Raw genomic sequence first — 70,122 nt, forward strand, 5'->3', positions numbered from 1 at the left:
AATGAGTGAAGGACAGGGCTACAAAAGAACCAGGGTTTGTCATAATTTTTAGTACTTGTGTCAAACATTGGAAGTTTGAAACCATTCGCCTGAAGCAAATGGCAAAGTGGAGCTAAATACCTAGTCAGTTAAATTAGCAACTCAAATCCAAATGTAACAAATCTACAGCAATAAGAAAAATAGAGTAGGTTTTTCAAAAGAACAATAGAGTTAAAGTTGGCCTGAATCCCACACCATTTCCTTAAACCCCAAATTCTTGGGTGAACAAATTGCACTCTCCGCATCTCAATTGGCCTACCAGTACCAAGTGGAGCGTGAATCAGTACTATGTGAACTTTGGGTGCCATTGTGAAGAGTCGAACTGGCAATAAGCAAGTTGGGTTCCTTACAAATAGACACATTGCGGTTGATCTGGATTATCCTAATCAGAAGATGTTCCATCCACTGCCACGAAAGATAAGGGTCCCTATCACTTTGATGTGGTAACTTCCTACAAAGATAAAAAGATACACAAGGACCAGTTATGAAGTTCCATGGAATACTTAGTTTGGAAGGTTTACTAATTCATGTTACTCAGTATGCTTCTGACTCACTTACATATGATACCCACCTGTTTCAAGGTATTGCACTTGGAAAAGTGAGAAAAAAAAATAAAATAATCGAAATACAAAAGCTTACCCAGGACCAAGAACATAAATCCACTTCACCTCTTCTATCTGTGTATCAATGCAGAAACTATTGGGATGCCCAGGCCAGCGACACAGATCGCTCCGACCACTATACATGAGGGAAGCCTGTCGTACCTGCGCCGATGTGTGGCTGGTAGTTGTGTCGCCGGCGTTGATGATTCGCACGCAGACCTGTGACAACAAAAGCCAGCATCCATCATGGCTGCATTGAGAGATGTGATCTGCTCCAAGGGTTTGGAGCAGATCACATCTCTCAATGTTTGGAGCCTAACCTAAACACTCACGTGGAAGATCCACATCCCCTCCGCATGCACTCCTTGCTTGATCAAGTAGCTGCCGGATGACCTGTTTTATTTTGTTCCTGAACTCCTGTCTTCTGAAAATAAAATGAATTATGTCTTTACTTGCTTCCATTTCTTATGAATATGATTATATTTAAGAAAAATCAAGTATCACCCTGTACCATAATCTGCAACTGTCATCGGAGTCCTGTCCGCCTTCGATTAAACATGGGACTGCAAGATACCCTACTGTATGCTCTGAAGAAACAAGGGAAACGCAGGTAATTTTTAGGGTCAAAAACAAGGGTCAAAAACAACTATCAGCAAGAATGCAAAGAAGCTACAATTAATTGTTAGGGTCGGTCGGTTAGAGATTCCATCTCAAGAGTAACTCCGATTTTATTATAACAACTAAGAGGAGAGAAAAAACGGCCTGCAAGGTAACCATGCATACCTTCCTGTCCATATGAAATTATCATCCCAACGAAAGGCAGTCTTAGGTCTAAAGGCATGCTATCTTTCCCCCATGCAACATCCATTAATTCCCAAAGCGTGCAACTCGAGTGAATTTCTAAATATATCTGGAGTTCAGATTTTGAATCAGAGATTGTCTTTTGAAGATGAAATATAAACTTAACTACGACATCTAGAAGTCAAAGATCAAAAGCAATGGGCAAGCATCTTTGTGCATCTTGCTCGTCCCTAACTTAGGCAAAGACAGCCTAAAGACCTATTTCCGCACTACGCAAGTTCCAACGATCTACAACATCTCATTCAATGAACTAAAATCTAACCATGTGCTCTTGGGGGATGATATGTCCTGGGAAAGTGGCATCCAACTCCAGTCGAGCGGACCCCCAAAAGACATGGTGGAAAACAGAGCTTTAAGATGTGGGATCAAAACCAACTAACCTGGCAGAGACGAGCAGCAAGGGCGACGGCCTCCTTGGCAGCGGCGAGCTCGGCAGGAACAATTATCCACCTCGAATTACACTGCAAAATTGATCTTGAATTCGACAAGGCTGGTACCAAGCTAATCATCGCAGAAACCAGTGGGAAACCTGACGGGGGAGTAAACCCAGGACCCTAACGGGCCCGACTTGTATAAAGCAAGGCCCAACAAACTTAATGGGCCAAGGACAGAATGGCCCGCTAACCCGCGCGAGGAGTAGCCTTCGCCGCTAAGCCATCAGGGTCCAGGAGCCCGACCTCCCGGGACACGTGGCGGCCCCCGACCTAGCGCCTCAGGTCAGAGCCAAGCCGTTGGCCCAAAGCGTGCGCTCCAAGGGCGCCGCGCCTCCTGACAGGTGTGCCGGCCAAGACAGACCCCGTGCAAGCCCCAAGTCATCAGCCCTCCTTATCTTGCAGCAAGGGCCAAGCCTACAGGACTCCCTGACAAGAAGACAGCACCGCTCGCGCGGGCCCTTGACCCAACGGGAGGGGGCGTCCGCAGACGCTGCCTCCCCACACTGTAATGATGGCTGCTTCTGTGCACCGCCTCATTACGCCAGCGACCGTGACCGGACGCCCCTGGCCAGGCCTCGGTAAGACGCCCCTCACCAGGCGCACCGTTTGGTGACAGAGCTACGTAGGATAGCCTCGCAGGTAAGGAACCCGGACTCCGTTGGACAAGACCAGAGGAGACCCCCGAGCGACCGACCGAGTGGTCGCGCCGCCCCGACTGAGCTAGGATGGGACAGCGCCGGGGGAACACGCCGCTCAAGGAGATCGCCAGGATCATACCTTGCACCAGAAGATCGCCTGGATCAAGCTCATCCACTCCCGACCGACCGAGTGGGTCCCGACGACTGACAAGGACAAATTGCACCCCGACGGTGCCAAGACACAGCGCTAGATATCTGTAAAAGGGGGGCCCCACCTTGGACTATAAAAGAGAAGGCCCCCCACGTAGGAAAGAGTTAGACTCTCATGAGTTCGACACTGCTAGACCAGCTTGTAAGCTCCCCTCTAAACTTTGAGCACCCGGGCTCGAGAGCAATAGAGCAAGAACATCACCCCCATACTGGACGTAGGGCACTTCAGGCCTGAACTAGTCTAAATCCTCGAGTCTTTGTGTGCTAGACCATATCCGATCAAGCGCACAACAAACAAGCAATCGAGTAGTTTTATAGTCGCCCATTTCCCGCAGCGACAGTTTTGGCGCTGTCCGTGGGGAGCGCTTTGTGCGTTCACTGCTTCGGCGATCGGATGGTTTCGATCACTCCATTCGCTGCTCCGGCGGCCAGCCATGGCGAGATGATCCGCTTCGGCTCGCTGGAGTTCCCCGCGATCCCCAGTGACGGATTGTGGGCGCCTCCACCATTTCCGCCTTCCCAGACCTTCTAGTTCGGAAGTCTGGAGTTCATCACCGACCAGCTCGGTGCACTGCACCACCATGAGGAGGAAGCCGCTCCGGCGGACACTGAGGAGCCTGCTCCTCCTTCCAAGCCTCGCAATCTGAGGCATCGGCGATCAGTTCGCTAGCACGTCAAGAAGCGTAGGCCGTCACAGCCAACCCGTGCGGTGCTCCGCTGCATCGCGCTCATGATGGCCTCCAACCCCGCCGTCGAGGATGTCAACTTGGTCCTCTTCTCTCTGACCAACATCTCTCGACAGCTCGCGGGCGAGCCTCCGCTCCCGACGCCCCGCTCGTTCTCAGAGCGGCTCCCATTCGGCCTACGCAACGCCGTGAGTGTCTACTCTCGGGAGAGCTCCTTTTCGAGATACACGCCGGGATCTGCGGACACCACGCTGCGCCACGCTCATTGGTCAGAAAGGCTTTCCGACAGGGATTTTACTGGCCAACAGCCCTGCGCAACGCAGAAGACATCGTCCGTGCATGCAAAGGATGCCAGTTCTACACCAAACAAACCCACCTGCCACAAACCCATCTGCCAGCCCAAGCCCTTCAGACCATTCCCATAACATGGGCGTTCGCCGTATGGGGTCTAGACATGGTTGGGCCACTCAAGAAAGCACCAGGAGGGTTCACCCACTTACTTGTCGCAATCAACAAATTCACAAAATGGATAGAGACAAAACCGATAACCACGATCGACTCCATGGAGGCCGTCAAGTTCGTCCTGGACATCATCTACAGATTCGGGGTGCCCAACTCCATCATCACCGACAATGGGACTAATTTCACAGGTCATTACTTTCAAGAGTTTGCAGAAGGATACGGGATCCGGATCGACTGGGCATCGGTCGGACACCCGTGCACGAACGGGCAAGTAGAAAGAGCTAACGGCCTAATCCTCCAAGGGCTCAAACCGCGCATTTTTGACATGCTCAAAAAGTTCGCGGGTCGTTGGGTGGAGAAGCTGCCGGTAGTGCTCTAGAGCTTGCGAACCACACCTAACCGATCCACAGGGCTGACGTCTTTCTTCCTAACGTACGGTTCCGAGGTCGTGCTGCCTTCCGATCTAGACTACGGCGCGCCAAGAGTCAAAGCCTTTGACCCAGCAACGGCAGCCGAAGCCCAGAGGGGCGCCATGGAGGTTATGGAAGAAGCAAGGTTAGCTACGCTCCACCGATCGGCTTGCTACCAACAAACTTTACGCAGGTACCACGAGAGGCGCATGCGGGAGAGGACGCTGCAGGTCGGAGATCTGGTGTTACGACGGGTCATGTCGACGAAGGACAAGCATAAGCTCTCGCCGCCATGGGAAGGACCCTACAGCATCGCAGAAGTGATACGACCAGGCACCTACAGGCTAAAAGACTCCGACGGTAATATTCTGACCAACTCTTGGAACATAGAACAGTTACGTCGCTTCTTTCCGTAAGCAGCACTAGTGGCTCAGTCCAAGTGCCCCGACCCAGCCACTTTCGGCTCGGGGCACTCGGGGCCCTGACACCTGTCGATTTTTTCTCCCCGGACAACACAGTGCACTCACTCGGCGCCCCAACCCGGCCACTCACTGCCCGGAATCACTCGGGGGCCAGACACCTGCCTTTCTTTCTTCTTACATGCTCACAGCACACACAAAGTCTCTAGTTTCTAGCACCCAGACCCATACACATTTGGCTCGGAGCGCTCGGGGGCCATACCATGGTCTTCGACCATCCTACTTGCCGTTATTTTCTCGCCTCTACAGCCCCTTGCCCTGAACACTTTCAGGCCAAGGCGCTCGGGGGCCTCACAAGGACAAACCGTGCAGCGCGCACGCATCTCTTTCCCTCGTCACACAACACACAGAAACTCTCACAACCAAATCAAAAGGCAAATGCAAGAACGCTTTCGAAAAACAAACTCGGGCGAGATGGGAAACGGTGCAAAAACGAAAGACAAACACAAATTTAAACATAGTTAGGGACGCCACGCACACAGTGGACGCCCCAGATGTTCTCCCAAGCCGCACGAACGGCTTGGGGCACAGCATTCACACACATTTCATAGTTTAACAAAATAAAAAGCGGCCGCCGGACTGGCCCCTCGCTCCGTCACCGCCCTGCCGAGACCCTACGGCCCGTCCAGCTCCGGGTCCGTGCCGCGTTGCAGGAGGTCATCGATGTCCATCTCCGCCGCGATGACCCGTCCGAACCCGGCGAAGTCCAGCATGGCCTGTCGATGAGATGCCGTGCTCGAGGTCTCCGGGAAGCCGGGGTCGATTCCTCCGAGGTGCACCCCAGTGCGCAGGCGGGCGGAGGCCAGTGCAGCGGCGGCGCCACGGCGGATCCCCAGACTCACCGACGATCGTATGATCTCGGGGAGGGCATGGAGCTAGTCCACCCGCTTGGGCGCCCGTGGCTCCACCACATGGAAGACGGCGAGCGCGCCATCCTCCAGGGCCTCGCGCTGATCCTCCACCTCGCCGAGGCGGCGTTGTAGGTCCGTCACCTCACGGCGGACGGCCTCCAACTCCTCCTCCAGCACTATAGGTAAAAAGTATGAGATGCAGGGAAAACAGAGGAAGGAAGACACGATCAAGAATAGAACTCACCAAAGGCACAGGCCTGCGCGTCAGCCGCGGCATCCCTCGCCGCGCGCACCTCCCCCTCGGCGGCACCCCGAGCCACCTCGACCGCCTGCAGGCTGTCCCGTAGGTGCTCGATCTCGACCGAGGCGGTCGAGTAGCAACCGCGCTCCAGGTCGCACTCCCGCTACAGAGCCACTATGTCCGGATTGACTCCCCCGGAGTCGGACCCCGAGGAGGCGGCAGACATAGCAGGCGAACCCGGCGCGGGCGAGCCTAGCGCGGGCAAGCACAGCGCTCCAGTGACCGTGACCGGCGGTACCGCAACGACCGGTGGCGGCAGCGCGACGGAGGACGAAGCCGAGCTGCCAGCGGCAGCGGCAGACGCTCCGGCGCCACCCCGTGCCGGGGGCCCACCGGACAAAGAGGACTCGGAGGCGCCAGGGCCACCCGATGGCCCAACACCACCTTGTCCGGCGATCCACGCTCCGAGACCCGACGATAGCACCCTACCACCGCGCAGGTATCACGATGAACATAACAAAATGAAATGCAGGGACGGAAGAATGAGGACAATGCCAAAAGATACCTCCCCCGGAAGAACTAGCGGTGTGCCCGCGGCAAGCCACGCGGCTCGGCGGTGGACTCCTTGTCGCGGGGACGCTTGTCGCCGGCCATCAGAGCAAGATTCAACAACGACGAAGGCGGTTAGAGCTCCTCCCTCTTCTCCTTCTCTTTGCGCCTTCGCCTCCCCCTCCTTTCCATTTTTTCTCTCCAAGAAACTGGCAGGGAGCGATGTCGATAGAGACGAGGCGACGGGAGGCAGAGGGTTAAATAGGCGATGACCGTCATCACTCCGCAGCGGTTCCCGAGTGAAGTGACACTTCGGGACACGAGCCGCCACGAACGGACCTCTCCGCGGCAACCGGGGCGACGCATTGGCTGCACGGGTACGTACTTGACAGTCTCAATTAAATCCCCATCGTCTATTTGTTTTCGATTACAGGAAGACGGCGAACCGTTCCCATGCCTCAAATGAATCGCAACCGCACGATTCGATCTCAAGGTTCGAAGGCTAGTCTGCCAAGGGCTCCGCGCCGCCTTGACTCAAAGAGCCAGGGATGAAAAACCGAGACGAGCACCAAGCAGCCCACGCCCGACCTGCCCCGGCAGCACTCGGGTCGTCTCAACTTTTATTGTCCGATCCGGCCTCTAGCGTTCCACGGAATCCCCTCCAGGGGGGAGGCCAACTAGGCCCCCCCCCCCGGGCTGGCTGACGGCTCAGGTATCTATCTGGGATGCGGGCTGTAAAGCAGTGGAGTGCCCCCATCTGGGGCTCCGTCGACCCGGTCGTCCGCGGCAGGGTAGGACTTCACTCGGATTGTCCTTAATTGGGCGCACCCGCTATTGAGCTCACTGAACTCGCCGTTCCAGGCCATCTAGGTCAAGCGGTAGGGTTCACCTCCTCTGATCGCTACCGGTCGCAGTGGAGTCATTCATCGTTAAGGCACAAAAACCAAAGAACAATGCGGTAAAATGAACAAACAAGAACGCCTCAGGGCCAACTTTGTTTCATCAATCTTCCCTTACAATAATCGGCCAGAAGCTGTTACAACAAACGAAAACTAGCTGTCCTCGACTCTCAAACACAGCGGATACAATGGATCAAATCCATTTACTCCCACCAAGGGAGCAACAAAAAGAGGCTAAGGCAACGGCTGCTATCTGGCAAGCTGAAGGACATGGCCAAAGAACGTCGCAAGACTTCTTGTAGCACCTCGCAAGCCTTCTCCTAGCATCAGCCGCGCCGAAAATTCCCTGGTGGAGAAGGAGGCAGACGATGCTGACGAGGGGAGTTTAATGGGGCTTTGGTTAGCCCAAAACTCCCTGCACGACACCTGCTCTTGGGTATCTTCCTCATGCGCTGGAAAACGGGCCATGATCTCCTTCCACTGGCCACGGCGTCTTCCAGGCGCACCACTCTAACCGCCAGCCTCCGAGGCGCGGAGACCCATCCTGGCTGCAAGACCACCCTGCCTTATGAGAGAGGAACCCTTCACCATTCCCCGCTGCCACGATGTACAGCATTGAGCTGTGCAGCCTTCCAACCACAGCTGGAAGATGAGGCAGCGGATCTGCGGCTCCGCGTCGACGACGCGTGAACTGCCCACCAGAGACCTCGGGGGAGCGGCAACCGCAAGGACGCAGAGCAGAAAGGTGACCCCCGCGGCAGGGAAGGGTCGCACTACCACCAAGTCTCCGAGCCGGCGCCGAGAGGAGTCCAAGGAGACCACGAGAAGCTGGGAGCCCCCTCGCATGTTGGCAAGGGAGCAGGCAGACCAGTGGCCTGGCTTGCCTAACTCCAGCAGCAAGCCCTCGAACTCCTCGGCGACGGGCAGCGGTCGACGGCATGAACTCGTCGATGAGTTCATGCCTGAGGAAGATCCCCCGCTGTTCGCAAGAATTCTTCTAGCACCAGAAAACAAGCCACGCTCACTCTCATCTGGAGGACGGGTGTGGGGTGTGAGGAAGAAAACTACCAAATGGATCTCCATGGTCCGTCTACTTGTGTGGAACCTTAGATATTACCACAGTAGAACATTAGTAGAACATCAGTGCTCTTTGTTTTTCAGATGCCTGAAACTGAAGATAATATTGAGATTGAGACCCAGTCAATGAACACTGAGGCTCGACATGATAATTCAATTGTGCCAATGGAGATTCAAGATTAACAGCCATCAGAGTCGAATGGACAAGCTGCTAATCAGGAGGTCATTGATCTAGAGAATGACACAGGGAAAGAGAAGGAAAGAAAGCAAATGGTACCAAGGTCAAATGTTTGGAATCATTTCAACAAGATCAAGGATGACAAGGGTTTTCTCAAGTTTGCACAATGCAAATATTGCACAAAATGAAGGCTGAATCAAAGGGACACGGTACATCTTCGTTGTCTCGACACTTGCAAAGTTGCTCACGAAATCCTAACAAGTTCTAGAATGACCCAAAACAAGGCACATTGCAAGGGAAAGGTATTACCACATGGAGGTTCGATCAAGATGCACTTAGAGCGGCTTTTGCTGAGATGGTTGTAGAAGATGAGGAGCCTTTTTCTATGGGTGAGAGGCCAGGCTTTAGGAAATTTATGAGCAAAGCCTGCCCACGATTCCAATTACCATCTAGAAGAACCTGCACCAGGGATATTGTACGTCTTTACTTTCAAGAAAGAGCCAAGCTGAAGAAATTTTTTAAAGATTCTTGTCATCGAATTTCCTTAACAACGGATGGTTGGACTTCTCAGCAGCAAGATAGCTATATGACTGTCACTGCTAGCTTTATTGATGATAATTGGCAGATGCATAAGAAAGTGATCAGTTTTTTTCAAGGTAAAAGGGCATAAGGGAGAGGATATTGGGAAAAACTTGCTTAGATGCTTGACTGAATGGGGTTTGGACAAAGTAATGACTGTCACTGTTGATAATGCCAATGCTAATGACAATGGTGTGGGTTTTTTGAGGAGACAGCTGCAGGGGACCAACATAGCTGGTGGCAAGTATTTGCACATGAGGTGTGCTACACACATCATTAACCTCATTGTGCAAGATGGATTGAAAGAAGTTGACCTCTCTGAGAAGCGTGTCAGGGCTGCTATTAAATGGATTAAGAATGGGACTTCAAGATTGGTAAAGTTTAGGGAAATTGCTGAGGAAGAGAAGGTGGACAGCAAGGCATTTCTTAAGCTTGATGTCCCAACTAGATGGAACTACACATACCTTATGCTGAAATCTGCAATAACTTATGAGAAGGTGTTTACAAGGCTTATTGAAGATGACTACTCTTTTGTTATTGACCTATCCGAAGAGAGAGAAGGACCTAGTTACTCGGATGAAACTGATTGGGATAGGGCCAAGAAAATGGCAGAATTTCTAGAGCATTTTCATAATCTTACTGTCCGTGTCTCCTCAAGTCTCCATGCCACCTCTAATACATTCTTTCAAGAGATTGGGGAAGTGCACTTGCTGATTCAAGCTTGGATGAATAGTACAAATAATCTGCAAGTATCAATGGGCAAGAGAATGAAAGATAAATTTGACAAATATTGGGGAGTTTGGCACATCAATAAAGAGCAGGAGCAAGAGGATGAGAGTGATAGGGATAGTGAGAGGAGGGGGAGGGGGAAGGGAAAAGCAAAGGAGAACATTAATTTACTGATTTTCATTGCTGCAGTTCTGGATCCAAGATACAAGTTATCTTTGTACACCAAATTGACTGTTGAATAAATCTTTGGTGAGGAAAGAGGACAGCTAGTTTGAGCAGCTATTAAATCTTGTCTCCGTGAGCTGTTTGATGAATATAGGCAAATTCATGCTCCAAGTGGAGTACAAACTGAAGTAAATAATCCCAATCAATCAAGTGGAGCTAGACAAGGCATGCTTGCTGAAAAAATTGCAAAGAGGATGAGGATGGAAAGTGGTTCCACAAACACAGCCAAATCAGAACTTGGAAAATATCTTAGTGAAGATACAGAGGATAGGAACAAGAAGATTGACATCCTTGTTTGGTGGAGAGACAACGCACCCAGACTTCCAGTTTTAGCTCACTTGGCTCGTGACGTGCTTACTATACCTATCTCCACAGTAGCATCAGAGTCCGCTTTCAGCACAAGTGGACGCATTTTAGATGATTTCCATACTTCTCTTACTCCATTCATGGTAGAGGCTCTAGTTTGTGCACAGGATTGGCTGAGGAGAGCAACTCCTATTGACATCCAAGAGAATATGGAGGAATTAGAAATGATGGAAAAAGGTACATAATTTTACTTAACTCATTTATGCATTTGTTGCATTTCATCATTGTAAAATTTTACTCATTGCTTGGATTCCTGTCATTGTAGAGTTAATTGAAGAATTTGGTAACCATAAAGCCCAGAATATTGGCAAAGGAAAAGGGAAAGAAAAAGAGGCTTGCACTGAGAAAACACAAGCAACACCAACAGGAAGCAACTCCAAGTCCATCTCCAAACCCGGGTCGTCTACATCTTAGAAGGTAATATTGTCATTGTTTCCAAACTATTGTCATTGTCATTGTTAATTTGCATCCCTGTCTTATTGCTTTGTGTGCCTTTGCATGTAGGGTGGTGCCGTGGTGCATGGTGCTGGTGGGTGCCTGGGTGGTTTGGACTTTGGAGCCTGGAGGCGCAGCTTGATGGGAGTCATGTAGTTTGGTCATGTTTATCTCTGTTGGGTGCTCTTTATTGGGCGCAGCCTGGTGGGTGCTGGTGCTGTACTGCTGTTTATCTCTGTTTGGTCATGCTTCAAAACTATATTTATTAATTGTGATATTTGAAGTGTAAACTGTGGTACTGCTGTTTATCTCTGAAAATCTCATGTTTATCTCTGAACATGTATACTAGCGACTGTTGTATAGCCTGTGCATTGCAGAGTTCAAATCAGCAATTCGGGTAGTTCGAGTAACCCGAACCCGAAATTTTCGGGTACCCAAATTGTCGGGTTCTGGTTTTTGTCAGCGAATTTCGGGTTTTATTTTTCAAAACCCGAAATTTTCAAAACCCGAAATACCCGACCTGAACTTTTCGGGTAACCCGAACGCCCAGCTATAGCACGAGCTGCATGAAGGAGAGAGGAGCGGTGCAGAGAAATGGGCTTTGCAGTCCAACCAATCAACTTCTCTGCATGTCCTGGGCACAAGCAAATGGACAACCAATCAACCATCCAGGCATCCCAAGCGCCTGGCCAGCCGAGGTCTGGTTCGTTGGAACGAGCCAGGCTAGGCAGGACCAACAATCCAACCAGACCCTTCGATGCCCGTTCCTGTCAATCGTTGAGGTGCATTTCTACAAGAGTTAATTCCATGAGTTTCATTAAAATTTTCGCCAATCCCTTGAATGCCACTGAATGGCATTGAAGGGATTTGTTTTGTGTCTATGAGATGCGGGGTCAATGGCATTCAAGGAATTCGCTAAAATTTCAATGGCATTGAGGGAATTGGCTCAAGGCATTCAACAGCGGCGCCGGGTTCACATTCAGAGTTCATGGATTGCTGGGTTCACATTCAGAGTTCATGGATTGCGGCCGTTTGCTAGAGATTTGGCCGTGCTATGCATGCGCCTAAAACGTGATCTGAAGGGTTGCTATTGCGAGTGTCTAACCGGAGTAGTTCGCGACTGGGCGCGCGCAGTGGCTTCACACTTCACAGATCTAGCGGCCATTTAACAATAGTTCCCTGCAAGACAGCGAGGGAACCAGCGAGCGTCCTGACAGATTCTAATCTTCAGAGCACCATGAAAGGGTTAAGGAAACAGCGAGACACGCAACTAAGTTTATATTCTTGTTGCGTGGAATCAGCACGTTTATATTCTGGCTTGTGACTCTCTTCCTGCATATTTTGATTGTGCTTTTGGAAATTGTATGACTAGATTTATATTGAAAAGTAGTTCCATAAATAAGACTTCGCTACTCCCTCCTTCCAAAAGAATGCAACTCTGGATCCCCAAGGAGTCAAATAATTTCAAGTTTGAACTAATTTATATAAAATAATATTAATATTTATACTACAAAATAAATATTATTAGATTAATCATATAATATATTTTTATACTAAATCTATTTAAAGACACAAGTATTAGTAATTTTTTATATAAATTTGGTCAAATTTGAAGTTATTTGACTCTCGGGGAAATGAGAGTTGTATTATTTTCCGGGAAGGAGGAAGTACATGTTTTTTTTTATTAAGGGGGTGTTTGGATCCGAGGGACTAAACTTTAGTCCTCTTTTGACACTGATTAGATGAATTAAATAAGGGCTAATTGCAATACTAATTGCAGAAGTTGTGGCTAATTATCAGAACCCGTTAAGCCTAGTTAGCCCATGATTTGAATCATGGACTAATTAGGCTTAATGGATTCATCTAGACAATTAGCCTCTATTTATGCAATCAATTTTGTAATTACTCTACATTTGATACTCCTAATTTATGTCCAAACATCTGATGTGACAGAACTAAAACTTTTTTTTTGAAGAAACTGGAGGGGTAATTCCCCTAGACTACAACTTTTAGTCCCGGTAACCGCCTCACGTTGCTCAAAATAATGTACTCGTGTCTGGTGACCGTTATGATATTCTTGTTATGCAGCTTGATAAGCATGGATAGCATGTCGCCGCCGGCTCTTATTATTTAGTATGATCTAGATTGTCATGTCTTATATGTGTCGTCACCTAAGAGAAGAATTTGCTTGCATTTCAAAGATATCAAGCAAAATACAGGTAAAATATGAGCTGTATGATTGTGTATATAGCAAAAACCAGATTGAACAATGTAGTACAGCCTGCCGAAACGAAAAAAAAAATGACAAAAGCACAACAGTGACGGTCTAAACCGTGACATGGATGTGAAAGGCTACACCTTGTTCTCCACAGCCGGATCGGTGAGTTTGAGTCCCCACGACATGTCTTCGCACGGGCGGACATGGGGCAGCAGCACCCCGGTGTCGACGACCTTGTCGATCTCCTTCCTCGTGCACTCGAAGGAGGGCGGCCCGTGGGAACACGGCTCCATGGACATGGCCCTCGTGCACGCCGGGCTGGGCGCCGGCTCCGAGTAGTTCATCGGCCTGAACATGACCCACGGCGCGTGGCCGGCGAGCCCGTGGCCGACGTACCCGAACGTCGACCAGCCGGAGATGACGATCCTGTCGGTCAGGCTCAGCAGGTAGATCTCGGCCAGCGCCTTCATGTCGTGCTTGCTGTAGAACCAGATCTGGTACTCCTCGTGGCTCGGCTGGTGCACGCTCACCACCTCGCCGCCGGCGGTCGCCGACGTCCAGTACACCTCCCGGATGCTCTCCTGGTACCAGGAGCTGAGGCCGGTCACCAGGACGGCCACGGACCTCGCGCCAGCGGCCGGGAGGGCCGGCGGCGCGGCTCCTCCCGTGCTCGCCACCGCCGGCAGCAGGTGCTCCTGCGACGCGCACGCGAGGATCTGGTCCAGCACGCTCTGGAACGGCTTGCGGCTGCCGTCGAACACCCTGATCGGGATGCCCAGCCGCTCGTCGGCGTTCCTCAGGTAGGAGTTGTAGTACCTGGTGACCATGCCCCAGATGCCGTTGGTCGGGTGCAGGAGGTACCGCGACAGGAGGTGGAACACCGAGTCCTTGCGGGGGAACAGCCGGCCGAGCTCCTCCTGGTACGCCGGGTTGAAGGAGAGCCCCGGCGCCATGTACTTGTTGGCGAGCAGGAGCTGCTGGAGGAGTGCACCAAGTGCGACGAACGCGGCGAGGATCGCCGGAGGGGATGAGCAAGATGGGAACGCACACTAACACGAAGAACACACGCGAACACAAGTGGACGCAAGGTTTGCGCTGCTCAACTGCCGCAGCTTTTCGGTTTTTCTCTCTTCCTTTTATTGGAACGAAACAAGATCATGCCGGTGACCACGGAAGTCACCGGGCGACGCGCGCGCCACGATCTGCTAAACGCGCGGTGTGTGCCATCCCACACACCCGATCATGCCGCGCGCGGCGGGTGCGCCACGGCGTGGACTGAGCACGCCTCTGGCTTGGCTAGCTACCAATGCATGTAACAAACTAACTAACTTAGCTAACTAACGGCACAATGGGATTATTCAGCTAACAATCTCCCCCCTAATTCTGTTGTGCCGGACTTATTTGCAGGACACCGCTGCGAGTGCGAAGCTCCTGGAGGCGATCGCGCCCGAGCGGCTTGGTGAGCATGTCCGCCAACTGATCGCCGGTGCTGATGTAGTCCACCGCCACTTTGCCATCGTTGATGCAATCTCTGAGGAAGTGAAAGCGGATGTCGATATGCTTGCTCCGGTCGTGCAGAACCGGGTTCTTGGCGAGCGCGATGGCGGACTTGTTGTCGATGTAGAGCGTAGGCGCTGTGACCTGCTTGTTCAGCAGATCGGCGAGCAACCGTGAGAGCCACACGCCCTGACATGCCGTCGAAGCCGCGGCAATGTACTCTGCTTCACAGGATGAGAGTGCCACGACCCGCTGCTTCTGGGATTGCCAACTGACCGGACTTGCGCCGAGGAAGAAGATCGCTCCGGATGTACTCTTCCTGTCATCAGCGTCGCCAGCCATGTCGGAGTCGCTGTAGCCCGACAGATGGAGCTCTCCTTCTCCGCGCTTGAAACTGCACCCGTAGCTGCGCGTGCCAGCGATGTAGCGCAGCAGGTGCTTCACCGCACTCCAGTGCTGAGTGGTGGGTGCTTCCATGAAGCGGCTCACATATCCGACCGCGAACGTGATGTCCGGCCGTGTGTGCACCAAGTAGCGCAGGCTGCCAACAATGCTTCTGTAGAGCGTGGCATCGACCGGCGGATTGGTGCAGTTCTTGCTGAGCTTGAGCCGCGGTTCCATGGGAGTGCTGCAGGGGTTGCAGCCCGTCATGCTGGCCTTCTCAAGGATCTTGTCGACGTAGGCGCGCTGGGTGATGGAGATGCCCTGGCCGGTTTGCTCCACCTCGATCCCCAGATAATAGCTCAGGGGACCGAGATCACTCATCTTGAACAGACGTTTCATCTCAGCCTTGAACTTCATCACCTCATCTTGCTGGGCCCCCACGATCACAAGATCATCGACGTAGACACCGACGAGTAGTAGTTGATCGCCGCTACCCCGAGCATACACGGCGTGTTCCTCCGGGCTCGAACGGAAACCGATCGACAACAGGGTGCTGTCGAGTTTGGCGTTCCACGCTCTGGGCGCTTGGCGAAGCCCGTACAGAGCCTTCCGAAGCCGATACACCTTGTGCTCCGCCCCGGTCTGCTCGAAACCGGGTGGTTGGGCGACGTAGACCTCCTCGTCGAGCACTCCATTGAGGAATGCGGACTTCACGTCCATATGATGGACGAGCCAGCCATGGTGAGCCGCCACCGCGAGCAGGAGCCGCACCGACTCGAGCCTGGCAACTGGCGCGAACACCTCGTCGAAATCCACTCCCTCGCGCTGCACATACCCCTTGGCGACGAGCCTGGCTTTGTGCTTGACGATGGCACCCTGTGCATCCCGCTTCAACTTGAAAACCCATTTTAGGCCGATGGGCTTCTTGCCGCGGGGAAGATCAGTGATCGCCCAGGTGTCGTTCTCGTCGATGGAACGCAGCTCGTCGAGCATGGCGCGGCGCCACTCCGGATGGTTTGCGGCCTCGGACACCGACCCTGGCTCGTCGTCCACTGACAGATGGAGCTCCTCGATGTCAGGGAGAGCCGGTCCGGCGTCCAGGATGTTCTGCACGCGACGGAAACGGAGTGGCCCAGCGTCGTCGTCGTCGTCGACATCCACGGTCCCCATGGCTCCTGATGTTGGGGACGCGAACTCGACGGTGGCAGCAGGCGCGGCCGGCTCCCCGCCTGGTGGTGCAGATGCTCCGGGCGTTCCTGGCGCGGGCTCGGGCGTGTTCGGGTTCGGCTCCGGCGAGGGATGTGGGGGCATGGTCGACCCCGCCGGTGCCTTCCCCGGTGTAAGCTCCGCCCAGGAGTCCTCGATGACAAACGTGTCGTTGCCACTGCTGAGCTGGTGACTGTACTCCACTGAGTCCCAGTCCCACGCTGCTGCCTCCTCGAAGACAACATCCCTGCTCACGTGCACACGGTTAGACACAGGATCAAGGAGGCGGTACGCCTTGGAGCCGGGCTCGTAGCCGATGAACACGGTCTTCTTGCTGCGGTCGGCCAGCTTGCCGGTGTGCGGCTTTGTGAGCTTCATGTGCGCCACACACCCGAAGACGCGCAGGAAACGCACGTCCGGCTTCGTCCCGTACCAGGCTTCGTACGGTGTGCGCCCGGCGAGGCTCTTCGTCGGTGCGCGGTTAAGGAGGAAGACTGCGGTGATCACCGCCTCCCCCCAAAGCCACGCCGGAATGTTCTTCGCCTTCATCATGCTCCGGGCCATCCCAAGCACGGTTTGGTTCCTGCGCTCCACGACGCCATTTTGTTGCGGACTGTATGGCGCCGTGAGGTGACGCTTGATGCCGGCGTTGTCGCAGTAGTCGAAGAAGCTCACGGAGGTGAACTCGCCGCCACGGTCGGTGCGGAACGCACGCAACGGGCGTCCGGACTCCTTCTCGACTCCAGCTCGCAGGCGCTTGAACGCTGCCTCGGCGTCAGACTTGTTCTACAGCAAGGCCGCCCACATGTACCTCGACATGTCATCGACGATCAGCAGGATGTACCCCTTTCCGCCGGGTGTTGGTGGAGAGACCGGGCCGCACAGATCTCCGTGCAGGAGCTCGAGCGGCTCCGTGGCGCGGTACTCCGTGGCGCGCGGGAACGGGGCACGCCGCTGCTTGGCGACGAGGCAGGCGTCGCAGAGGTGTTCCTGGTGCTTGATGGGAGGTAGGCCGTGCACCATCTCGCCGGAGGACAGACGGTGCAGAGCCTGGAAGCTGATGTGCCCGTAACGGGCATGCCAACGCCATGCGCCGTCCTCGTAGCTCATGGCCATGCAGACTGGCTTGGCCGGGGTCAGAGGGAGTATATAGAGTTTGTTCTGGGTGCGTGGTACCTTGGCGAGGAGAACACGTTGTCGATCCCAGACGCGACAGAAGCCGTCCTCGATCAGGATCTTGCACCCGGACTCCTCGAGCTGGCCAATGCTCAGGATGTTGCTGCGGAGGCGTGGAATGTGGTAGACGTCCACCATGGCGTGGTGACCGCCCTTCTTGGCCTCGAACAGGATGGTGCCGCGCCCGGCGATCTCGACCACCGAACCGTCGCCGAAACGGACAGTGCCAACGATGCCGGTGTCGAGCTCGGCGAAGACGGAGGCGTCACCCGTCATGTGATTGGATGCGCCCGTGTCGAGGTACCAGGTGGTGTCGACGCGCGCCATGTTGGTGTCGAGCGCTGGCTGCACCTTCTCTTCGTTGAGGAAGACTTGGTGCCCGCCGTGGACAGTTTCGGTCACCGTCCCGGCGATGGCCATGAACAGCGACGGATCCTCCACCTCGGCCTCCGCGAGATGAGCCTGCTCCCTCTTCTTCTTCCGGCACTCATGCTCCCAGTGCCCCTTGTTGCCACAGTGGTGGCACCTGCCCTTCTTCTCGGCTTGATCGTTGCCGGCTTCCTTGGCGCCCTTGGCACCTTTGCCTCGATCTTGTCCGCGCGGGCGTCGCGGACGCGGGTTCGAGGCCTTCTTCTCCCCGGAGCTGCCACTGCCGATATGGAGGCGCGACTGCATCCGGGCGAGCCATTCCTCCTCAGTGAGGAGGAGTTTCCCGCTGTTGGTTGCCGACGGGGCTTGAGGTGGCTGATCATCCTCCGCTGCGGCCAGCCTGCCAGTGATCTCCTCCACGGACATCGTGGAGATGTCGAGCAAGGTTTCAATAGCAAGCACGAGCTGTTTGAACCTGGGCTTGGCGCAGCGAAGGTACTTCTCGACGACTTTGTGCGGAGGCTCCGGGTCGCCGAGGATCTCCAGGCGGCTGACGATCGCGGTGAGACGCAGAGCGAAGTCCTCCACCGACTCCCCGTCACGGAAGTCAAACTTCTCGTACTCGCGCCGCACGGTCTATGCCGTGGACTTGCGAACACGTTCGTCGCCGATGCGCGCCGTCCTGATGCCTTCCCACGCGTCCCGGGCGGTCTCCTTGCCCAGGAGCGCGGAGACCATCTCCGGCGGGACTGCACTGGTGAGTGCGTCCATTGCCATCATGTCTTCGTGGGGATCGACCCCGCCCGGTTCGATGGCGGTCCAGAGGCGGCGCGCCTTCATCTTGATCTTCATCAGCTGGGACCAGTCGGCGTAGTTCGTCTTGGTCAGCACGGGCCACGACCCTCCTACCTCGCGGACGATCCGCTCCGTGCGCTCGATGACGCACTCCCCCTCGCGGTACCGTGGACGCCTTGGCGCAGGCGATGGTGAGGGGCGGCGCCTTTCCCGCGATCGCCGATCCCGCGAGTGCCGTGACGGTGAGCGGCGTGGAGGCGAACGGCGTGGCGGTGAGCGCGACGGGTGCGGCGTGTTGCGGCCGATCGGAGTGCCGCCGGGTGTCCTCGAGGCCATGACGTTGAACCTCGGCTCTGATGCCAATTGTTGGCGAGCAGGAGCTGCTGGAGGAGTGCACCAAGTGCGACGAACGCGGCGAGGATCGCCGGAGGGGATGAGCAAGATGGGAACGCACACTAACACGAAGAACACACGCGAACACAAGTGGACGCAAGGTTTGCGCTGCTCAACTGCCGCAGCTTTTCGGTTTTTCTCTCTTCCTTTTATTGGAACGAAACAAGATCATGCCGGTGACCACGGAAGTCACCGGGCGACGCGCGCGCCACGATCTGCTAAACGCGCGGTGTGTGCCATCCCACACACCCGATCATGCCGCGCGCGGCGGGTGCGCCACGGCGTGGACTGAGCACGCCTCTGGCTTGGCTAGCTACCAATGCATGTAACAAACTAACTAACTTAGCTAACTAACAGCACAATGGGATTATTCAGCTAACAGTACTGGTCCGTCCTGATGACCGCCCACTGCACGCGGTGGAGGAACTGCCGGTGGTCGTCGCAGTAGACGAGCCTGCTCGCCGGGGACGCGGCGTGGTCGAGGTGCAGGTACACGAAGCGCAGGCCGGCGACGGACCCGCTCCGGTTCACCGCCACGTTCCCGTAGCTCTCCGGCGCGCCCTCGCCCAGCTCCGTGAAGTCGGCGGGCAGCGCCCACGTCGCCCCCGGGAACGGCTCGCAGAAGAGGTCCGCCAGGGTGTTGCCGAGGCCGGGGTCCACGAGGAGCACGCGGCCTGTGAGCAGAGCGTAGAGGAACGCCGACGCCATGGCGAGCATCCGGTTGCCGAGGCCTCGGTACGAGATGAGCACGAGGTAGCTGCAGCCGTCGACGTCGCCGGTGGCGTCCGTCTCCCCGGACCGGAGCCGCTCCGACGCCCGCGCGTACGGCTCCGTGCCCGGGCCGCACCGCCGCTGCAGCGCCTCCTGCTCCCGGAGCCGCTTGACGAGGTACGGCGACGGCCGGCGCGCCATGCTCTTGTGGTAGTACGGGGCCTGGTAGCGGCTGGCGCAGGCCTGCTCGTCGAATCCTGGAACCAGCAGTGTCACAATCCAAGGAAAAAAAAGGAAAAGAAATAAAAAAAATTCCCCGCCGGGCCCACATGTCAGCCTATCCCTCTCCCTCTCCTCTGTTTCGCTCGGCGCCGCGCGCCGCACGCGTCGCCCGCCGTCGACCATCCTCGTGAGACGCGCCACGTGCCGTTCATCCTCGTGTCCCATGCCGCCCTTCACTCCTCCCTCGCCCCCTCTCCTTATCCGTGTCGAGGCCGATCTCGTTCCCCGCCTCAAACCCTAGCCCCGTTCCCCAATCCCCATTGCAGCCGCCGCCTCCGAGCTCCGTCGCCGCCGCGATTCTTCGCCGCCGGTGAGGTCCTCCCCGGTTTAGCATGCGCGCCACCTAGTCCTCCCCATCCTCGACCGATTTGAGCCCTAACCCGGCTCCCTCCCCTTCCGCAGCGCCTCCCCGGCGAGCGTCGTCGCCCTCCGCCGCCTTCCTCCGCCGGGACACCCCCCTCGTCGCTGCTCCTCGCCTGCGTCACCACCGGTGAGACTCGCCGCCACCTCCGCATCTCCGTGCGTGCCTTCCTTTCCCCGCTCCGGCCCCGCCTCTCCGCGCCGCCGTCCGTTGGCGCCGCCGCGCACGTGGTGCCGCGCCCACCGCGCGCACCCGCGACGCCGTGGCCGCGCCCACGCCGCGGTCAGGGCGCGTGCCCTGCCTTGACCCGGCTGGGTGGGCCGCTGGCCAGCGGACCCCACTTGTCAGCGCCTGTGGGCGTGGAAGCCGGGTGCACCCAGCGTTTTAGCTAGGGTTTTCTTAGGTTTAATATGGCTGCAATCTTGCAAATTGTGTAAAAATTCATGTGTAGCTCCAAAAATTATGAAACTTGTTTTGTTAGATTCCTCTAGCTAAGATCTGCTTAGGAAAAATATTTTTTTTGCATGTTACCTTTCTGTAGATTTATCTATAGTTTTATCTTGCAAAAGTGAGTTTAATGCTTGGTTATTTGTATACTACTTGAAAAATGCCAAACTAAATTTTGTTAGACTCCTTGTACGGTATAGTTTCCAGTAGTGCAACTTACTCATGTGTTTCCTTGCTTTTGTTTAGGGTTTGATTTCAATTTCGTGCTTGCTGTCCAAAATGTGATTTAATATAGAACTTTGTGCAGGAAAGTGATAAAATGGCAAAACTAGTTTTTTTAGCTTTGTTTTCATGCCTAGTATCTAAGATAATTTTCTTGGATTTGTTTAGTTTAGTTTGCATTCCTTTTCTGTTTTACTTTGTTTAGAGTGGCTGAAAACTGTTTTATTTATAATTACTTTTAGGAAAATGCTTTTACTGCAAAACCAACTTTCATTAGTTCCTTGTTTTGTTCCCTGCATGCTCAATTATTTCCATGATTTATGCTTGTTGTTAAATTCATTTCTTAATTCTTGCATCGCATTCATGCATTTTAGTGACCGGACCGTCGGAGAACGAACCCGTGAAGCCCGCCGAGTCCGTTGAGCCCGAGCCTGGAGTCCCGTTCGTGGTCGAATCTGAAGTTAACCCAAGCAAGCAGCTAAGCATTTTCGTTGCACCTATTTAATCTGATTTAGTTAGCTATCTCACCGGGTACTGTTGGGTTATATATTATGTATGTATTGCATGCTTGTACCTACTTTGATGCATTCTCCTTCCTTGATTCATTTATTCATATCCTTGGCACTAGTTAGACAGTTAATAACTTAATCTGACTAGATGCTTAGCCCTGCTTAGAATACTCATTTTGCTTGCTAGAAAGGTTTGGTTTGGAGTATCACACTTACCCGATTATCCTTGATCGCACTTGAGCATCTAGGACAAGTGGAGTGCAGTATCGAGATTCGAGCGAAATGTTAGGGCCTAGAGAATGAAGTCACATGGGCATAGTCCGCTTGGATCGATTAAGGACCGAGTGGATGATGTCGGTTTTGAGCACCTTTCCGTGCTACCACATATCCAATATAATGGAACGGATAAGCCAATTACCTTCTTTGACTTGATCATTGATGTGCAGTCCTAGATACGTGGCTACAGGCTATGCAGAGAGGCTTAGTGTGTCCCCAGGTGGACCTATGTGTAGGAAAGTTTAGAGATGTCCCTGGTGGAACTAAGTCTCTACTCGTAATTTAGATGTGAGGTTCAATGATCGAGCCATGTTGGGAACGGTTGTCGCGAGTGCCCCTTATCCAACTTTGGCTGGTTGGGTGAGTCGCATGGTCCTTGCATCGTGTGGGTAAAGTAGTACACCCTTGTAAGGTTATAATCAATTCGAATTGCCGCGCTCTCGGTTATGAGCAAGCTCTTTAACCCATGAACTCCTCATAGATTATCGTTTATGATGGGAATGGTTCTTGTTACAGCTATAATCAATTATAGATTATATTACTCTCTTAATCAACTAAAAGTGTTTGGGGTTGGGCAAGATTAATTAATTCTGATAGGTGATAGTGTAGAGAACAAATGCTTATGCAATAAATACTTAACCTTAAAGCTTTTACTTGAGCCTTTGCATGATCCTTACTTATTTAATTGCGTAAGTCTTGCGAGTACCTTTTGTACTCAGGTTGCTTTCTAAACCTAGTTGCAGGTGAGCCGAAAGTGGTGCTCGGCCACTTCTACCCCGCCAATCTAAATGCGGGGGAGGAGTAGGTTGTTGTGGCTGTGATGATGTCCTTGAGCAAGGCATCATTATCTTAGGTATGTTTTGTCATAATCGAACTCCGTGAGAGCATGTAAATATAATAATCTTTAAGTTTTTTTATTTAGAAGATGGCTTCCGTGAGCCCAAGGCTTGTAGTGGAAGTTAGATGAACCCTCCTATATCAAACTTGTAATTTTAAGTGTGTAAAACTGCTCTTTGTGGATCATCGGCAATGTACGCGCTTGTATAACGGTACGTGTGCTTAATCCTGGGCATATGACAAACGCGTACCGGGACTACCGGGTCGTTCTAGGTGATTTGTGTTGATTAAGTGCCTCTAAGGTGTGGATTAGCGCGTGGCGTGTCGAGAGACGGACACGTGCTAGCCCTCAACTTAAAGGATTAATCAATAATTTCACCTAAACCGAGTGCAAATTGGGCGGTTCTCACGAGCAGGCCGCCGAGAAGCACGTCTTTCTTGGACGATTCTGCAACTGAGAAAAAAAAACGCAGTGCTCGGATTACATGGTTGCTGCTGGGGCATTGCAGTCCAAGCCACGGCACTGACAGGAGGTTACCTTATTACCTCGTTGTGACTGTGAGCCAATGCTGGCGACTGTGGACTTGATCCACACCGCCGGGGCGCCGAGGCCGCCGCCGAGGAGGACGAGCAGCGGCGGCGTGGTCATGATCACGACCACCAGCGTGGCATTCACCATGCTCCACCGCCTGACGCTGGCGGCGGCCGCGGTCTTCTTCCCCGTGAACGGCGAGGCCTCCTCGATCTCCAGCCACCTGCTGGGCTCGTCTCCCGCCCCCGCGCTGCGCGTGTCGACGTCGGCGTCCATCTCGGCTAGTTTGTTTGGTATGAGCTAGCTAAGCGAGGTACCGCTTCAGTTGCACTGTGGGCTGTCAGCTGTGGCTATAGCTATCTCCACGGTGTATGGTGGCTGATTAATTAATAGGAAAAGTCTATTTTCACGCCGATTTTAAACTCGAAACTATAAAACAAGACATCTTGCACCAGCGAACTAAAAAAACAGTGTAAATTACCCTCTCAAGCCGAAACCACCCTGGTTTTGCTACGACTTGGCTACTGTTTTTCGAAGTAGCTGCCAGTTCAGGGTGGCATTCGGTTCTTCGGTGCGCTCGCGTGCGCTGATGGCATTCCTCGCCGGCACCACCGTCACGCGCCTCGCGTTCGAGGTAACAGGCTCGCTCCTGGACGATGCGCTCGCACTGGCGGCGCTCACTGTCTCTGCCGCTCCCGCTGCTCGCCATCTCCGGTGCGACGGGCATCACTCCGCCACGGTGGTGTCCGCCGGCAGCGCCGCCCTGCCGGACGTGGCGGGCGACAACGAGAGCAGCAAGTAGGCTAGCTAAATTGAATGCCTAGGCAACATCAGCTGGCTAATGTGGTCAAAACCGGAGTGGTTTCGGCTCGGTGGTGTATTTTGCACGGTTTCAACAGTTTGCAGGCGAAGAATATTTGGTTTCATCGTTGCAGGTTTAAAATCGGACGATCGTGATAGTTCAGAATTTGAAAAATGGATTTTTCCCTTAATTAATTAGGCCTCATCAAGTCCACGCCGACGTAACCCTGCCGATCACCATCAGATTAGTAATACTGGAGTTATATTAGCTTGATTCTTACAGTCGATCGACAGGGATGCACGTTGCGCTTGCGCCTAATAACGATCCAGACTTGAGAACGCTGCCTCCTGAGGTAAAGTGCAAGCAACCAGCTCTTCATAATAACGTCGTCCACTCCGATGTAGAGTTGACACGGTCCTAGCCTGGGCCGGCATGCGTTTCGAGCAAGAACTCGAGCGGCGCGCCACGCATGTGCTTACTCTCTGCCTGGCCTGCGTGTGTCAGCTACAACATCGGCCGACCAACTACGAAGTCTCCGACGACCCGGCCTTCGATTCAGTTCGTCCTCCGACGAAGTAAACAAACAGGCCATTTAACCAGCGGTTCCCTGAAAAAAAAAACGAGAAACCGGCGTTCGGGAATAGCACCCGGCCGAGGTGCAAACTACAGGCGCCACTGGAGCGCTAGCCACTAATGGCTAAACCAACATGCCACTTGGTAACTGCGTTTACTTGGCCGCGTCAATGAAACTCAATAGGTCGATTAACAAAGACATGCATGGCTTCTACTTTACTTTGGAGGTCAGATTTTTTAAAAAAAAAACTTAAATAATACAACACTTACACTCAAAATGCACGCACACTCACCCTTATAAATACATGAATGCAAACCCTACCCCTACCCTATGAGCTTCGAAGATTGAGCCAACAATGCCTCGAGATTGATGAAGTCACCACAGACGTCTCGTTATCGACGGGAGCATTGCCTACCACTGAAAGCACAATACTGTTAGATTCTAAAATATTCGCTCTCACGGGGTTAGATTTAGCAGGACTCCCAATGCATACCTCCTAACTATTCCTCATTTTTTTCCTTTCAACATAGTTGCTTTTCTTCATGTAAAATTATATGTTTAGGTGTATATAATTTATTCTCAATGCTAAATTATTTGTTCTTTTGTACATTAAATTATTATGTGATGTTGACCCATTTGTTCGCGATATTCATTTCTTTTATTTAGCCTATATAATCATATTTTTGTGATATTTAATGTTTTGTTCGTTGTACATTACTCCCTCCGTCCCGTAAAGAGTGTAATTTTAGAAATTTTTTGACACATTACTCATCCAAAGAAATGACTTTGTTGCCCCTAATTACTTCTACCAATTATGATTGAAAACCGTGTTATTTATTTGGTTTTCTAGATTCTTAATGAATCCATATGCATTGGAACTAGAAAAGTAACATCTATAAATATTTGATTGGCTCTATGCATTTTTCCATGCAATGTATTCTTGTTACTTGATATTACTTTAATTAAATGGATCTCATTACAACCTAAAACTACACTCTTCGTGAAACAAAATTTGAATGCTAAAACTACAGTCTTTGTGGGACGGATGGAGTATTATTTATTCATTATGTTTAATTTTTTATTCATAAAATAATTATTTTTTCATATTTAAATTTATTTATTCCCAGTAGCTGAAGCTAATTATTTAGTATTAAAAATATTTTTAAAATATCATGCAAACAAAGACAAGTATGATCTTGTTTTGAAGATATTATCATAAAAAAGATAATGGTGCAACTCAAATTTAATCCAGATGCTCGATTTACTATTTATAGATTTTAGTTTGGAATATGCATGCATGTAGGTGACACATCTTGTGCACTGTCCGTACTCAAAGGAAGTGTGGTAGAGGACCACATCCTGGGCAAACTGCACTTGCCACTTCAGCGTGGATGCACTTTGTATCAAGAACTAGCCTCTATCAACTCGTGCTTCCGCATAGACTAATTAGAATAAATAATGACATACTAATATTTTGTTATAATTTTATATTGGGGCACTTAATATTTTGTTATAATTATATAACTTAGATTCAGATTTAGGAGTTACTTCAACTTTAATAATGACATATTCGGATAATTTATATGAAAATTTATAGAATTATTTTTATTATTTTTATAATAGCATTGGTGGATAATTTGCACCAAGGGGTTACTTTAGAATTTTTATAATGGCGGAGATAGGTAATTTACATACATGTTTAGAGGTTGCTTTAGCCTAATTTCAATGTTAGAGATGGATACTTTATTAGGTAATAGATCCAATGACTGATTAGAGTTGTTGAACTGATGGTTGGATGTTTCTGATTTTTATAAAAATTTCTAGTATTTTTTCTATTTTTTATAGTTTCCACCTAGGATTCTAGGTGGTTTGACGTGGAGATTCAAAAAGAGCCTTCAATTAGTAATAGTAAGATAGTGGGAGGAATAAGAGAAGTTGAGCTCCCTATTGGCACATCTGGAAGAAGCGACCGTCACGCTGCTGGCACATCTGCGATCGTGCAACACATCAAGGACGACGTTGATCTTTGGACTTCTACTGCAGCGTGTAAATTAGGTTTTCTCTTTTGCGAGTAATCCATATAAGGAACTACATATAAACTGCATTGTAAACAAATTCTAACTCTTATTCTTCTTAATACAAAGATGCGTAGCTCTTGTGCGTATTCGAGAGAAAAAAGAGTCACTTTAAAATGGACACAGCTAACTTACGGCCGGCCGTAAATTAAACCACTGGTACGGCCGCCATCTGAGTTGGGGTGTGCATGCACGTGGGGGACAAAGAGAGTAGGACAAAGAGGATGCATGTACATATTTTTGAAATAAAAAAATCATAATTTCAAAACCGAGTATCGAAATTAAAATCCGATTGCACAGTTGTATTTATTTCAATTAATGCTTTAAAACAAGATCTCACACCACTATATTTTAATAATATATATTTTTTTAGAGAAGGGTATTGGTGTTCATGTTGTGAAGATAGATTGTTTAGTATCATTAATGGATAAAGGGTAAACAACTTTGTTAAGTAGATGAATGTTGATTGCATGATCAATAATAGGCAATTTTAGAATATTGGTTGAGTATTTTAACTAATTTATTTTTGCATTTTTTCCATTGTACATAAAGCAATTTATATGTTCTAAAAAATATTGTCGAAATATATACAAGTGAGATCTTATTTTGAAGGTCTCATCGAACGAGATACAATTGTGCAATCGGAATTTGAGTTTGATGGATAGTTTAAGAACTACAAGTTTTTTAAGTTTTAAAATTGTTTGCATGTGCTAATGTATCCTGCGGGACGGAAGGTTAATTTAAGCTGCCGTACAATAGTGCAAACGTACGGCAGGCCATAATAAAGTCATTACCCTTTAAAATACCCAAGTTTGAGTGAGCTAGACCCAAAAATAAAATGTTCAACACATAAGGCGTCACCCATGCTTGTTGCTTGGTGTGGTGTCCTACAACACAACTGTCCTATTCACCATTCCTTTCGGTCGAAAAGCTTCAACCCCGTGGGCACGTCCTCGCAGTGCCGCACACGCGGCACGATCTCGCCGGAGTCTCGCCGTCTCTTGCAGTCGTAAGGCGGCGCGGTGTGGAAGCACGGCTCCATGGATACGCCCCGGCTGCACGGCCGCCCGTGCCCGGCGGTGCCATTCGCCTGGTTGAGCAGCAGCACCCAGGGCCTCATCCCGGCGAGCCCATGCGCCACGTACCCGAACGTCGACTTGCCGGCGGTGACCAGCATGTCCGTCAGGCTCAGCAGGAAGATCTCCGCCCACGCCTTGTACTCGTGCGACCTCATGCCGTAGCGCTGGTACTCCTCGTGGCTCGGCTGGCCCACGACCACCACCTCGCCGCCCGCCGCCGCGTTCTCCCAGTACATGCCCTTCACCTGCTCGTAGTACCAGGCCTTGAGAGAGGTGATCAGAACGGCGCTGGATTTGACGCCTCGCCCGGCCGGATCCGCCGTCACGGCGGCCGGCTCCTCCGTGTCCACCACTCGTGGGAGCAGCCCTTCCTCCTGCGTGCACCTCGTGATCCGCCCCAGGAGCTCCGGCGAGTCCGGCTCCCAGGGGAAGACGCGCACCTGGATGCCGACCCGGCGCTGCGCCCACGCCAGGTGCGCGCGGTAGTAGCGCGTGACGAGGCCCCAGACGTGGTTGGCCGGGTGGAAGAGGTACCGGCCGAGGTGGTGGAACACGGCGTCGCGCTCCGGGAACAGCGCGTCGAGCTCCTCCCGGAACGTCTCCAGGAGGAAGAGGCCTGGCACGATGTAGCCGTCCGTCCTCAACACCAGCCACTGGAAGCTCGAGAGCAGCCGCTGGTCCTCGTCGCAGAAGAACAGCTTGTCGTGGTCGGTCTGGTTGTAGACTTGTAGTCGAGGTGGATGTCCGCGAACGCCGGCGCCGGCGTGTCCGCGGCTGCCACCGGCGAACCGCTCGCCGCGTCCGGCCTGAGCACGCCGCTCTCCCGCATTTTGCCGTAGCGCTCCGGGGTGTCGAGGTATAAGCTCCAGAGCGCCAAAGGGAAGCCCGGCGGCAGCAGCCACGTCGTGTTGGGGAACGGCTCGCAGAACAGCGAATCCGTCTCGGCGCTGGGGTCGACGAGGAGGGTGCGGCCGGGTACAGGAACGGCGACGCCGCGGCGAGGAGCCGGTTCCCGAGCCCGCGGTACGAGATGGAGACCAGGTACATGCACTCCGGGGGCGGCGGCGCGGCGGCGGCGTTCCTGCCGGACTTGAGCTGCTCCAGGGCGTCGCGGTAGGCGGCGGTGCCCGGGCCGCACCTTCTCTGCAGGGCCTCGTGCCGTCGCAGCTTGGATACGAGGTGCCCCGAGGGTCGCCGGCCGGTGTTCCGGCGGTACGTGGCCGATTGGTACTGGCTGCGGCACGACTCCTCGTCGAACCCTTCCACCAAGAGGCCGCCGTGAAGCTTGTCGTGCGCCGCCCTCGTGTACGCGGAGGAGGAGAAATCGTCCGGACCTGTAGGCCGTTAAATTTCAGGCACACCGTACACCGTGCAATTTTGGGAGTCGTAACACAGACACGTTGCAAACTAACGCTTTACCTTGCCGGAAGGCCGCCATGGCGTTCCTAACCCAGACCGCCGGCGCGCCAGCGCCCCCGGCGAGGAGGATGACGAGCGTGGGCACGGTCAGCGCGAAGGCGGTGAGCAAAGCGCCGGATCGTCTTCTGTCCTCTTGTCTTCTTGCCCTGCTCTCGCGCCCCAATTCTCCTCTGGTACATAGGAGTAGTAACAGTGTGCAACGTGTCCTGGTCGTTGCTGTTGTATTGAAATTGGGGTCAACCACTACTACAGCCGTAAGGAGTAGTAAGCACAGTAAATCCACGTTGGTGCAGGCTGCAACTCGGCCGTGAAGATCTTGAGCCAGTTTTCTATTATCCCCTATTGACATTGACAGATTCTGCGTTGCCAGTTGCCTCCTAATTAACCAAAGAAGTTACACTGTAATGTCCTTGTGTTGTGATTCAACGTCCTTGGGATCGGGACGCAACAAGGAGCTAAATCGATTGGCCGGTCCGTTCCATTTGCAGCGTAAGTTAATTGTCACAAAACGGAAGCAGAAAACGTGGGCCAACCAGCGATCTCGGACGGTTTTCGATGTGATGGGATCTCAAACTTGCGTTTAGTACTATGACCGAGAAAAGTACTAGGTTTGAGACTCTAAGCACGTGTTTGGTTGGTGGGTCGAAATGGGTCGGGCGGGTGCGACCTACTTCAACCCGTGTTTGGTTGCAATAAGAGGTGGGTTGGATCCAATCCTAAAGGGGAATGGTCCGCCCACCATGGGACAAATCCCACCCACTTCGACGTCGTCGTGCCTTTATCACTCGATCTAGCATGAGAGCGAGCGGGGGCGGCTGGTGGGAGCAAGATGGGAGGCAACCGCGGCCTGTCGGGCGGAGGAAGCAAGCGGCGAAGAAGGGAACGGTGGCGGCTCGTGGCGTGGCTGGTAGGGCGAGCGTGCGCGGTAAGGGTGGCGAGGAGCCTGCACAGGTGCTCGAGGCAGAGCTCTAGTGGAGGAGAAGTGCAGAGGCGAGGCGGCGGAGCTCTAGGAGTAGAGCGGGGGGCGAGGTGGTGGAGGGTGCGACGCATGGGGAGGAGTAGTGAGGCCTGCGGCAGAGCAATGCGGTGCAGGGTGAGGCGGGAGAAGGGCGGCAGAGGGAGTGAAGCACGGCAGGGAGAGCGAGGTACGACGGGGGAGTAAGGCGCAACCGGCTTAGGTGGAGGGGTGACATGGCAGGATGAGCTCGAGCCGCAGCGGCCCGCTCCGACGGAGGAGCGACGCAGCAGGGCGAGCTACTCGCGGTGACCGGCTCGAGCAGAGGAGGGATGAGCGGCTTAAGGAAGGAGACGAGGTGTACAAGAAAAAAGAGTGGATGAGGATGACAAGTAGGATCCATGGACTACTGTTACTAACTGTGTGAAATGGTACCCATCCCATCTCTACAAATACCTCTAACTAAACAAGAAACTGAGTTCCACCCAACCCTCCAACTAAACGCTATATGAGTTGACTCAACCTAAAAAATTGGAATGGATCCAACCTAATCCATTTGGTATCCAAACCAAACAAATGCGTAAGTGGAGAACGGCGACGAGAGCATCGGATGAATGGAAGCCAATAAATTGTCTTGGAGAGAAACTTGGCCTAAATCCTGACATCACAATGACAATCAACAAGGGTCAATCTAATTTACGGGCGACCATAGCGAGCGTTTGGTGCGGTCGATTTCCAACAAGGTATTTGCATATTACGAAGTTAACTACCCTGTCTGTCTGTCCTCCATTCCCATTTAATGACACCAAAGGGCTATTCGCAGCGGCGCAGCGCCAAGCCGCCACGCGCCGAGCGCATTTGGGCTTTTTTTCCCCAACAATGTGTCCCTCTTCTCTTTCTCTTTTCGTAAGAAACTATACACACAAAAATTACATACAAACATTTAATATATACATAAAATTTGCATCACGTATATAGTACAAATGCATGTAATAGCTCTAGTGCAGCGGCCATTTTTAACCACCTACTGTGAATTTCTGTAAAGCTGAGTAGCACATACCATCTTTTGTTCGCTATTGTCTCCATAACTCTTTTACACTATGGATGTAGCAGTTCTTTTATATCCAGGTTACTGTGTGGTTGTTAATGTGATGAAAAATCTTTGACACAAGCCTCCTTGTGTCTTCTCCATTTTTTTCTTAGCCATCCCCCTTACTGTTTGTACCTTTTATCGGATGGAGCTGCATAATGTATCTCTACCTGTTCAGCATTTCTAATTACCAAAGAATTTCTTTTTAGTTTGACAAATGCAGTAGTTCTTTATGTCCAGGTTACTATTTTTTAATTTGTGAGCTTTCGTTCCTAAGCAATTTTTTTACTTCGTTATTCCGCGGCAGGTTTCTTCTTGCTCTACCCCACCCCGTCCGTACTCCTGATCCTCCATTCCTTAGAACAATTCTCGTATTTTTGTAACAAATTTGTGAGCTTTCTTCTTGCAGTAGTTCTAAATGAACAATGTGTTCCATTGGAACAATTCTTGTAACATGTTTGTTCCGGTGGAACAAATGAAATAATTTGTTCCAAAGCATATAGATGGTTTAACTCATATTTTATTCTAAATGAACAATGTGTTTCATTGGAATAATTTTCGTATTTTGTTCCAAAGGAATTATGTTCCACATGATTAATTTGAATTTAAATCATAATTTATTGTAAATAAAAAAGTGTTCCATTCAAATAATTCTATTGTTTGTTCGATATAGATTATGTTCCATTTTGAAAAATTGAAATTTATTCCAAAGGAGCACATCATAACAATTTAAATCATTTTTTTGTTCTAAATGAAAATTTTATTCCATTGGAACAATTCTCATATTTTTGTTTCAAAGAAATTATGTACCACATGATTAAGAATTTAAATAATAATTTATTCTAAATCAAAAAATGTGTTCCATTGGAACAAATCTAATAATTTATTCGAATAAATTATGTTCCATTTTGAGAAATTCAAATTTGTTCCAAAGGAGCACATCGTAATAATTTTGTTTCGGTGGAACAAATAAAATAATTTGTTCTAAGCATACATGTTCTGCACCATTAATGTGGTTTAATTCATGTTTTGTTCTAAATTAGCAATTTGTTCCATTGGAACAATTCTCGTATTTTGTTCCAAAGGAATTATTTTCCACATGATTAATTTGGATTTAAATCATAATTTGTTCTAAATTAAAAAATATTCCATTAGAACAAATCTATTAATTTGTTTGATATAAATTATGTTCCATTTTTGGAAATTCAAATTTGTTCCAAAGAAGCACATCGTAACAATTTAATTTATTTTTTATTCTAAATGAACAATGTATTCCTACCAACTCTTAAAGCGCGGGGAGTGTGAATTTAATTCTAAAAACTCTTCAGCTCGTTGCCCTCATTTTTTACTTCAGAAAAACACCACTTTGAAGACATACCTGTATTAGTACTAATAAAATGAACAAATGTTATTTTGTTCAGACATGAATAACAAAAAAACAACCTAGAAAGTTCAAGACCTGTACTAGAACTAGAATTTTTTTTTTGTTCAGAAATGCTACTTATGTTTCCCTATGAAGCTCAGATTTTATAATTAAATTCTCCTTTTCAAATTCAAAATCTTGAATATGGTCTTAGATATCAAACTATATGTGCAGTTCGGTTTTTCTCTTGCTCACGAACGGCCGAACGCGACTGGGACGCACGGAAGGCGACGGAAGAAAAAGGAGAATTCTGCAAAGCCCAGGAAACCCACGACGAATTGAGCCCACAAAAACTAACTCGGGTGGATCGGAGCAGGGGGCTAGCGCGCGCTTCTGCTATCAATTCGATTGCAGTAACACGTGTTACCTCTAATACGACCCGATGCACGCTCACCACCTCCCGGTGGCCGGCGCGTGCTCGCAGTACACGCTCTTGAGCTCACATCCCCTAGCTACATCCTTATGCGTATAGGTTAAACTGAGAATTCCCGATCGTTGTCCATGTTTTTTTTTTTTGAGAAACCGGGTTAATATATTACACATAATCCTCAAAGTTTACATTCTTACAAAGACACCCATGGGAAATAGAAAAAATACAGGTCAGCCCTTGCAAGAACAACCCGGCCGTTCTCATCACCGGCGAACGAAGATTCCAGCAGCTTGAGGCCGTTCCCCTTACCGACGAAGAAACAACATAGTTTTTGACTACCTCCAAGAGTAGTATATCGAAAGCATCGACATACCGTAGGAACGCTGAACGCCCAGGCTGAAGATGGCCGTCGGCCATCACCTCGCCGAGAAACCAGAGAGCTGGCACCACAAGATCCACCCAGAACTCCGGCTCACCAAACGACGAGACAACCCAACGGGGAACTCAACCACCTAAACAGGTGGGAAGCAAAATCCAACCCGATTTCTCAGTAACGAGTTGGTAGGCATACCTCCTAGATCCACCGCCGACGCCGACATCAACGGAGATGAGGGGGGACAAGCAAACCCAACGAGGTCGTAGCACTCTAGCTCTTCGCTTGGACCAGAGCCCGATCCAGCAAGACGGAGAAGGGGCTGGAGAAATTTATTCCATCGCAGCAGCGTCTCCTCCATCCTAGAAACGCTACCTAGATCTAAACTACTGAAACAAAGGAGTATGTACACCAGTCATCGATCCCGCAGCTCCTCTCCACCTCCGGCACCGGAACGGACGCCAGATGCAAGGAGCCGGCGAGATCGATGCCAGGAGCGAAATCGCCTCTCCGCCGCGGTTCTGAACTGTAGCAAGGGGAACGAGGAAGATGAGAGATCTAGTCGTTCTATCTGATCGTTGTCCATGTCTGATGGTGGCTTTCTTATGGGCCGGGGTTCAGCCCGTTCGGTACAGCTGGCTGCACAAGCAACTGCAGCCGCACAGCCCCGAAGGCCCAGCATCTGGCCCAAGCTCTAGCACGTCAAACTAGGTGGCCCAGTGGCCTGCATAGCTCGCGTGGGAGCTGAGCAGATGGGTCCACTTGCCCTGCTTGCAGACGCTGTCACCGACTCACCGGTCGCGCGGACGGGAGAGCAAAGCAGAGGACATTCTCGACGACCGTGCCCGATCGAGCCGACGATCATCACGGCCCCAACCAACTTTGGCGCGCCCACCTGCCGTCCCCCATGTTACCTTTGCCTCCCCGCTCCGGCTCTCCCACGGCAGCTGCAGGCTGCAGCACCGCTAGCGCCGGGCGGGCACCCACCACGGGCCGGACAGGACCGCGTGAGCCAGCAAGCGGTGGCCGCCCAGCCGGCGATCCCCGGCCGGGCCACCACCATGTGCCAGACGCAGCCACATGCGAATGCGGCCGGGAGTAAAGGCCGTCGCCCGTCGGTGACGGCACAACCGCCGCGCCGTCGAGTAGGAGCAGTGCTGCGCGCACCGCCTCCGCCCGGGACGGCCGGAGCGGCGCCGCGGCCCGGTGCTTCCCGGCGGAATAACCTCGCGGCCCCGAATCACGTCCAAGGGCCCACACGCCTTGTCTCCCGCGGCGCGCGAGTCAAGGCGGGGACACGGGCAGCACGTTCGGCGCCGCGGCTTTGTCAAACTGTAGTAGGGTATAGCCACTCGTGGCAACCGAAGTAGCACCAGCACCGCCTGCACTGCGTGTCGGCCTCCTTCATCAGTTCATCCGCGAGTTGGCCAGGCCGGCGTGCACGACGACTCGTGCCAGTTGCGAGATGAGCCAGTGGCGCCGGCGGGGCTCTCTTGTAGGAGCAAGCAATATTTTTGTACAATAAGGCATAGCCCTGCCTGCCGACCCGGGTTTTCGCTTTTGTTTTGGGTTCCCCAGCCAGAACCGGGGGGGGGGGGGGGGGGGGGGGGGGGGGGCGCACAGACCGCAGAGTGGCTCTAGAAATCCCTGTCCCCGGCGGCCATGTGCCCGGCAATCCAGCGGCGCTAAAAGGCCATTAGGATACGCAGCCGCTGGGATCTAACATCATGCGCCGCCTGATCCATCCGCCACCTTCACATCTTTCAGATCTTGATCCACACCCAACATTCCGCGGACCAAACCACATGCCCTCGCACCCTGCGCGCTGCTAATCAGATTCAGATCACAAGGCAATCGTTGTTGAAAGCGGCAGACCCGTCAAAAACACAGAGAGCAGAAACTTTTTTGCCGTTTCGGTTTCCAGGCAGGCAAGTGAGGTAACGCTCGACACGGGTCCTCCTGCTCCTGGACCTGGCAAGTGAAGTAGCAAGGGTGGGTCTAAGGATGAAAACGGACGGAAAAAATCCGATCTCGTCCCCGATAGAAATAATCCTGCATGTTTCTGTATTTACAGAAAAATATAGAAATGGGACGGAAAGCGGGAGAAGGTGTATCCCGTCCGTATTTGCGGGATCTCGTTTTTAGCTGTGATAATCTCGTATTTTTTCTGTATTTATAAAATCCGGAAAAAAATAATAGACACACCATATATCCTCTCATGTTTCTCAACATCAATATATGTTCCTCAACATAAATACATATATTTCACGGTTTATCGTAGGAAACAAGAAATATTGATTATATTTTTGAAAAATAGCTTGTGTAAAGGAATGTCTAGTGTTATATTCATGCACAATGAATGGTGATTAAATAATAATGCATTCTGGTAGATTTTCCTTTCCCGCCCGTTTCCGTATCCGTTATATCCCATTTCCGCTCCCGTATCTGACTATTCTGCTCCCGCTCCCGTTTTTCGTAATAAAAAACGGAAACGAAAATGATTGAGTAGTTTTTCCGCCCCCATTTTCATCCTAGGCGGCTCACGTGCCCAACGCCACGCCCCAACCACGCGGACGCGGGCATGGGCATGGGTGGTCGCCGGTCGGCAGCCTTTGTCTGCGCACCCACTGGCCCCGCACATGCCTGCCCCTGCCCGGGCCCGTCCTCGCCGGGGCCGGTGCGCTCCCTCCCTTCCACAACTGCCCTCACCTCCCCCCTTGCCTGCCGCCGTGCCTTGCCACCATTGCCACGGTGCCACCACCACCGTCCACCTCTGGTCCTGGGTCTCTATAAAAGCTCGGCCCGGACGGAGGCGCAGAGCAGCTGCCTGCTCCTCCCCAAAAATCTCGCCCCGTCAGCAGCTCCACGCACAGCACGGCGAAAAAGGCCCGGGAAGAAGGCGGGCAAGCGAGCGATGGCTGCCAAGACCGTCTCCTTCCTGGTGCTCGCGCTCCTGCTCCTCGCCGTCGCGACGTTCCCCGTGGTAAGCTCGCGGGCCCCCCGGCCCCTTCCTCTCGGCCATTTCCCGTGCCGCGCGCGCTGCGCGTTCGTGGCCTGGCGGCGGCTGCTGGTCACCAACTAACCGATTCGTGTCCTCCGCCTTCCCGCAGGAGGTGGCGGCCGGCGGCGGCGGCAACGGCAAAGGCAAAGGGAACGGCTACGGCAACGGGAACGGGAACGGGAACGGGAACGGCGGCGGCAACCTGAAGCCGTGGGAGTGCTCGCCCAAGTGCGGGACGCGGTGCTCCAACACGCAGTACAAGAAGGCCTGCCTCACCTTCTGCAACAAGTGCTGCGCCAAGTGCCTCTGCGTGCCCCCCGGGTTCTACGGCAACAAGGGCGCCTGCCCCTGCTACAACAACTGGAAGACCAAGGAGGGAGGGCCCAAGTGCCCCTAGATTAGATCAGATCCCGGCCGCCATTGCTCGTGCTCCTCCTCCGGTGGCCGCTGCTGTCAAGATCCACAGGCTTACTTACCGATGATCCAGGCAGTGTTCGTGCTCTGTTCTCCCCCTAGCTGCTAGGTGTGTTAGTGATGCGGCCGTTTGCTGAATCTGCCATGCTATTCCGAGCAGATCTGGATGCCGCACCATGTGCTTGTGCTAGTGCAACTGTTGGTGAGGCATTAGGAAAGAACAAATCAGGGGAGAAATAGGATATTCCTATGTAAGGGTGGCACGGCATGGGGCACAGCTACCTCTCTATTTAGTAGGACTTGATTAAAATTATCCAGCCTAATGATGGAAATCCCACACCATTAGTGGGCCATGTCAAGCCTGATAACCTTGCTATTTGCAGTTCGTACTCGCGCAGAATGCCAGTTCTAATACTACATTCTTTCTTTATTTTCGAGTGTGACAGTGGCCGTGTTTGGATCCTAGTGTTAGTGTTAGTATTAGATTTTAACCCCTCCAAATAACCCTCCAAAGAAATAATACTTACCAATTTGAATGCTAGTGTTATTTAACATTTAAGAAACCAATGCTCTCTCTTTTTGGGTGATTTGTTATGGCCGGCCCATGCTGTGGCCTGATGTGCTCACATTCTGGTAACAAGTTCATGTATGGCAACTTGGCAAGGAAGATACTATAACGAACAGCAGCTTAACTTTTCAGCTTTGGCAGGATCATCAAAAGTAAAACGTTGCATACAAGGTAAGAATGTTACAGCTGAGATGAATATACAGGTAATCATCAAAGTAAATAATCCTTGGCAGGAGCGCGTGGCCTCACCAGCGTAGCGGCCACAATTGGATCCACGAAGTAATTGATTGCCTCTTTTTTCAGTAGGACCCACCAGAAGTAACACAATAATCATATCTTGAAGGGGTTAGAGTTTTGGAGTGTGTTAGTACCAAATAACACACAAATAACACACATGTTTGGCTCTCAAGTATTATTTGGAGGTTATTTGAGATGTGTTACTAAATAACATAGGGATCCAAACAGGGCCAGTGTCCCGTTTGGATGTTCGATGGATCACAGATTCACAGATCTTTGCCTTCTTGGGGCGGATGATGCGTCAAAATTCACCAGGGGGTCTAGTAAAAAGGCCGAAAGGGCATCAGGGCCCGTGGGTCGTGTCTGCCAGTAGAAAGTAGTAGTTCATCCGGACGTGGGCTGGGCTCGGTCATGGACCGGCGAGATACAGTTAGTTTACTACTCTTGGGCCACGCGTACAGTTAGTTAACGGCTCGGGAACCTGGGCCTGCAGAATGGATGGCGACGCTGCTGGTCCGTTCTTCTGTTTCCTTTTTCCGTGAAAAAAAAGACCACGTCTGTTTTTTCTTTTGCTGGCACAAAGCTGTTGAGTAAATTTTCTGTGAACCAAGACGAATAAAGCTGAATAATCAATGGACCCGTTTTCAGTGTTCAAACAAAGTAGCACAGTACTTCCGGGCTCTTTCAACACCGGAAACCCGGAGTTGCTGCGTCATGTCACCAAGGTGTACAACGCTGTCGCGCTCCTGAATGTGACGACCATCCAGTAATCCAGACACTTGGTAGTTCTCGCGTTCCCGGGCTAACGGAAGCCGGATGCGAGGCTGCACTTGCAACTTGCAAGTGCTCCCGGACCGAACTGCAAGGCTTTGGGTATGGCACAAACGTGTCGCATTTGTTTGAATTTTGTGGACGGCTCCAATGGCAGGTCGTTGCCGCGGCGTGCATCGTGGATCTGGGATGGCTCAGTGGCAGCTTTGACAATTGCAGCGAGCATCGCGCAGCTCCCGAGGCGTATCAGGAGCAACCTAGCTGCCTACGGTCAATTCATGATGGATTTATTTTCACAACTGATGAGTAGCGACGACAGGCAGGTCTGGCTTTCTGGAAGCAAGCAATCGACTGCACACGGCAGGGACTGTCGGTGCCCAAAAGGCGTACAAGCAGTTCGTGAAATCCGCCAGACATCGCATAGAAAACCTGCAGCAGCACTGCCCGTCACATGCTCTGCTCTGTAGTAGAACCGAAGAAGAGATCGATCCTCTAATTAATCTCTCGCTCCAAGTGCTAGCTAGGGCCGGTTGAGCTTAAGCTCGTCGCCAGTCAATGAACGGGCCGGCTGCACGGCACAACGTGGCGCCGCGTGCGGTGAGCAATGCGTTCGCTCGCTCTTGTCGTGGCTGGGGTGCCGCTGAAAATACAGTGATGTGATCCGTGTGCACGGACGCCCTCGCCGCGCGCGCTACAAAAGGTCCTCGCCTTCCTGCGAGTCCAGGCAGCAGCGAGCCAAAGCCAAGCCAAGCCAAGCAGCCGGTCTCCTGTCTGCACTCCAGTAAGGTCGCGAGAGAGGGGAATGGCGGGGCGGGGAAGAGGCAGCGCAAGCAGCGTCGCCGCCGCGGTCCTGTGCGCGGCGTCGGCGGTGCTCCTGGTGGTGGCGTCCGCCCCGGGGGCGGACGCGGCGGGGGCGACGTACCTGGTGGGCGACGCCGCCGGGTGGACGCGCAACGTCGACTACGGCCAGTGGCTCGCCGGCAAGACCTTCCACGCCGGCGACATGCTCGGTACGTGTTCTCGATCTACCTCCGTACCGCACGGCGGCCGGCACGTAGGTCTATTATTTCATTTTGTTGGGTCTTTTTTCACTGACATCATCATATCTTCATTCCTCCGTGCAAACTCTACAACGGATGGTGCGCAGTGTTCAAGTACAACACGACGTACCACGACGTGGCGTGGGTGAGCAAGGGCGGGTACCGGAGGTGCGTCGTGTCGCCCAAGGGCCGCGCCCCGGTGTACCGCACCGGTTACGACGCCGTCCGGCTCCCCGCCGGCACGCACTACTTCATCTGCGGCGCGCCGGGGCACTGCCAGGCCGGCATGAAGCTCGCCGTCAAGGTCTACTGATCGAGGTGACCAGCCAGGAGCCAGGAGCCAGCAGGCGGCTCCGCCCTGCGACGTTGGCATCTATACGTACGTACGGTGGTCGTGCGTCGTCGTGCCGTTGCACGCTCGTGTGCAACGGCGGTTTCTCCTTGTGTAGTTTCCCGTGTGGTTGCGAGTTGTGTTGTTCCAGTTCATTGGCACGTACGTAACATTCCCTTGTATGAGTAAACCTGATGCCTTCTCGGGCGATCTCGTGATGCTAATCTTGCCATGGATCATGGACGCCCTCTCGAAAGCCTTTCAGTTCTTGATGGAGGAGCCACGTGGAGAGGGTTTAAAAAAGAGTCAAATCGGAGTGTGTATCGTATCGTGCCAGGTGCCATCCTTGGAAGTTGATCCAGCCCGCGAGAAAATAACACTTCATCTTGCAGCAGTGCCATCGTTGCAACTGTAGCGGCATGCTTGCTCAGCGCACCACCGTACCTTCCTAGTATTCTAGGAAACAAGGTTAGCGTAATGAAGTGTGGATGTTTTCTGCTATATCAATAGAAATGTACTCATCGTCATCGAGTGTTGTTCATTCAAAAAAAAATAACACGGGATGGAACTTGGAGGTGGCAGAAATTCGAGGGCTGCAGCAGAAAGTGACCGATTTTATCAAGCTGCAGAGAGAGCGATTTATGAACGGCTCTGCCATTTCCGTCGCTTCAATCAGGAGCGCTTGGCACGGTGTCGCTGGCGCCGTTGGATTGGATCATGACCCGTCCAATTCAGCAACTAGGCAGCTCAGTAAAACTAAAAAAAAAGGCTGATTCTTTTATCCGTGGTGGAGCAATCGAGCCCGAAGTGAAGGAATACACGTACACTACCTTGTACTTCTTTCAACTCAAACAAAACCAGCTGCATTGCTTCAATCATAAGGCATGACCGCCTCTTGTCGCTCACTAACTGCGTCATTTCTGCAACTAGGAAACGGAGCAAACTGGTCAGTTAGCATCAACTGGCCTTGAATATACTTTATGAGCGAGAAGCCTGAAAATCTACAGCTAGCAGACTCTCCAGGAAGCCACAAGGTGCAGCGTTGCCATCTTTTCCCCACTCCATAAGGCCAGTCTGGTGGCAACATTAACGAGGAGGAATGGAAGTTACCGCCAAACTGAAAACTCCAAATTGATGCCGAGTCCTCAACAAATGATCGGCATAGGGATTTCAGGAGGAATAGTCCAAAGCAGAACATGCCAATTGGACGTGGGATTATCGGGATGACCAATTCAAGGCAAAACCTGCAAAAACACAAAATAGCATACAACATTTCAGTGCATCAGCAAAGAAAAGAACAAAGACTCTTGCTCCGAGAAAGGCCGTCAAAGGAATTAACTTTGTAGTGTGGTGTCATATGGATACGCGTTGTTAGTGCTATATAATCCATAGAGGATCAGTAGCATTGCCTCAAAACACACAGCCAGAAGCCTCGTTTTACCGTCTTGCACAAACCACAGTTTACTCAGCCTATCAACAACATGCCAGGGGAGTGGTCTGTTGGGCTCTGCAGCTGCTTCGGAGATGTCGGCACCTGTATGGGGCTTACCTTCTCAGTTCTTCTCACACTTCTTGCACATGTGATTCAGAACAATCCATATTTTCATTTCTTCCCCGATGTTGCAGGTTGCTTGACTTGCTGGTGCCCCTGTGTTACATTTGGCCGTGTCGCTGAGGTTGTGGACAGGGGCTCCACATGTAGGTATTCTACGCATCCTCTTCTCTTTGTGCACTACAAACCATCAATCTCTATGGCTGACTCTCCTACTTATTTGTAGCGTGCTGCATAAATGGGACCCTGTATGTTCTGCTACTGTCCATAGGTTGCCAGTGGCTGTATACTTGTAGCAAACGCTCCTCAATGCGGGCACAATACAACTTACAAGAATCACCGTGTTTGGACTGCTGCGTCCACTTCTGGTGCGACACCTGCGCACTGTGCCAGGAGTACAGAGAGCTCGAGAAGCGTGGCTTCAATATGACCAAAGGTATTCCTCCTAGTGAAGAAAAATAGGGAAACAACATTACAAAGACACACATATGACTGAACCATGCTCTTCATCATTCGTTTTGCAGGATGGGAAGGTAGCAACAAGGTGGTGGGGTGTGTACAAGGGATGAGGCCACCACGAAAGCAATTAATGTGCTTCTAGAGCTCTAGGATTATCCCAAGTTTGCTGAGCATGATGATTGACAGTTCCTTTTCTGTTCTGTTTTTCTTTTTTAAATATTTCGAGTTCCCTAACTTTTCTAAGTCTTCCAGCAATAAGGAAAAGAATGGCAGCTTTATGATCTTTGCCTAGTTTGGTACAACACTCGATGTTGATAAATTTTCATAAACGTGCATTGTGTCTGTTTTTATTTCTTTTGATCTTTATGTATGTTTCCACATTGCAACATCAGCAGGCATACATAGGTGTGTGTTCAATGGCATAAACACAGCTCGGCCATAGTACCCTTTAATCCACAAGACTACTACAGACCAGCAAATTGTCATAAGCATACAAACACTCAAGGACTTGAAATCATCTAAGTGCATCCATAAATGGTTGACTAACCAAATCAACGTCAAGAAGGATGATTTTGGAAAGTTCCATCATAAAAATAATTGATGAGACAATAGACATGCGTGCGATTTTGTATAGTTAAATCATCTATAGAATCTATTAATTCAGGGCTTAAATGCCTAAAAGCATACAAGATATTGGTAAACTGGAAGAATGCTATCCTAATGAATCTAAAAATGACACAAAGCAAATACATTAGATGAGTGCAACTTACTACATACCTGATCGCTTTCTGAAGTTCAAGGTCTTACGTTCAAATATTTGCTATGCAAGAATGAACAGCTCATAAGGTAAAATTATTGTTCTGCTGAAAGATCAGCCAGAATTGCATTGTTCATTTGCATTCATTCAGTAATTCGTCAACAGCAACATTTGCAGCTAATGAATACCATTCTCTCTGACCCTGAACACTCCAGGCTGCACCATTATCTCACTTGCGAGCCCCTAAGAAATCCCAATCTCATCATAACAATTGTTAATCCATGAATACATTCTCTCAGCAATATGTTTTGCAACCTCTTACTCCCTGTGACAGATCAATATTATACCATTTTGCAGATCTTCAGTCACACATTCCGCTTAGCAGTTAACAAATTCCATTCCTGTACAGGGAAACCATTTTCATTTGCAGATAGTTTACCAGCCTAATTGGATCCATGAATAAATGATTCCATACATTGCAAAATAGCTAAATGCTCAAGGTCCAATAAGCAAACCATGATCTTTACCTTCCTCTGAAGATCAACAGAGAAAAACTTATGACAATCACCGATTGCCATCATCGAACAACACTTTGTAAAACCGTCTCCTTTCCTCCCTCTTCTCTGCACTTTCTAGCCGCGCCGCTTCCTCATCTTCCACCTTTTCTTTCTCTTTCTTAACCTCGATCTCCCCTCTCCTCCTCTTCTTCTCCACATTCTCTGCGCGCCTTCGTTGATTGTACTCATGCAGCCCCTCCTGCATAAGCTCCCCAAGCCGATCCTTGGCCACCACCACAGGATCCTTCTCCTTCAGCTCCGACCCCTCGTACCCCTCACGCAGCACCACCATGTGAATCTTGTATCTATTCGACACATAGAAGAGGCAAGGGTGCCAGAGCAGCATCCTCGCCGTGTCCTCCGGCAGCCCAAACTCCCTCTTGAAATGCTCCAGCTTCAGAATTGACATCTTTCTCCAAAGCGTGAGTGAGAGGAGCTCGTGCACCACGGCCACCGCTCGCTTCTCGGCCTCGGCGTCCGTGCCCGGCACCGCCCATTCCTCCGAGTAGGGCGAGATGTAAGGCGTGGAGTTAAACTCCTCCATCATGGCGTGCGACTTGGCCCAGGAGGCGGGCAGCGAGCAGGCGAACCGCGGGGCGGAGTCGTTCGCGGCCGCGGCGGCCTCAACGGCGGAGACCGCGAGCGAGGGCGCCCACCGGATAAGCTCCAGCTCGGCTGCGTTCCGGCGGTGAGGGTACGGGTTGGCGAGGCGGAAAAGGCCGGTGTGGGCGGGGAGGAGGCGGAGGAGATAGTCGTCCGGGAGGCCGAGCGGGCCCCGCAGCGCGGCCAGCTTAGAGACCTGGAGGCGGTGGCCACGGGCGAGCATGAGCACCCGCGCGAGGCGGTCCGCCATGGCCGGCTCGGAGGCCGCGACCGCCGCCGCCTCGGCGTCGACGAGCGCCGCCATCCGCTTGGTGAAGCCGAAGTAAGGCTCCTGCTCGCCGCTGCCCCCCTCGGCGTCGGCGGAGAAGACCTCGAAGCAGGAGGGATACTTGCCGAGCCAGTTGGCGGCGCGGCCCATGAGGTCGAGCGTTTTGAAGCGGGACTGGAGGAAGCGCACGGGCGCCGTGCGGGACGGGAAGCGGAGGAGGAGGCGCTTGATCTGGTTGTTCACGACCCAGCGGCGGTTGCGCCGGAGCGCGGCCTCCAGGGCGGGGTCCTTGGGGGACGACCACCGCGCCATGCTCGGCGACGGGGCACGGCGGCGGATGCGGCCGGAATGGGTCAGTCGTGCACCCCGAACGGCCGAATGGGTCGAGATACGCGTTCGTGGGCTTTTTCCTTATCTCAACACGGGCTTTATTTACGAACGTGGGCCTTTTTTAGTTTTATATGAATGGGCTTGCTTAACGGCGGCCTATCGACTGACAAAGAGGCGGTTTTCTTTTCAGGAAAAACAATTAAAAGTTAGAACTGATTTTTTCCCTCAAAAAATTGGATTCTATCTTCAGTCAAAAATTATTTTGCTTTCTGGCTAACTCGAGTACTAACCTTATCGCTCGCTTCATCACCTGAACTCCTTGAAGAGTAGAGCTTCAACTCCTTCAAAGGATTCAATAACAGTAAAAAAAAACAAGTATGCTACTAACAGACCTCTCATGGAAGGAGGAGATAATTGGTCTATGTCCTTTCAGCTCAATCCGCTTATGTGAACAAAACTCGAACGAATGAGACCGGTGATCTGTGATCTGTGGCATGCGCGTCTTGGACATATTAACTATAGTAGATTGAAAGAGATGATGCAGAAACAAGTGGTGAAAGGGCTTCCTCAAATAGACATTCGAAAAAATATAGTTTGTGCCGGTTGTCAGAATGGCAAGGCTCATTAATTGTCATACAACAAGTTAGAGCATCGATCAAAGACACCTTTGGAGCTCATACACTCAGATGTCTTCGGCCTAGTCAAGCAAATATCTTTTGGAGGAATGAGGTACATGGTGACTTATATTGATGACTTCTCAAGATATGTCTGGGTTTACTTTATGAAAGAGAAGTCTGAAGCTTTTACAAAGTTTAAAGAGTTCAAAGAGAAGATAGAAGGTGAACTCAACATAAAATTCAATGCCTCCACACTGACAATGGAAGTGAGTATCTATCAAATGAGTTCACTATCTATCTCAAGGAGTACAAGATAAGAAGGCAATTGGCATGCCCCAATACTCCACACTAGAATGGAGTAGCAGAGCGCAAGAATCGTCACCTTGCTAAAACTTGCCGAATTATGCTTCATGCCAAGAATGTGCCTGGAATATTTTGGGCTGAGTGTATGAGGACGACAGACTATATCATTAATAGGCTACATCAACCAAAGCTGGTATTCAAGTCTCCTCATGAGTTGCTATGGAAGGTGAAGCCAGTGGTAAGCCATGTTTGGGCACGATCACCTAAGGAGAAAGTTTGAGACGAAGGCAATTCAGTGCATCTTTGTCGGATATGATGATGCACAAAAAAAGTTGGAGATGCTGCGATCCAATAACAGGGAAGTGCCACACCTCAAAAAATGTGGTGTTTGATGAAGCTTCTGCTTGGTGGTCACTTGAAAAAACCAAGTTACCTAATTCTAATGGATTAGAGGAGGTTCCATAAGAAATCCTAGAAGACGAGGAGGAGGGACAAACTCCAAGTGAAGATAAAGAGGGTTCATTGGTGAAAACCAAGAGCCCATGGAAGACTGTCGTACATCATATAACACCGGAGGGCCCTCAATTGCCACAAATGGAGCTTGAGGAGCCTATTCAAGAACTACTGAGGACAACAAGAAAGATCAAGCCTAATCCAAGGTCCTCGGCGGCGTAAGGCGATGGAGAAAGAACTTAAGGCACTAAATGATAATCAAACATGTGATTTAGTGCCAAGGCCAAATGAAGTAAAGCCTATATCTTGCAAATGGGTCTACAAAGTAAAGAGTCGTCCAGATGGCTCGGTTGAAAGGTATAAGGCTCGACTTGTGACTTGGAGTTTCTCTCAATAGTATGGGCTGGATTATGTGGAAACATTTAGCCTAGTGGCAAAAATTACAACTATTCGGGTCTTGATCGCATTAGCTGCTTGCAAGTCTTGGAAGTTGTGGCAGATGGATGTTAAGAACACATTCCTACATGGTAAACTTGATAAGGATATCCATATGAATCAACCAAGAGGCTTTGAGAGTAAGATTCACCCCGAGTACGTGTGTAAATTGAAGAAGGCTCTTTATGGCTTGAAGCAAGCACCACGAGTATGGTACGAGAAGATTGGTGAGTTTTTTGTGCATAGCGGTTTTAAAGTCGCTCCATCCGACTCTAGCTTATTCATGAAGATCGAGGATGATAGACTAGTGTGACATCCCGGAAAAATTTACTAAATAAATTACACGCTAAAAATATATTTTTAAAATTTTTGTCATCGTTGAGCTCAAAATCCTCCTAAAACCCTGATCCCTAATTTCCGGAATCTTTTCTCTGTCCCGAACACCCGATTTCCAACACCCGATTCCATTCGTCGATTCCACCTTTTCTTTTTCGCCGACTGTACCTCGCTCTCTCTCTCTCTTTTTCCTCGCCCACGTGCGACCGCCGACCGCAATTATTGCCGGCGCGCACTCACTCTCCCTCCCCCTCTTCCCTTTCCTTTTTTCCCCATTTTTCTTTCCTTTTTCCTTTTTTCTTTCTCTCTTTTCCCTCTCTTTCTTGCTCTTTTTCTCTTTCTCCATTTTTTTCCTTTTTTTCTTCTCTCCCTTCCTCCCCTGTCGCGCACGCCCGGCCCGACCCCCTCCCCCTACCTTCCACGCACACTGCAGCCCGGCCCTGCTCGCACACCCCCCTGCCTCTCCCCGCCACGCCAAGCACCGCCGAGCAGTGCTGCGCGTGCTCCACGCGGACGGTCCGCTTGACGCCCCGCCCGGCCAGGCCGCCTGCCGCCGCACCACGCACCGGAGCCCCTCTCCCGGCCCCGCGCACGCGCACCGCCGCTGCCCGCGCCGCGCGAACCGCCGCGGCACACGCTCAAGCTCGCCGAGCCGCGACGTCGCCATGCGCACGCGCACGCGCGCACGCACACGGGCTTGACGCTCACGCCACGGCGCCCGCACACACGCCCTGCCCCACGCGTTCGCATGCCTGCGCGCGCCCGAGCTCGCCACGCCGCGACTACAGCCCGATGCACACCGCGCCGCACGCCGCTGGCGCCCTGCCCCGCCGCTGACCCCACGTGCGCCGCCCCGCTGCTCGCGCTGCCGCAGAACCGCCGCCTCGCTGCTCGCGCCACCCCGCTCGACGCCGGCCGTTTCACGTGCTTGCGCGTCTGCCCGAGACGTCGTATCAACTGTGCCTGCCTCGCCGTCCGCGGCATTGCCCGTACGCCGCGTCGCGACGCCGGAGCGCCATTAATGGCGCCCCGCGATGCTCGCTAGCCGGCCACCTACCCCGCACCGCTCCACCGCCATGCTTGCGCTATAAAAGGGCCTCGGCGTCGCACTCGAACCCCACATCCCCGGCCACCACCACCCGCCGCCTCCCTGACCTCCTAGCGCCACCACCCACCATCGCCACCGCCCCCGAACACCGGCCACCGCGGAGCTCCTCTCCTCGCTGCGCCCCAGCCCGAACCGAGGTAGGGGCGGGATTCCCGTCGCTTTCCTCTCCATTTTCCCCCAGCCCCAGCCGCCGCTGAGCCCCCGCAGCACCGCCGCCGCGCACGCTGGCCGCAGGCCGCCGCCGGCTGCCATGGTGCCGCCGCCGCGGGCCCCCTCCTCTGAAATTGAGGAGGGGAATCGGTTCCCGGCGCCGCCCTACCCCTTTTCCCCCTTCCTCGACCACCGCAGAGGCCCAGGACACCGGCCACAGAGCCGCCGCTCCATTCCCCTCCCTCCTCTGTTTCCAGTAACGAGAGGAGGAAGAAGGGGCACATTTGCCCCTAGGCCCTCCCCTTCCCTCCTAATTTCTTAAGAGCCCCTCCACCTTTTGGCATTTTTGCAAGATAAACCCCCCTCTTTATCATATTCCAAAATTGACCCTCCCACCATATGAACTGAATTCCAAATAGACCCCCACACCTTTTTGTATGCCCCAAACATTTCTAGAAATTACAACTAAGTCCTTTCTATCCCAGACAATTTCTAAATGAGCCCCTGGATCATTATTTAACCCCTAAACCTTTATAAAACCTATCATTTCATGCGCCAAAACATCTCCGATCGACTCGAAACTTTACCACGCCATTCCTAATATAGTTTTGGCCGTGCCATTAAGAAACCACCCGAAAATATCACTTCTATCTCTATATCTTAATTATTTCCGATTCGAGCTCAACGATAAAGCTTTTATTTCTTTTTCTTGATTGTGTGCTTGTTTGTATGCGTCGTAGACCACGGTGTGAACGAAGGAGAGCCCGTTGACGAGCAGTACTGCGAGCCAGCGAACGGGGACCAGTTCCGCGACCCCAAGCTCGAAGGACAGTGCTTCGACCAGGACCTCCCCGAAGGCTTCGAAGACGGCAAGTTCAATCCCGCCCTTTGATGCATGTCTTGTCCTAGTATTTATAAACACAACCTATTGGCCTTTTTTACAAAATTGCATATGTTTTGCCTGCTGAAAACACGGTTGGATAGCCACCCCTTGATCTGTTATAACCATTCCTTGACCACCTAGATTAATGTCTGATTTTGTTTGGACGTTAATCGCTGTTAGAACGCTTAGGATCTTATACACAATACAACTTATTTTTATAAAGAAAAGGTGTGCGTGTATGGGAAGGGATAAAAGTGGATTTTTGAAAGATAAGTCTAGACGGGATGGATGGCATTTCTGTGTGATTTGCCGTTTGGTGTGCTCGTGCCTGTGTGGCAGGGCAAGGAAGGGAGATATCCATCTTGTCACAACTAAGGACCGAGTTGGTGTGTCATCTCACCTAACTCCACTATCGTGCAAACCACTCGACCGTTGTATGGGCAACAGCTTAGCATAAATCCCACTAATTAGTCTGATAGCCATCAGGAGAGCTGAGAGCAACGGGTGACTAAGGAGAAGGGATAAGCTCTGTGTGACTTACGCCCCGGTTAAACCTAGGTGAAAGGTCGATGACCCATTGGTGCATCCCGTGATGGCTAGTCAGGTCTAGCTAAGGTGGGTAATGGCTTTGTTAGGATCTGCACCGACACTAAGGTGATCGAGTTGCGGTACCCCGCTTGTGGGTAAAGTTGCACACCTCTGCAGAGTTAAGAATCTATTCGAATAGCAGTGCCCACGGTACTGGGCGAGTTACGATGTGGTCACACAACTAGTGTTTCTTCTGGGAATGGATGGGTTGGCGTGAGTTGTTTTGGAAATAAGTCCGGCAGTTGTGTCGTGTGCTACAGCGGATGAGGAGTCTGGTAGCAGCTTAAAATTTGGGTCCTGTGTGGGCCAATATTATGGGTTATTCAGTACAAAGAGAACTTGCTTTAAAAAAATCATTTCTTTCAAATGAACCCTTGCATAAAATATTGCTTTCCGCAAAAGTAAGCCTTAACCTTATCCTTGAATTACCCTGTGCATGATATTCTATTTATACCCCCTCCGTGGGTGTGGTTGGACTTGCTGAGTACGTTTGTACTCACCCCATTCTTAATTTTTACACAGGAAGACCCAGACTTCGTTCCAGAGGACGTTGAGTAGGGTACCGTCCTGCACCCAGCCTTGCCTGTGGATTAGGGTCACCCGCAGGAGATACCGCATGGCGCAAGACTCTGATGACATTATTTTTATATTTAATATTGTTGTGTGGGTGTGGGTTGTAATCCTCGCGATAGTGGCGTTTCTCTGCTCACTACCTCGTAGAGTTGTACGGTAATGAACCATCTGATATAATAAATGTGTCATCAGCCTCCTGGGAGTGATGTTTGTATCACATTTAAGTCTTCTCTTATGAGGGGACGCTTCAACTAGCAATAGTACTAGTCTATGTTGATGACTTAATCATCACCGGGGACTATTCTGAGGAGATATAAAGAACAAGAGAAAATCTCTCAGTCCATTTTCAAATGAAGGAGTTTGGAGAGTTGAACTTTCTTGGACTTGGTGGAGCGCACAAAAGAAGGGTTATTTCTGGGTCAACAAAAATATGTCAAGGATCTTTTACAAAGGTACGGGATGATTGACTGCAAGCCCATGTCTACTCATATAGATCCCAATGTGAGGCTACAAGAAGATGAAGGGAAGGACTTGGAGAATGTGACTATGTATCGACAGCTGGCCGGGAGCCTTATCTATCTTACCCTGACTCGACCAGATATTTCCTATCCAATTGGAGTGGTCAGTCGATACATGAGCAATCCAAAGAAGCCTCACCTTGATGCAGTCAAGCACATCCTCAGATACGTTAAAGGCACCATCAATTTTTGTATTCTATACAAGGAGAAAGGATTGCCATATGATGGGATATTGCGATGCCGATTACACTCGAGATTGTGGTACACGACGATCAACAACAAGATACTTCTTCAGTCTTGAGTCGAGACCCATATCATGGTGCACCAAGAGACAACCCACTGTGGCATTATCAAGTACTGAAGCTGAGTATCGATCGGCAGCAATGGCAACTCAAGAAAGCACCTAGCTTAAGCAATTGATGGAGGATCTTCATCAGCCGACAAATTATCAAGTAAGCATTTTCTGTAACAACTTATCCTCTATACGCCTGCAAGGACCAAACACATAGAAGTCCACTACCACTACATAAGGGAAAAGTTCCTTGAAGATGAGATCGAGATGGTGCCTACAAAGACAGATGAGTAATTTGCTGACATATTCATAAAAGGTCTAAACAAGGCAAAATTTGAGAAGTTTCGAGAAGCACTCGGCATGGTCTGCAAAACAAAGTCTGGATAGAAGTTTGCCTTGAGGTGGAGTGTTGGAAGAATGCAAGGCAACCTTTTAGAGTATTCTCTACAAGGCAATAAGAAGATATTTTCACGGAGTATTATAGAATTAGTAATAAATAAATTAGAAACCTTGTAACATTTAGATATTCTCTAGAAGGGGGGACACATGTCACCACCCTATGATCTGCCTTGGCCTATAAATAGAGGATCCCCTCCTTGCCATGCCATCTATCTAAAAGTATGGTAGATGAGAAAGGTGAGTGCTAGAATAGCCACAAAGAGAGGGTGTATTGTGTACTCTTGTGTAATACTATTGTGGTGTAATAAAGCAAGTGTTTTGTAAGTGTTACTCTCCCAGTTTCTAAGTACTTAGTGTATAAGTAGTGATCAATTGTATGTTGTCTCTGCCACCTAGGATCATAAAGGGTTTGGGCTTCATCGTAGGAAGGCTTTGCCTCCTGAAAGTCAGCTTCATCTGTTGGTAGGCTTTGCCACCCGGAAGCGACAAAAAGGCTCTACCATCAAAATGACCATAAACACTAAGTAGCTAGAAATTGACAAAGCTAACCGAATCTAGAGTGAGTTGGTGTGTCTAAGGTGTAGTCCTCAGTATAGTGGGTCACCTCAGTTCCCAACAGTTTCAAAGCCCAAACCACATAGACGAAGCAGACCCGATGAGGCTGGAGAGGAAGTATGACATGATGAATGCCCACGGTAATCACGTTCAAGATCCGGAGGCCGTCTACCTCGACCACCTTGAGATAAAGGGTGACATGCGCTACAGGAGACGCCTTGGCTTGGCCCAAGCTATCGGGGCCAAGCCACACGTACTGCTTCAATACAAACGATAGCCATTCTGCACTCCTCGCCAACACCGCTCGAGTTACTGCTGGTGGTGGAGACGATGAGGCAGTGGAGGCGGATATCCACCCCGTCAAAGTGGACACAGCGGGATCGAGTTACTGCTGGTGGTGGAGGCGATTGAGGCAGCGGAGGCGGCTATCCACCAGGCCGAAGCGGACACAGCGAGTGGACCAGCTGCTGGCACTGAAGCAGAGGGGGGAGCAGATGCTATCCACCATACCGAAATGACCGTAGCGGGAGGAGCGTCTGCTGGTGCTAAAGCAGAAGGGGGAGCTAATGCTAGCAAACTAGTGCTATATCCTGAATTCCCCCAGGAGGGACTGAGGGAGGCATATCCCATCCATCTTCATCTGCTTCAGCTTTCAGTTTTGACTCTTCTGTTTTGTTTGTGTTTGTCAAGTGACTTTTATATGGAATTGCAACGTAGCATTTGGATTGCAGAGTTCAAACAGATATGCAGCTGGCCAAATGATGGCAAAATATGGTGTTTAGCCCAATCATGTGTATTGCAGTACTGAATGCTGTTGCATGCTCCTATCTTGCTTTGTGCTATTACATGTCCATCTAGGGTTGCATGCTCCCCATTAAGTGATTCTGCACATGATCATTGCCTATTGATCAGCATAGTCATTACCTAAGCCATGGGTGTACATCAGTTTTTTTCTGTCATTGTAGGTTCTATTTTAATGGTTGATCCTCTTGTGTTTGTTTCGCTAGACTGCTTTACAAACTAAGGCTCTGATGCATTATGCGCACCACCATTATCATGGGCACATAGAAATTGACCTGAATTACAAGTGTGAAATGGAATATAAGGCTATAGCTATACCTTTGTGTCGTATGATCATAACTCATCGATTATCATTGTAGATATGTTTACGATCTTATAGCGTCATCTGAGATAGCTAGGTGTGTTCATTCTACTCGATCTAAGATGTGATTGTATCGGATCCTTAGCCCATCTGAAAACACTATGCTACTGCCACTTAGCACATTGGTCTTGCTAATTTAGGGTCTAAGAGTCATAAGAATGACGTGAGGAAGTCTTGCTACTGATATAGTTGGATGTATTTGCTTCGGATGTTCAGATTTCCGTTGAGCTAAGTCCTGTAATGATTCATATGCAGGACATGCCATAATATCCCCAGGTATTATGGATTCTACACATGAATGAGTGCATCACCAAGTCTTTACTGCTTCTTCAATAGTAAAACAAATCTATTGGTGCTAAATGTCTGCTGGTTTTGCTCAAATTGCTTCAGGTGCTAGCTTCTTCAACAGTAAAACAAATCTATTCTTGCATGAGATGCAGCTGAGGTGAGACTGCATCTCATGCAGTACTTGTGTTTGGTTACCTGAGCGAATGTAGCTTGAATAAACTCAGCTGCTGTTTGAACGACTGGATGAGATAGATAAATATGTATATTTTAGGCGCAAATGTTCGGAGCCACATGCGTTCCCGCGATGTGAAGCATCGTAGAAACGCATTGCTACTCACTGACCGGTAGACCCAACCATTGTGCTTCTTGATCTTTATCCTCGCGACGCCGGCAACTTCTTCCTCCTCGTGACACTGGCAAGTTAGGGTGGAAGGGGGGGACTGGTGAGGGGTGGGAGGTGGGGGAGCGGCCGACAGTGGCCCCGTTTGGTTTGTAGCGTGCTAGTGAATAGTGACATTTTGACTGCTAATTACGGTGTCAAACAAAGCCAGTTTATAAAACCAACTTCAGCACCCCGCGCTAATGACCCTGAAGAACCTAATGAGGCCTTTGACCGTGCGATTAGAGGATAGTTACTATAGCATTACTATAGCAAAGCATCGATTAATTACCGTCATTAGATTCGTCGCGAAAAGTTACACTCATCCCTGAAAAGGTTTTGCAAATTGATTTCATTTACTACTTCATGCATAGAAGATTCTCTTATAGAATGGAATAGCGCAGCGTGAACCAAACGAGGCCAGTGAGGTCGCCGCTGCTAAAGTTGGAAGTCGAAGCGGCGATTGACAGGGTAAAAGTAATAGGTACCCCCTAAACGATCATTAAGCGACAAAGCCCCGAATAGATTAAGTTAGGCACGACTCAAGACGAGCCGGGACGGCCCATCGGTAACCGCTCCCACTTCGTCCGACCCCTGAGGTACCGCCTCCCTCAGACTGGCCCCCGCGGGGCGGGTTCCACCTCGACCGACCCTCGCGGGAAAATATCGCCCTGACCGACCCCCGCGGAGGGGGAAGGTACGAGACCACGTGGCGGCTTGATCACTCCACAGTACGAGACCATCATTAGTCAAGGGGAAGCCCGCGTGGGCTGACATGAGTACATGACTACTCATCCATGCCTCAGCACGAGCCCGAGCAGTCGCGACAAGACCCCGACGTGACAGCACCTCACTGATGAGACATCACACAACCACCTCCCCCTGAAGTCATCTCTAAGGATGGGGAGACTGTCCTCAGGGACAGAAGGGAAGGACGGCCATCCCTGCCGTCGTCAGCGTTGTCAACGAAGCGCCTGCTGACACTTGTCTGGCGATGGGACAACAGCTACAGCGCACCAAGACTTCTCTCATCCGTAATGGTCGCTACGGGTGGAAAATGGGGAAAGATGACTATAACCGAGGACAGTAGAGAACTAGAGACCGTACCTGGACTAACAGGATGAGGGGGAGGGGGTCCGATCACATCCGACCCCCCTCGGCTCTCATCTTTTTACTTTTCCATCCTTTCTGTATCCGACCCCCCGGTTCTCCCTGAGACTATAAAGGGGCGGGGGTACCCCATGCAAAGGAGACCGATCAACCGAACACACACACACAACCAGAGACTTGGGAAGCCCTCTTCCTCTCTCGACCATTTGTAACCCCTACTGCAAACTTGAGTGCAAGAGCACGAGTGCTCGAACTGGACGTAGAGACGTTCCGCCCAAACCAATATAAATCCTCCCGTCGAATCCTTATATTACCATCCGAAGTAGTGACGCACACACCAATTTACTAGCCGGTGATATAGAACACCGATAGTTGGCGCGGCAGGTAGGGGATGTAGTGCGTCACACGACATCACCAGGCTTCGGATGGCCTACTGCGTCGGAGGCAGGGTGTCGGGCGCGCGCGTGCGTTTCGGCAGCCTGAACTTCATCATCGCTCTTGACGGGACTTTGGAGCGGATCTAGGCCCCGTTCTACTACGGTGGCCTCGGGGTCGTCACCGAGGCTCTGCAAGACGTGCAGCTGCACGCCTGGGGGGTGAAACCCTTCCGGGCGAGCAGCCGCACGACTTCGACAGCGCGAGGCTGGAGCGCCAACTCCACGCCTTCCTGGGCCAACAGTCTACCTAGGAAGACATGCATACCGCCGTGTTCGCATTTGCAAACGTCACGGCGCAACTCGCCATGGGGAAAACCTCTCTCCCCCGACGTCATGTTCAACGCCGCCATGGAGACGTACCCGTTTGGTCTGCCGAATGCCGCGACGTGCTACCACTGCTCTCTGGCGGTGTCGCTTGCCACGCGACCCGGCAACTGCGGGTTGGTGGCAATAACCGACTATGCCATGGAGTCGGTGTTTGACCTGCTTGCGGAGGAGTCCCTCGACTCAAGCTCGATTTTCAGCAGCGGAAGTCATCACCCGTCGTCGGAATGCCTCGTGGTGGAAATCCGGGAAGGCTCCTTGGAGGACCTTGGGGCAGGTGGCGAGCCGCCGGAGCACCCGTCGGCACCCCCTCCCACGCCGGCGTCGAGGAACAACGCTCCGCAGCCATAGGTACCCTTGGAGCAACTTCAGGCACGCGAGAAGGAGCTCCAAGAAGTGCCCCTCATGCTCGAGCGCGACCGCGCGCAGCTCGCACGCGACATCGAGCGCCGCGCCCCCAGCGGAGCGGCGTGCGCTCGAGCGGTCGAGGTGCAGCAGAAGATCAACAACGGTGCAGGGGCACCCTCGCTAACGTGGCGGCAGTGGCAGCCATCCTCGACGGTCTGCCCCCACCCGCAATGCTTGAGGAGAAGCATGCCCGTGAGCGGATGCAGCGATATCTCCGTCTTGGGGCGGATCAGCAAGCAGGGAGTGCTGCTTCCCGTGCTCGGGCCTCTCAGGACAACGCACGCGCCCCTGCAGCGCGCGGGGCAGGAGGCGGTCGCGCGCCGTCCCCCCAACCACTGGAGCATCAAGCCGAGGCCCCAGGCCCCGGGGGACAACAGCCTGCGCCCCCTCGCCAAGACATGAGTTAACTAGGCTCAAAAGATTCGTCTCGTAAATTATAAACAAATTATATAATTAGTTATTTTGTTTAGTTACATTTAATATTTCATGCATGCGTTCAAAGATTCAATGTGACGGGAAATCTTGTAAAGTTTTGGAATTTTGAAAGGACTAAATAAGGGATAAATTTCCCTCTACATGGCTATAACGACGATTGGGCAAAACCACCCTCCAATCCCTGGGGACCAATGATCTTGGATTCTTGGGTTTGTTAGGGGCCGTGTTTGGTTCCCAGAGCTGGCTATGACCCAGGGTCAGGTCCAGCGCAGGTGCAGAGCTTGGGAAAATAGAAGGGGAGCGGCATTTCATAATATACCTATAATATTCAACTTGGGTAGTGTTTGGTTAGGCCATGTAAAAATTTTTATGAAAACTTTTTGGTTCTTTGATCACTAATTAGGGTATTAAATGAAGTCTAATTGTAAAATTATCTTCACAACTATGGTATTGTAGTAGTACTGTAGCTAATGAAGCCTTTGACTATTTGATTAGAGGGTGATTAGGCGTGGTTACTGTAGCATCACTGTAGCCAACCATGTTGAAACTTGGCTCATTAGATTCGTCTCGAAAAGTTACACTCATCCATGAAAATATTTCGCAAATAAACTTCGTTTAGCAGTCCATGCATGCAGACAGCACGTATTTGTGTCTCATGCGTCGTGATCTGCTCCACGCTCCGCGCTCGCTCGTACCAGGTGTGCCAGGCCCGGTAGAAATGGCCGATTTCTCCGGAGCCTTGACCGTGGGGGTTTCTTGCATGCGCAGACTTGGGACGGACAAAGACGGGCGCTTTTTTCTTTTTTATATTTTTTAAAAATAAAAATTTCAAAAATATATGTCCGTTTTGAAATATTTCAAAAATACGCCCCGGTCGCCCCCCATAGGGCGACAGGCCCTAAGTGTAATTTTTTTCTTCAAATTTGCAACGAGGTCCCTGGAAAAAAAGGGGGCCTGTCGCGCCCCCCTCGGGCGATCACTGGGCCCAGCCCACGGGCGCAGCAGGGGGGCCTGTCGCCCCCCCGGGCGACTGGGGGGGCCTGTCGCCCCCCCCCCCCCTCGGGCGACCGGGGTAACCCCCCTTATATAAGATCCAACCCCCCCCCTTCCCTCCTCATTTGAGCCCGAAAATTCCACCAAAAATCCAGAAAAAATGAGAGAGGTGAGGAGAAGGGAAGCGGCGAAGCCCTGCCGGATTCAGCACTTGTGATCTGCAGGTTAGTACATTTAGTTTATATATTTTTCTATTTAAGTACTACGCATTTAAGTAGGAGTAATTTAAGTAGGGGTGAGTAATTTAATTTAATTAGTGCTATAGTAGAACCATTTAAGTAGGAGTTTAATGATAGTTTAGTTTGTAGTTACGTAGTAGTAAATTAGTTTAGAAAATTAGTACTACGCATTTATTATTACAATTGCAGTACTATTAGAGACGTGTTTATAAATTAATTATGATTTAGAATAGAATTTGGCATATGCAGTATAGAATATGAGTGTCATCACGTAGTTATGAATACTTATACGTTGTAGTTGAATTTCATACTTAGTTTTTACGGAATATTGAATAAGGTAGTTAAGTAAAGAGTATGACTCGATAAGTATTATGTGATATACAGATATGTCGAGCAAGATGCAGTTTCAAGTATTTTATGGTGACTACAATGTTATGTATGGGCCAAATAGAGTAGATCGTTCTGCCTTTAAGTGCACATCTAGCGCCATAGATAAATCTTTGGAAAGGAGTTTTGGTTCCATATGTAAGTGGCTGCAGCGTGGGTTCCGTGTTGATCCGTTGACACATGTGATCACCGTCCAGTCTCTTGTTAATTGGGAGGTAGAAAGTGAATTATGGGAATTGATGATGATACACAGCACTGATGACTGGCAGAAATACATGCAAGCAGCTCTAGAGCGTGGGTGGCCTCTGGCCATTCTTGTTCAAATCCGGGAGAAAACACAAAATGAAATCCAACATTGTGCAGATCAAGAAACTCCGAGTATTCGAAGAGAGACCAATTATGTTGAGCAAGATGAGTCAGAAGAGACAGAGAACCAAAACATGGGACCACAGGGCCTTGCTGATGAGGGAGAGAGGATACATAGCATTGTGGACGAGATGGAGGCAGAAGACCAAACCGCAATAGAGATGGAAGAATATGAGGGCTCATCTGATGACGAGCAGTACTCATTGCCAAAAGAGTGGAAGGAGCATGGTTTTGGCAGTCATGTCGCAGAAGATGTACGAAATCAGGAGTGAGAGTACAGAGGGAATGAGGTAGTGCAAGGTGCAACATATCCAAACATTGAAGCCGTAAAAGGTGCTGTGAGACTATGGGCAATATCATTGAAACGAGAATTCAGAGTCGTAAAGTCTGGCAGTAAAGAATATGAGGTGAAGTGTGTGAATGATGAATGTCCATGGCGAGTCCATGCATTCAAGGGAAAATGGAAGTCAAACTGGAAATGTTCCATTGTGACAGAGCACACTTGTTTGCTGTCAGAAGTTCTTCCCTCGCATCGCAATATATCTTGCGACTTTGTTGCAAAGCAAATGTATGGGTTTATTATGGACAACCTAAATTATGAGCCAAAAATGATTGTTCGACACATTGAGCAGACTTACCAGTACACCATCAGTTATTTGAAGGCATAGCGGGCTAACACAAAGGGTGTTCGAGATGCGGTTCGGCACATACGAGGCATCATATGATAACCTACCTCGTATGTTATCCAAGGTTGCTGCTAGAAATCCTGTAAGCTTTTATGACACATACCTCGTACCAGCCGTGACTAGGAGACAAAGAATTATGCAATGAGCCTTCTTTTGCATAGGTGCTTGTGTTAGAGCATTTCAGTTTTGTCTTCCGGTGATCTGCATTGATGGCATATTTTTGACTGGAAGGTATAAAGGTCAGATACTCACCGTAATCGGTGTATATTGCAACAACCAAATAGTTCCGCTCGCATTTGCATTTGTTGAGAATGAGAACATAGACAGTTGGTATTGGTTCCTTGAACGAGTGAAGATTCATGTTGTTGCTGCACGTCCAGATGTGTGCCTTATTAGTGATAGGCATGCAGGTCTACTGTAATCAATACTGAAATTGCAACGTGGAACTGCGACAACGCCTCCATTGTGGCCCGATGTCCAAAACAGGTGGTGCATTAGGCATATGGGTGCAAACTTCTATGACCACTTCAAGAACAAGGATCTTAAGAACCTGTTTAAGAGGTTGTGCACCCAAAATCAACAGAGAAAATTCAATGCATTATGGTAGATGCTTGATCAGTTGACTGCAGAGCTAGTGAAGGTAAGGGCATCAGGAGCAGGCACGAGTCAGGCTGCAGAATAAGATGTTTATTCCTGATCCAGCCACTAAGAAAGGCAAAGGCCGCCGTTAGACACGTCGTATTCGGAATGGTATGGACGAGTCGGAAGCAAGCAAGGCACAAAAGCATTGCAGCCAATGTGGAGCATTGGGTCACAACTACAAGAAGTGTCCTCAGAATGCACTTCACGATGCTGCTGACGTCGGTCCTTTCGGAAATCCCAGAGATGGAGCACCTCCTACGTTCAGACGAACATCGGCGAGAATTGCTCGTGGAAGGCATTCGGTGTCATGATCCACAATTGTATTTCATTATTTGTAATATATAGTAATGAAATATTGCAGGTATGTAATGAAGTATTATTGTACCTATGTGTCCAGTTTGTATGAAATATATATTTACCTATGTGTTCTCATATATTTTTGAATGCAGGTATGGAGATGGACTCCTTGCTAGACCCAGTTATCGACTCGAGCCACAGGTCTTACTTTGCAGCTGTTGAGCACCGAGCCCTAGAGGTGCTACGTCCTCGTCCACCCGGGGAGGCGATCTCTATACACCACGATTGGTGTGACCGGTATGTAATTAAATATTATTGTTTATCACTTATGTATTCATCGGTATTCTTTTGTTTTGACAATTTTGTTTTTTTGCAGGTTACGTGAGGCCGGTCTACTGACTCTGAGCCGTCTTGTCGAGGTTGGGCCTATTCATCTCGACCGATCCCTCCTGACGACGCTCGTTGACAAATGGAGGCCGGAGACACACATGTTCCACCTCCCGTGTGGGGAGATGACTCCTACGCTGCAGGACATGGCCTACCTCCTCGGCCTCCCTATCGTCGGGGAGGCTGTAGGTCCGCGTGTGGTGGCGGCGTCGTGGAAGGATGACCTGGAGGCCCGTTTTGCCCTGGCTGACCGTGTGGAAGAAGCAGGTCCGATTAACTCGCACCCGCGAGCAGCAAGTCCTTCGAAGACCTGGTTCCTACAGTTTACAGTACGTATTCATTTCATATATAAATTTAATTGTTACAATTCACATGTTTCATTGACAGTTGAAACCATTAATCTTAATTGTTTATGCAGCCTGCCCTGTTGGCTGCGGATGCCGACGAGTACAGTGTGACCAGATCGCTGGAGGCGTACCTACTTTGGTTGTTTGGTTACATCATGTTCAACAACACTCATGGCAACTCGGTCGATAGGATTCTCCTTCCGTATGCACGGGAGATTGCGGATGGGGACGAGGACGTACCGCCCTACAACTGGGGTGAGGCGGTACTTGCAGCCACTTACCGTGGACTCTGTGACGGCTGCATGAAGACACATGGGAACGCTATCCTGGCAGGGTGCCCACTACTGCTATAGCTTTGGTCGTACGAGAGGCTAGCCGTTGGTCGGCCCATAGTCAGCCACGAGCCTTACCACGGGGGCATGTACGACGACGAGGAGGACGAGAGACCCACTATGGGAACTATCTGGATCTGGCGTCAGGTACGTTAGCAACAAATCTAATTTTGTTATTCATTGTTACATGATGTATTAGCGCACTTTTAATTTTACTTATTCAGAATGCAGAGGTCCTGGGCGCATGCGCAGGTTAGACGCGCATATCCTGAGTTTGTTTCGGAGCTGGACATGCTGACGCCCGAGGACGTTGTCTGGGAGCCTTATAGCCCAGAGGCTGTGGCTACCCGTGCACCAGCAGGCCTGTCTTCGCACTGCTCCGCGAATGCGAGCCTGTGGCTTACTATCGCCGTCCTGGTTTATGACATCGCGGTAGGAGTTAGCGACCGAGATCCTGCCGACGATGATGACGACTACACGTTCGAATAGCTCAAAATAGGAACCATAGTGTATCTAGCTGCGAGTACGAAATCACAGGTTGCCACTGCTCAGCACGGCGATCACGGGTTTCCCAAATGTCGCATTCTTTGCCCAGACATACGTGACATGTTTAGCAGTGCCCTTCCACCATTTCAAAAAGATGTGACAACACGGCAACCACTCCAGCTCACCTTCAAAGCAGTCTCTCTGGCGAGGACGACGAACCTGTCATTCTACAGCACAGGTCTGTGGCGGGTAGTAGGGAAGGCGGCATCTAGGCGCGATCGACCGAGCGGCATCAATGCAGCGCTGTGAGTCTGCATGCACAGAGATGCATCGAGTAGTCATTTCGAGAATCGAATCTAGCCTTTTCAGTGTTAGGCCAGCTAGCCTCTTCACTATGTTGTCATGCAGGCTTTTTAGGTGTATTTACACTCCACACTCCGGGTATCAGACCTTTGTGCGCCTATAAATACTACGAAGTTTGTGAACTCCCAGCAGCACTTAAACACCAAAGCTCATTGTATGCCCAATGTCTGGAGGTGGGTCTAGCGGGAAGAATTACTACGATTTTGGGAAAGGAAAAGGTAGAAGAAAGGGAGACCCCATAATATGGGAGGGGCCTCTTGGACCTGATTCCTTTCCGGAACCAGTGTTTGAGTTTCCGCCACATCACAAGAGTGAATTTACCAATGAAACTCCTCTTCGACAATACGATAACCGTAGAGAACCGTGGCCAAAATGCAGACATGGTGAGGACTGCTTTAGTGCAGATGTGCACCGACGGGATGGATGGCGGTCGGCGTTTCTTTAAATGTCTACACGCATGGGTAATACTTGGTTCTTTCATTTCTTTATCTTCAATGAGACACCTTACATGAAATTTATTTTGCAGACTTCCGATGCTCCAGAAAACTGTGGTTTTACTAGGTGGGTCGATCCTGCACCAATTGATTCTGTTCAGGAGTTCATCGAGTACCTCCAGATAATGATCTTTGATCTGGAATAAAGGGTGAACCATTATGAAGAAGTGAGCGAGGGTAACAAAGACGACGAAGTTGATGATACCAGCAATGCTGCCGGTTCGCAGGATGAACCATGCACTATTCCTTACTGCAACTGCCCTTGTCACAAGAAGAAGGGCTCTGCGCCTCCGGCACCACCGCCTGCACCACCTGCAATGGGTGGATACTACGGAGAAGGCTCAACGCAGTTTGCTACGTGGGGGTACGGCTACTAGGACTACCCTAGTGGTAGTGACATGTTACATCGTTGTGTTTGTTCTATTTTTTTTAAATTTACCTAAGGCATGTTAGATTAGTCCGGAATATGTTTACCTTAGTTTGCAACGGGTTCTTCCATGCCACTGCATGTGTGATGTGTGTTTCATTATTGTTGTATTATGATGTAAAATTTGATGGTTCACATTATGTAATGCATTTCTTAATTCTTATTTCTTATCGTTATATTAATTAAATATCTGCTTTTTAGTATTCTAGTGACATATTTATACTTCGATGCTCCGTTACGACTAAGTACGATTCAAACTCGATATTATGTACATGTCCAGTGAATGCAAGTTAGGTACGAGACATACATACAAGCATAATACAACATTAACAATACTAAATGCGAATACATCTTAAACCGATGAACATCATATGTTATAGATCATGGCATGAAATCATCTAGGTCGTCATCCCAGTTGACAGATGGTGGTGCTGCAGGTGGTGTAGTATGGCTCGACGAACCTCTTGGCTTTCCCTTTCTCTCTTTTCTGGATCTACGTTCATGTACAGGGGAGGAACATCATGTGTTGGAGGCCATGGTTTGGGGGGCATGAAGTCATCCATGTCGTCATCCCAGTTAACACAAGTTTGTGCTGCAGGTGGTGCAACATGACTTGACGAACCTCTTGCCTTTCACTTTGTCTCCTTTCTGATTCTAGGTTCATGTACAGGGGGAGGAACATCATGTGTTGGAGGCCATGGTTTGGGGGCATGAAGTCATCCATGTCGTCATCCCAGTTAACACAAGTTGGTGGTTGAGGTGCTGAAGCATGACTCGACGAATCTCCGGGCATCTGTTCTTGCGCAGGCCAAGTACTATCACCCGAATATCTTATCCACCTCCTTCGTCTAGTTTGCGGCATAAGTCCACCGAAGATACATACCAATTTACGGAAATTTGGTATCGTTTTGTTAATCAACTCCGTGTCCTCGGGGTAATCCTACCATATAATTAAAAAACAATTTTACTATTTTATAAATATGGATTCGAAATGACGGACGGGATTACAACTGAATGAGAGTTACCTTATTGTGCATTTCATACACCTCTGGCCGCATCCATATCTTATAAGAACTTTGTAAGAATCCAATGATATTAGGATGATTCGCTAGTTCACATACTCTCATGTATATCTTCCGACGTTCTAGCAGGTGTCCCTTTACATCTTGCGTCGTAATATCTCGAAATAATGTGAAATCTTTAAACTCTACTACTTTGGACAACACCATCTCGATCGTACCATCCGCTAACGGATCCAACTTCTTACTGATAACAAGATGGGTCATGATATCAAGTATTATACTAGATTTTTCTTCGGTCCATGAAAATCATCCAAAATTGGAGACAGCCATTGCCTTATGCTGCAATATCAATAAGATACTTTCATAATTCTATTCTAATTCATAATTAATTTAAAAACAAGTCTGTAATAGTACTGAAATTGTAATACTAAACGAGTGTTCTAAAGCACCAAATCTAATTCAGCTAATCCGCTAATTAAATTAAATTTTTATACAATATCAATGGATTCATATGGAAGTTACCGGTAGATCAAAAGTACGCAATTCGGCAGACCTTCGCCGCTTTTCTTCTCCTCACCCCTCTCTTTTTTTCCTGAATTTTTATGCTCAAATAACAAAGGGGATGGCGGCATATGGCGGTCAGGGCTTATATAGGGTGATGGGGACCCTGTCGCCCCTGGGGTGGGCGACTGGCCCCTGTCGCCCATGGGGGGCGACAGTCCCTTTTTTTGCTAGGGACCTCGTTGCGAATTTGAAGAAAAAAAATTACACTTAGGGCCTGTCGCTCTATGGGGGGCGACCAGGAGATATTTTTGAAATATTTCAAAATGGACATATATTTTTGAAATTTTTATTTTTAAAAAATATAAAAAAGAAAAAAAGCGCCAAAGGCACCGTTTAGTTCACGGACAAATTCGGGATGGGCCAAAAATTTCGGCCTGACGTTTTCGGCGAACTAAACGGCACCCAAAAATTTTCGGCCCTATACTGTTCACCAAAATTTTCACTGTAGCCAGCCCACCACCGCGTTTGGATGCTGTGAATGAATTTTGAAACTGTGCCTTTGGAACTGTGCGTCTAGGCTGTGAATTCTGTTTGTATGCAAGCATTAAATAAGTGCACAGTGAAATTCCATACTGCAGCCCAAAAAAATTTGGCAACTAAACGGCACCCAAAATTTTTTGAGATGCAAAGTTTTTTTGGGTTGTGCTGCCAACGACAACTTTTTGGCTTGGGCAAACATTTCCGGCAACTAAATATAATTTTCACCCAAAAAATTTTCACCTCCCCTTTGAACACATGTATGAAGCACTAAATATAATTAAATAACAAAACTAATTACACAGTTTGGATGTACACGACGAGACGAATCTTTTGAGCCTAATTAGTGCATGATTAGCCATAAGTGCTACAGTAACCCATATGTGCTAAATGATGCGGTCAAAGACCTCAAAAGATTCATCTCGTGGTTTCCAAGTGAGTTCTGAAATTAGTTTTTTAATTAATGTCCGAAAAATCCTCCCGACATCTGGTCAAAGTGCTGACGTGACATCCAAAAATTTTTTAGGAAGGAACTAAACGGCCCTTAAACGCTGCCAAACTCTCTGTTCTCGCATACGGAGTGCCTAGCCGAGGACTCGTGCAGGCAAGCAAACGCATTCAGTAAACACTAGTAGGGGGCCGTTTAGTTGCAAAGGCAAAAAATTTTGGATGTCTCGTCGTGTGTTTGACCAGATGTCGGGAGGATTTTTCGGACACTAATTAAAAAAATAATTCCAGAACTCACTTGGAAACCACGAGACGAATCTTTTGAGGCCTTTGACCGCAGCATTAGCACATGTGGGGTTACTGTAGCAATTATGACTAATCATGCACTAATTAGGCTTAAAAGATTCGTCTCGTCGTGTACATCCAAACTGTGTAATTAGTTTTGTTATTTAATTATATTTAATGCTTCATACATGTGTTTAAAAGGGAGGTGAAAATTTTTAGGTGAAAATTTTTGGAAACTAACTCGGCTGAGGGATTCTGATCACACATGCAGAGGCACAATGCAAGTCACTGGGGGATGCAGTTGCTACTCCATCGTAGTTCCCGGCGGCGACGAACGCATTGACTGCTGACAGCGCCTGGATAACCGGCATCGGGCCGCGCGGGCACAGCCATCAGCCGATTCCCCCCGCCTCTGCCTGCCTTGGGCCTTGGCAACACAAACGGGCGGAGGGCCAGACCTGAGAGTACCCCAGGGCCGGTACGTCATCCCGCACCGCCACTGCGCTCCCGGCCCTAGCACGCACGCAGGTGCACGCGTACATGCAGGCACGCAGGGCGGGCAGCCATTGATGGCGTGCCTGGAGCCCCGGACAACTGCGGGCTGCCCGCCTGCTCCCTCTGGATCGCTGATTTCGTGTCGATAGATGCGTGCCCGCGGCGAGCGCACACGCATCGATCGAGTGCACGGCTGCACACTGCAGGCTGCGGTGAGTGCGTGCGGCGCAGCGGCAGCGCGCTCTCTCGGCAGAGCCTGCGGCCGGCCGCGGCCGGGCCGGGGTCAGGTCAGCGGCAGCGCTCAGGCGCGCCGCGCGCCACCGGGCCGTAGTGGCGGGACCAGGGGAGCGGAGCTGGCCGCGGGGTCGGGGCAAGTAAAGGAAAGCGAGCAACGAGGCCAGCGAGGCGCGGGGGCGGAACGGCCAAACCACGGGCTCCGTAGCTCCAGAGCTCTGCTTCTGCAGTTCTGCTCTCCCGCCGCAGCTCCGTAACGCCAGCAGGGTTAACGCTACCGACCGGTTTGGCCAAACCGGCGGGTCCGGTACCAGTATACTGGACCGGTTTGGCCGAAAACCGGTCCAAACCGGTCGAAGTCAAATTTAAATTCAAAAGCCGCAGTGCAAACGGTTCGTACCGGCTTACCGGCCGGTTTGACCGGTTTATCGGTCGGTTTGACTAGTAACCGGCCAAATTCAATTTTTTTATTTTTTGTTTAAATTAAAATGCCTGCAAAGTATACTAAATAAATATTTGTATAACATATTTTAGTCTAAATGAACTATCCAACCCTCTTTTGTACTACTTTTACATTGTATTTGTATATTTTTGTATGCACGTTTTTTTGTTTAACTTCAAATCCCCGCAAACTATACTAAATGAACGAATTTTTGAGAAAATTTGACACCATTAAATTCGTCGCACCTTGAAATATTTTTAGGAATTTTTTGAGAATTTTTTATTTTTTTAATTCAAATTTAAATTTTGAATTTGAATCGGTTTGATACCGGCCCAAACCGAAACCGGACCGAACCGGTTTAATCGATAACCGGTCAAATTGAACCGGTTTCCACCGATTCGGTGAACCTGCTGCGCCAGAGCTCTGCTTCTGCTCTCCCCCTCCCTCCGCTCGTCGTTTCCGCCGCTCGGCTCTGGGCACGACATCGCGTCACGCAGAGGGGGAATCGCAACGCCAACTACGCAAGCAAAACGAAAGTCACCCAACGGCGATACAGCAGTCTCTGCGTCCTGCGACCGGCATTGGGGGTTGTACGTCATTCAGGATTGATCAACCTCCCGTACTCCGGACAAGGAGACAAAAAGGCCAAACACAAAAGCTCTTTCTATTCTACACATAAAAGAAAAAACATGTTAATCCGCTCTTACTAAGCATTCCGGTGGTCTAGTTTTGTTCCTGATCTAAAAAGGAAAAGAGGGAGTAACAATTCTCGGTTCCCGTTAGTAAAAATGGAACTTTTCCGCAACTTGCAACTTGCCATGTCCCGGCGACGGCGAGTATCACTTTTAAAAAAAAAATAGCAGAAGCACTGCTCTGTCATTTAAAAAAAAGTAATTGTATATCACACGTCGAAACGATCACCACCACATAAACAACACACACAACGCACACAACAAAACGCTACACCACCACAACTAGGGAGAGAAGTCGAAAGTAAACCACCACAAACTGCGCCATAGTCTCCAATGCTGTGCCACGCCGAAGCTGCGGCCCGCTGCAAGCCAGAACGGCAACTCGAACTCCTCCACCAAAGGACTATCACCCTCAAGCCGCGCACACACGATCGTCGACCCCCCCTGCTCCAGTAGTGCATCAACAGAACACTCCCATCGTAGCACCGATGAAAAACACTGATCCTGACCACTCTGCGTGGGGGTCTCGCCTCTTCCACCGCCTCATACTCCTCTGCCAAGGACTCAGATACCTGAAACCGTTATGAAAGCAACAACATCCGCCCAGCCATCACCGGGAACACCTCTGCACCATGAGCGCCAGCTCAAGACCTCCAGCACCCTTGGATCCTTTGCATCTTCCTGCCAATACGGACCAAGCACACCTCCTCTGCCGCTGCGCGCGGGTAACCCCACCAACCAACCACCACTACTGCCTAGCCAAAGCGAGTCTCCAGATGCGGCGCCTCCAACGAGGGTACGACGCCAATGGCGCCGCCGTCGCACGTCCAAAGATAAACAGGGTTTTCACCCTAAAAAGCCTCGTGCAGTAGGAACATAGTGTCTCACAATAGTGCCCCCAATAGGAAGAATGGCGCCACAATGACGCCGCCACCATCGCCACCGACAAACGTCAGTGAAGGCTTTCGCCCGACTCAGCGCCATGGTTGTGGTACGTTCTTGGCCAAGCCCGTAGCCCGCTCCTTCTCGCCTCCGCAATGCCTCCACCGGAAGAAGCCCGGCACAGCCCGAAGCACAACCACAGCGCCACAAGCAAGCACCAACCAGCCCCTCAGCCCCACCACCAAGGCGGCGGCGGACCAGCATCGCCGTCGAGAAGGAAAAGAAGAGCACCAGCCACCTCACCACATACCCCGTCATCCGCGTGCAGAAAATGCCTCCGGCCCCACCAACTGGCGGAGCCGGCGACACTCGGCCACAGTCACCACCGACGCCACCGCGCCAGCCGCATCCGCCCCGTGCGCCACACCAGCCGCCGGTGCTGTCCGCGCCGGCCATGGCCGCCGCCGCCGCCCTGCTCCGACTGCCGTCCCCTCCCCCCCCACGCACCATCCCGCGCCTCCACCGTGCAGCCACCAGATCCGGCCGGGACGGTTCCGGGAGCAGCGGCCTCCGTCACCGCGAGGAGCGACCCGCACCGTCGAGCAGGCTCCGGGAGCCCGGGCGGTCGCGCCCGTCCAGATCCGGCGGAGAGGAGGGGAAAAGCCACGCCGCTGCCCTCCCTATGGGCTGTGCGAGCTGCTGGCGACCCGCTCAGGCGGCGGTGCGGCAGGAGGGATTGGAAGGGAGTGCGGTGGCGGCTGGGGTTTGGTCGGTCGCCCGCGCCTCCCATGCGAGAGCGACGCGGGAGACCCCTCCCTCAAAAAGATTTTTTTTTGAAAAGATAGCATGAGTACTATCCCATTGCCATTTATCTTGCTCGCGTACCACTATCCCAGTTAAAAAGCAGCGGTGTCATCCGTTCCCTTCCCCAAACCTAGGACTGGACAAAAATGGCTACAAGCCTCCCACTGTCGCCCACGATCACATGCGCCGTGTTCAGTTGGAGCATGTAAAAATTTGCATTTAAATTTTTTGGCGCTTTGACCACTAATTAAGAGTATTAAATAAAGTCTAATTATAAAGCTAACTCAATAATTATGGTATTGTAGCAGTTACTATAACTAATGATGTCTTTGATCGTATGATTAGAAGATGATTAAGTGTGGTTACTGTAGTATCACTGTAGTCAATCATGGTGAAATTTGGCTCATTAGATTCGTCTCGAAAAATTACACTCATTCAAAAAAAATCTTAAATAAATTTTTTTAGTACTAGGTACATACATTCGGTTTTTTTTTAATTTTACTGAACACGGCCATGCACCATTTGCTGCAGGTTGGAGATGCCCACAGCCTTTTCCGGTCACAGTCACCATCACTACTGGAGCTGTGCTCTCACAACCAGTCCAGCTCTGCGTCCTGCCCCCCTCGTCCAGCCCTCCTCGAGCAACGCATGGCAGCCCCGGTTTACTTCAAGAAAAAAAAAAGCATGGCAGCCCCGGGACTCGCCACACACGCAACCACGCTCGTCACTCGTCAGTCAGATGCAGAACCCCAACTGTCTTGACCCTGCCACCCTGCGCTCCCCGAGTCCCCGTCGCCGGGACTGATTGACGCCTGGCCGACTGAATGATGGTTGACGGATTGATTGATGGATGAACCGGCCTGGCACCCGCACCGATCGACGCGTCCTCATCGTATCTTTTCATCGATCTCCCCTCGCGCGCTAGCTCTCTGATCATCTGCTCCGATCTTCAATGTGTTCTTGGCCCTCGCACGGCGTCCCCACCCCCTGTGCTTCGGCCTCCCTTCCCCTTATAACCAACCCCGGCAGCAGATGCGGTGCCCGGCGTCTCGTCCCGTCCTCAGCCTCACCGTTCACATCCATCCACGGTGCACGGCGCGGCAGCAGCCGTCGTGGTCCGCCGTCCCTCGCCGTCGCATTGCTCGCCGCCGCCGCCGCTGCTTTGCTCTCGTCCCTGTCGCCGTCCATCCCCGCCCTACGATGCATCCCCACCCTTCGCACGCCTTCAGGTAGGTCCAGGCCGCGATGGCAACACGTGGTGCGCCACGCGCACGCCTGGCCCGGCGCGTCCGGCTCGCTAACGCCTTGTTGCCTTGCCCCCCGCCGCCTCGTGTGCAGGGCGGAGCAGGGCGCGGGCGGATACCAC

The 70,122-nt window shown here is 50.8% G+C and overlaps 5 protein-coding genes and 1 pseudogene across 8 annotated transcripts in view; 3 read left to right on the top strand and 3 right to left on the bottom strand.

The window, feature by feature from the left end:
* Nucleotides 1–13,301: 13,301 nt before the first annotated feature.
* On the bottom strand, nucleotides 13,302–23,441 carry LOC120669094 (galactoside 2-alpha-L-fucosyltransferase-like). The gene is made up of 5 exons (XM_039948913.1): nucleotides 23,183–23,441; nucleotides 23,051–23,075; nucleotides 19,369–19,970; nucleotides 18,536–18,549; nucleotides 13,302–14,124 (listed from the first exon to the last, which is right to left on the bottom strand). The coding sequence occupies exons 1-5, from the start codon at nucleotides 23,439–23,441 to the stop codon at nucleotides 13,303–13,305; spliced, it is 1,722 nt and encodes a 573-aa protein (XP_039804847.1). The 3' UTR covers nucleotide 13,302.
* A 4,082-nt stretch (nucleotides 23,442–27,523) lies between these two features.
* LOC120669095 lies at nucleotides 27,524–33,551 on the bottom strand (annotated as a pseudogene).
* A 2,410-nt stretch (nucleotides 33,552–35,961) lies between these two features.
* On the top strand, nucleotides 35,962–37,170 carry LOC120670675 (gibberellin-regulated protein 5-like). Its single transcript, XM_039950830.1, has 2 exons — nucleotides 35,962–36,308; nucleotides 36,436–37,170. Exons 1-2 carry the CDS (start codon nucleotides 36,240–36,242, stop codon nucleotides 36,721–36,723), a joined length of 357 nt encoding a protein of 118 aa, XP_039806764.1. The 5' UTR covers nucleotides 35,962–36,239; the 3' UTR covers nucleotides 36,724–37,170.
* A 1,624-nt stretch (nucleotides 37,171–38,794) lies between these two features.
* LOC120668475 (basic blue protein-like) lies at nucleotides 38,795–39,877 on the top strand. Its single transcript, XM_039948200.1, has 2 exons — nucleotides 38,795–39,326; nucleotides 39,464–39,877. The coding sequence occupies exons 1-2, from the start codon at nucleotides 39,119–39,121 to the stop codon at nucleotides 39,667–39,669; spliced, it is 414 nt and encodes a 137-aa protein (XP_039804134.1). The 5' UTR covers nucleotides 38,795–39,118; the 3' UTR covers nucleotides 39,670–39,877.
* Nucleotides 39,878–40,162: 285 nt separating this feature from the next.
* LOC120670627 (protein WHAT'S THIS FACTOR 1 homolog, chloroplastic-like) lies at nucleotides 40,163–44,259 on the bottom strand. 4 transcript variants are annotated; one of them, XM_039950772.1, is made up of 4 exons: nucleotides 42,983–44,259; nucleotides 42,476–42,856; nucleotides 41,237–41,684; nucleotides 40,163–40,931 (listed from the first exon to the last, which is right to left on the bottom strand). In XM_039950772.1, exon 1 carries the CDS (start codon nucleotides 44,193–44,195, stop codon nucleotides 43,020–43,022), a length of 1,176 nt encoding a protein of 391 aa, XP_039806706.1. In that variant the 5' UTR covers nucleotides 44,196–44,259; the 3' UTR covers nucleotides 40,163–40,931; nucleotides 41,237–41,684; nucleotides 42,476–42,856; nucleotides 42,983–43,019. The 4 variants fall into 4 exon arrangements, with proteins under 4 accessions (XP_039806706.1, XP_039806705.1, XP_039806707.1 ...); XM_039950771.1 differs by having other exon boundaries at nucleotides 41,027–41,684; XM_039950773.1 differs by lacking the exon at nucleotides 41,237–41,684.
* Nucleotides 44,260–69,538: 25,279 nt separating this feature from the next.
* Nucleotides 69,539–70,122, top strand: part of LOC120671456 (transcription factor TGAL3-like) — a 2,996-nt gene continuing 2,412 nt past the window's right edge. The window contains exon 1 of the mRNA XM_039951791.1: nucleotides 69,539–70,122. This exon is cut by the window's right edge and continues 52 nt beyond it. Within this exon, the coding sequence (XP_039807725.1) occupies nucleotides 69,709–70,122 (414 nt within the window). The 5' untranslated portion in view covers nucleotides 69,539–69,708.

Source organism: Panicum virgatum, chromosome 4N (assembly GCF_016808335.1).
Source record: "Panicum virgatum strain AP13 chromosome 4N, P.virgatum_v5, whole genome shotgun sequence".
Lineage (NCBI taxonomy): Eukaryota > Viridiplantae > Streptophyta > Magnoliopsida > Poales > Poaceae > Panicum > Panicum virgatum.

Bases quoted from the DNA above. Each gene is read 5' to 3' on its own strand.
- LOC120668475 (XM_039948200.1), top strand. From the start codon at position 39,119: ATGGCGGGGCGGGGAAGAGGCAGCGCAAGCAGCGTCGCCGCCGCGGTC. The intron at 39,327-39,463 runs GTACGTGTTCTC...GATGGTGCGCAG, and splicing joins CCACGCCGGCGACATGCTCG to TGTTCAAGTACAACACGACG.
- LOC120670675 (XM_039950830.1), top strand. From the start codon at position 36,240: ATGGCTGCCAAGACCGTCTCCTTCCTGGTGCTCGCGCTCCTGCTCCTC. The intron at 36,309-36,435 runs GTAAGCTCGCGG...GCCTTCCCGCAG, and splicing joins CCGTCGCGACGTTCCCCGTG to GAGGTGGCGGCCGGCGGCGG.
- LOC120669094 (XM_039948913.1), bottom strand. From the start codon at position 23,441: ATGGACGCCGACGTCGACACGCGCAGCGCGGGGGCGGGAGACGAGCCC. The intron at 23,076-23,182 runs GAGGTAATAAGG...TTGCAGAATCGT, and splicing joins CATTGGCTCACAGTCACAAC to CCAAGAAAGACGTGCTTCTC. The intron at 19,971-23,050 runs CCTGCTCGTGAG...TTGGATTGTGAC, and splicing joins AAAGACGTGCTTCTCGGCGG to ACTGCTGGTTCCAGGATTCG.
- LOC120670627 (XM_039950773.1), bottom strand. From the start codon at position 44,195: ATGGCGCGGTGGTCGTCCCCCAAGGACCCCGCCCTGGAGGCCGCGCTC.